At 39.6% G+C, this 59,414-nt stretch overlaps 8 protein-coding genes across 14 annotated transcripts; 2 read left to right on the forward strand and 6 right to left on the reverse strand.

The window, feature by feature from the left end:
- Positions 1-2,296: 2,296 nt before the first annotated feature.
- Positions 2,297-4,193, reverse strand: LOC135674195 (U-box domain-containing protein 4-like). The gene is made up of 2 exons (XM_065183795.1): positions 2,785-4,193; positions 2,297-2,706 (listed from the first exon to the last, which is right to left on the reverse strand). The coding sequence occupies exons 1-2, from the start codon at positions 4,039-4,041 to the stop codon at positions 2,653-2,655; spliced, it is 1,311 nt and encodes a 436-aa protein (XP_065039867.1). The 5' UTR covers positions 4,042-4,193; the 3' UTR covers positions 2,297-2,652.
- Positions 4,194-4,557: 364 nt separating this feature from the next.
- LOC135674201 (cytochrome b561 and DOMON domain-containing protein At2g04850-like) lies at positions 4,558-6,162 on the reverse strand. The gene has a single exon (XM_065183804.1). It carries the CDS (start codon positions 6,072-6,074, stop codon positions 4,866-4,868), a length of 1,209 nt encoding a protein of 402 aa, XP_065039876.1. The 5' UTR covers positions 6,075-6,162; the 3' UTR covers positions 4,558-4,865.
- Positions 6,163-7,401: 1,239 nt separating this feature from the next.
- On the reverse strand, positions 7,402-15,478 carry LOC135674206 (putative MO25-like protein At5g47540). Its single transcript, XM_065183815.1, has 11 exons — positions 15,146-15,478; positions 13,718-13,879; positions 13,425-13,543; positions 12,479-12,553; positions 10,510-10,603; positions 9,671-9,730; positions 9,402-9,470; positions 9,059-9,157; positions 8,114-8,158; positions 7,920-8,022; positions 7,402-7,655 (listed from the first exon to the last, which is right to left on the reverse strand). Exons 1-11 carry the CDS (start codon positions 15,263-15,265, stop codon positions 7,594-7,596), a joined length of 1,008 nt encoding a protein of 335 aa, XP_065039887.1. The 5' UTR covers positions 15,266-15,478; the 3' UTR covers positions 7,402-7,593.
- A 1,566-nt stretch (positions 15,479-17,044) lies between these two features.
- Positions 17,045-23,871, reverse strand: LOC135674212 (adenylosuccinate synthetase, chloroplastic-like). The gene is made up of 4 exons (XM_065183828.1): positions 23,442-23,871; positions 18,064-18,756; positions 17,670-17,981; positions 17,045-17,541 (listed from the first exon to the last, which is right to left on the reverse strand). The coding sequence occupies exons 1-4, from the start codon at positions 23,766-23,768 to the stop codon at positions 17,371-17,373; spliced, it is 1,503 nt and encodes a 500-aa protein (XP_065039900.1). The 5' UTR covers positions 23,769-23,871; the 3' UTR covers positions 17,045-17,370.
- Positions 23,872-24,567: 696 nt separating this feature from the next.
- LOC103990311 (uncharacterized) lies at positions 24,568-30,624 on the forward strand. Of its 5 annotated transcripts, none has more exons than XM_009409400.3 (11): positions 24,568-25,056; positions 25,582-25,656; positions 26,337-26,390; positions 26,623-26,701; positions 26,817-26,938; positions 27,883-27,966; positions 28,158-28,241; positions 28,384-28,535; positions 28,768-28,918; positions 29,474-29,833; positions 29,928-30,624. In XM_009409400.3, exons 1-10 carry the CDS (start codon positions 24,628-24,630, stop codon positions 29,759-29,761), a joined length of 1,518 nt encoding a protein of 505 aa, XP_009407675.2. In that variant the 5' UTR covers positions 24,568-24,627; the 3' UTR covers positions 29,762-29,833; positions 29,928-30,624. The 5 variants fall into 5 exon arrangements, with proteins under 5 accessions (XP_009407675.2, XP_018682619.2, XP_065039916.1 ...); XM_018827074.2 differs by having other exon boundaries at positions 30,359-30,624; XM_009409426.3 differs by having other exon boundaries at positions 24,784-25,056; positions 25,586-25,656.
- Positions 30,625-31,903: 1,279 nt separating this feature from the next.
- LOC103990302 (probable glucan 1,3-alpha-glucosidase) lies at positions 31,904-38,622 on the reverse strand. The gene is made up of 6 exons (XM_009409389.2): positions 36,883-38,622; positions 35,898-36,171; positions 35,684-35,819; positions 33,181-33,391; positions 32,875-33,081; positions 31,904-32,538 (listed from the first exon to the last, which is right to left on the reverse strand). Exons 1-6 carry the CDS (start codon positions 38,482-38,484, stop codon positions 32,170-32,172), a joined length of 2,799 nt encoding a protein of 932 aa, XP_009407664.2. The 5' UTR covers positions 38,485-38,622; the 3' UTR covers positions 31,904-32,169.
- A 1,641-nt stretch (positions 38,623-40,263) lies between these two features.
- Positions 40,264-54,313, forward strand: LOC103990293 (phenylalanine--tRNA ligase beta subunit, cytoplasmic). The gene is made up of 19 exons (XM_009409378.3): positions 40,264-40,465; positions 40,551-40,606; positions 40,705-40,808; positions 41,334-41,463; positions 41,613-41,728; positions 41,838-41,904; positions 42,281-42,322; positions 43,570-43,611; positions 43,822-43,898; positions 44,165-44,291; positions 44,396-44,563; positions 45,872-46,000; positions 46,127-46,237; positions 47,660-47,794; positions 49,109-49,183; positions 50,240-50,347; positions 52,065-52,151; positions 52,237-52,320; positions 53,984-54,313. The coding sequence occupies exons 1-19, from the start codon at positions 40,408-40,410 to the stop codon at positions 54,050-54,052; spliced, it is 1,785 nt and encodes a 594-aa protein (XP_009407653.2). The 5' UTR covers positions 40,264-40,407; the 3' UTR covers positions 54,053-54,313.
- A 1,293-nt stretch (positions 54,314-55,606) lies between these two features.
- Positions 55,607-59,158, reverse strand: LOC135674239 (zinc finger CCCH domain-containing protein 24-like). Of its 3 annotated transcripts, none has more exons than XM_065183904.1 (2): positions 58,590-59,158; positions 55,607-58,281 (listed from the first exon to the last, which is right to left on the reverse strand). In XM_065183904.1, exon 2 carries the CDS (start codon positions 58,256-58,258, stop codon positions 56,096-56,098), a length of 2,163 nt encoding a protein of 720 aa, XP_065039976.1. In that variant the 5' UTR covers positions 58,259-58,281; positions 58,590-59,158; the 3' UTR covers positions 55,607-56,095. The 3 variants fall into 3 exon arrangements, with proteins under 3 accessions (XP_065039976.1, XP_065039974.1, XP_065039967.1); XM_065183902.1 differs by having other exon boundaries at positions 55,607-58,330; positions 58,590-59,157; XM_065183895.1 differs by having other exon boundaries at positions 55,607-58,349; positions 58,590-59,157.
- Between the last annotated feature and the right edge of the window lie 256 nt (positions 59,159-59,414).

The raw sequence follows: 59,414 nt of genomic DNA on the forward strand, positions 1-59,414 counted from the left end.
AAGATTACTATTTGAGATGATAAGATGTTTCATACTATCGACCCATAAAAATTTGAGTCGAGATGTCATCGGTAAGATCTCTCGGATGCTCAAGTTAGAATAATAATTGATGATCAAGTATATCAAAATATAATCTACTCTCGGTGTTTTCTTTTTTTGTGGATGATTATTTCATTTCATAGTGGATTATGGTGAAGAGCCAGTCTGTTTGACAGCTATCTGCATCAGTTCATAATGGATTATGGTGAAGAGCCAGTCTGTCTTGTCTCTCTTGTTCTTTGGATGGAAAAAAGATTTTAGACTGCTCCACTACAGCTTTAGATTTGTGACTGTTCCCCCAGTGCAATGTGGAGCCAGTGGAACTATCAACTGTGGATGTTCTGTATCCATTAGGTGGAGGTAGGTGACTACTGGATAAGACCAGCACTGCTTGCATCTAATTTACATTCAGTGACTGCAATATGATGTTCTCTTCATGTAAGGAGAATCCAAGATTTTTTAAAGATGGTTCAGAACCTTCATTTGTCACACTGGAGATCTTCTCAGTTGCTGCATTTGTTGTCTCCATTCATGTCAAGATAATGCAGCTTTCTAGGGCTGGTTTAGAACCTGCAGTTGGCACACAGTAGAAGGAGAAAGAAAGTCAGACTGCAGGGAGAAGATAAGATGCAGAAAGAACTACTGATCTTGATATGGTCTGTCTTCTTCTTCACTCAATGTTCTGCAACTCACAGATGGAGAGGATAAATTTGTTCATGCATGTGGCTAGGTTGTTAGGTGGAGCTCATCAGCCACTGTGGGTATGTCTGTAACCAGTGGCTAAAACTGCTATGCCTTCAAACAAGTTGGACCTTGAGGTAGTTGGTTATATAGAGAATGTCAAGTTGATGATCCAATGCATAATGTAGCCTAAAGGAAGTGGCAGAAATGTCTGGTCCTCAAACCATCAGCCACAAAATAATGACAATACAAAGAATCTTTAGTACCAAATTGACATTTTTATCTTCACCAATGGTTGAAGCAACCCATTGCAACAGCTAATATGAATCAAACAGACAGCCTATCTGCTTTGAGCTCAGCCATGGGCTGCTACCATTTGCAACATCCATGAAAAAGGCTCTGAACATCTGAAGGCTGGGTCAGAACCTGCATGTGGTGCAGTGCAATTACATTACAACAACTCAGTTAATACACCTGTAAAAAAGTTGCAGATGCATGTATCCTGTGAAGAATGTTTTAAGTTGCCTCTCATATAAATGGATGTTAGTTCAAGGTCGATAATGAAGACTTACACTGGTCTCATTGAGAAATGAATTTGTACAGTTTGTGCAATCTCCAATATTTACAAAACAAAAGGAAATTGTAGAGAGTGTTGGACAAAGTTTGTTGTTTGTATTAGTCAAGTGTTTGGCTCTTCCTTATCCAACAAAAGAAACAAGAGGACCTTGTCTTCTACTTCATCAATGTCCTCCCAACTCCCATATGGACAGAGGACTGTGTGTGCATGTGGTTGTTTAGATGGGTTTGTCACCTAATCACTGCTGGGATGCACGAGGGGCTGGCAATGTGTGTTCAGTCATGTTGGGATGTTGAGATTGTTAGGTTTAAACTATGGACACAGTATCAAATAATGCTTGAAAATGTAGCCTAAGGGAAGAGTAAGAATGCCTACTCAAAGAACATTTAAAATCACAAAAATAGTGTGTACCTAATTAATCCATCGCAAAAGAAAATAAAAAAAAATGGAGTTGGTACTTTAATTTAGATTAAAAAGTTCAAGTTGTTAAACTGTTGATTAGAAGAAAACATGTAAACAGAATAAAGGTGATACTCCCAAAATGAACACACTTTTTTTTTGTTTAGACATCATTGTTTTATGAATTAGCATGGGTTGCTCCCATAAGATGCTTTTCTTATGCTTTGAATTTTCTCTTTTTAATAAAAAAGCATAAAAGGACAGCAACAATAATAATATCTATGTTCCTTGTTTGAGCTCTCACTCAGAGGCTAGACCATCTCATAAAACAACAAAAGGGCAATATTAATAACTCAAGTATTGCAAAGTATATTGAGAAATATGCTAACCTAAATATATTTATGGAAGGACTTGAAAAATAGAGCTTAAGCAGACATAAATGCATGTGAAGATGAAGAAGCAGAAGCCATGGAGGGAGACATATCAAGATCTGCAGCCAAATTTGCTCATCCAAACAACATGATCAATTGCAGAGTAGAAAGCATAAAATAAGATAGCTAAGAAGACATTGATTTAATGTCAACGCAACATTAGTCAAACTGAGATAAAACAAGCATCATCATTCAACAAAGTCTTACATACCCAACACACAGCAATTTTAAGCAGCAGCAGAATTTGGATGACAAACCCAAACAAAAAAACCAGAGTCTTATAACCCAAATCCTCTCCTTTCCCTTCCTCAAACCCTCACACCAAGATCAGATGACAGAGTATGGTGGCATCACCCACCACAACTCTTTACAGATCTACTGCTATTCCCTACCCAATATAATTAATCATTTCAGAACAGGTCAGTCGACAGTGATTAGTACCAAACAGCGCACACAAAACCAGCCACTTTAAGGTGACAGCGTGGCCCATTATTTACGGTTTTACCATTGTCAGCAAGCGAGAGATTACCTCGCCATGTCCTGCCGCTGCTCGCGCAAGTAGCCGAGAAGCGTCTCCGCCTGCGCAACATCACAACAGTATGTGTTACTTTGAGAGGAAGAGTCGTGGGGGAGGAGGCGGCGGCGGAAAAGGCGTACCTTGAGCTTGGCTCGGGCGGAGCCGCACTGCGAGAGGGCGACGAGCGGTGGGATGGCGCCCTCGCGGACGAGAAGGCCGCGGTTCCGGGGGCTGTCGGCGCAGAGCAGGAGCAGGGCGTGCACGGCGAACTCCCTCCCCCTCGCCGGGCCGGCCTCGATCGCCTCGACAAGTGTCGGGATGCCGCCGGCCTCCACGATCGCCTCACGGCCCTCCGGGATGGCCGCCAGGCTTCCCAGCACCACCATCGCCTTCTCGGCCGTGCCCCCGCCGGGCTCCCCCACCATGCCCACCAGCGGCACCGCAGCCCCTGCGCTCACCGCTCGCTCCTTGTTCCGCCGCGTGGAGCACAGCTTGTAGAGCGTGGTGAGAGCGTCCTTCTTGCCCCGGCTCGACCCACCCACTAGAAGCGCCACCAGCGGCGGGATCGCCCCGCAGGCCCCGATCGTTGCCCGGTTCTCCTCGATCATCGACAGGCTCAGCAGCGCACACGCCGCGTTCTGCTTCGCGGCCGCCGTCCCAGTCCGCATTGCGTAGACCAGCGGTTTGATCGCGCCTGCCGCCGCGATCCGGACCTTGTTGACCTCCTCCAGCGAGAGGTTCAGCAGCGCCGTCGCCGCGCTCTCTTGCGCCGCCGGATCCGTGCTACGCAGCAGTGGAACCAGCGCCGGGATCGCCCCCGACGCCCCTATGAGCGCCCGGAAGTCGGACCGGTGCTTCGCCAGGAGCCGGATCTTCGACGCCGCCACGCGCTTCGCCTCCGCCGACGGCGACCCCAGGCCTTCCACGCACGCGCGCACCACCGGCTCCACGCCATCCAGCGACGCGCTCTCCAAGATCTCGGACGACGAGCCGATTCCTGTTCCCCCCAGCGCCTCGATGCCATCGATCTCCGGCGACGCAGTGCTCCGCGGCGCCTCGGATCTGGGGAGGGAGGCCAACCTCTGGAGCTCGCCGGAGATGTCGGAGCCAAAGCTAGAGCAGTCCGAGAACTCCCGAGAGATCTCGAGAAGCTCCTCGGTGGAGGCGGCAGGCTCAGCGACGGAGGACCCTACCCCGACCGCGAGCTCCCGGAGCTTGAAGTCGACGACGGAGTCGGTCAGGTTCTCAGAGACGGCGGCGGAGGAGGAGGGGGCCAGGGCGGGCGGGGCACCGGTGGAGGGACGGTGGTGGAAGAGGTAGGAGCGCACCGTGCGCATGGATCGGCCATGGTGGTAGCGCGGAGCCCTCCCGCACTGGGAGTCAGCGAGCGAGACCATGGCAAAGGCACAATCTTCAGTATCTTACACCGATCAAGAGAGCGCAAAGCGGAGAGAAAGATTAGAGGGGAATGGGATGGTAACTCGAAGGCGAAGTAGAAGAAGCCATGGGAGAAAGGAGGCCGAAGGAGGTCCGCAATGGTAAGTGGGAGCGTTAAAAGGGGGAAGGTGTGGCCTCGAAAACGGTCGACGACAAGTTCGTACGAGGGCCCAATAGAAGGAAGGGCCCACCGCGCGTTAAACTTCAATACAAAAATGTTTCGTGATTTGAGTCGTATAGAGTTCTCGGCGCGGGCCCCGCACCCCCTCTCGTCGCGGTGAGGCTGGTACTTTTTCGGGGTGTGGGAGCGGGTAACTTTGACCGAGAAACAAGGTTAAGAGGTGTAGCTTTGAGTCGGTGGGACCGTCGGATCTGAATCGATCGTCGGATGTACGACGCGTGTCGGCGGCAGGAGCATTTATTCGCAATGGTTCCCCTCGCCATTGGCACCCGCAAATTACAGCTGGAAAGACGACAAGCGGTACAGATGGCACGTGCAGTCTTTTCTTAAAGACAGTTTCCACATAAAATAAACTCCGCAGGCTACTAAGTATAATAACAACGCCTAATCCGACTTAATCTATCGAGCTCGAATGTATAATTTGAACCCAAAACTATCAATTCGACTTGGTTCTCGAACTGGTTCGATCGAGTCAATTGAGTGATGGCCTGATCAACAGTTGTTGGATAGAACCAAATCTACACAACACGATCGAAATGGACCGCCGGAACAACTGAAATAAATTTGATATATATATATTGGAATCCGAATCCTAAAGCACCATCATGCCTTGCCTTTGACGACCTGATGATGGTTTTCGACGCCGCCACCGCCACCTTCCCTCGTCACCGCGGCCTTCTCCTCCTCCGCCTTCCTGCAGAACACCACCCACGAGTTCACCTCCAGCGCGACGCAGACGCCGACCAACGTCGACAGCGCCAAGCAGTAAGCCAGCTTCCAGTAGGAGCGACCGAGCCCCATCACCTCCATCCCCTGGAACACGTTCACCACCCCCAGCACCGCGCAGCCGTAGCCCACGAAGTGGTGGTACGACTTCCAGTACTTGCGGTACCTGTTCGTCGTCTTCGGCCGGAACAGCAACGCCGCCGACTGCAGCCCACCCGCCACGAACGCCGCCACCCCCAGCCCCCGGTGCAGCCCGTACTCCACGCCCGGCGACCGGCTCCCCAGGATGATCCCCATCGCGAAGCCTGCTGTTCCCAGCAGGAACCCCACGATCTGGGTCGCCGCGTGCGCGTAGAACCACGACGGCCCAAGCGACGCGCGCTGCCTAAGGTAGCGGGCCACCGCGACGCCCGCCGGGAGGAGGAACCCCCACGACGCGGCGTTCAGCGCGGCGTGGGCCGAAGGGAGCGCGTCCGGGGCCGGTGGGGTCACCTCGCTGGCGGTGGACGCAATGTCGATGGTGGCGCGGGAGGCGAGGTCAGAGGGTGCGGTGGGGTGGATCGTCGGCGAGTACCCCTGCACGTAGAGGCCGCGGTTCCACACGTGGTGGAGGCGGGTGCGGTTGGGGGAGAGCTTGAGGATGGCGAAGATCTGGACCTCGGCGCCGGCGCGGGCGGATGGGGCGCCGCGGAGGACGGCGGAGGAGGAGAGGAGGTGGAGGCCGAAGGGGCGGGACAGGAGCGGGGCGCGCTGGAGCTTGACGGAGGGGTCGAGGACGAAGGGGAGGAGGAGGAGGCCGCCAGAGGTGGGGTCGGAGAAGGCGAGGAGGGCGTGGGCGCCGGTCATGGCGGGGGAGTCGGGGTTGAGGCCCCACGCGATCCAGCCGGAGGGGGAGATGAAGGAGCCGGAGAAGGCGAGGTCGAGGGTGGCGTTGAGGGGGTGATACGTCCACGCCAAGGAGGCTCCTTGAGTGGGGAGAGTGACGCACTTGTTGTAGCTCTTGGCGAAGGTGGTGATGGTGCAGCGGGCGGTGGCGGACGTCACCCACAAGCCAAGGAGGAAGAGGAGGAGGAGAGAGGGAGACATAGTGGATAGAGAGGAGAGAGTGAGATAGAGGAGCGAGGAAAGGTTGGCGGAGTAAGATAATATGGTGGCGGTGGTGCAATGTTCGCTCATGCAAATGTGGTGCTTTAACTTTGAAGGCAAGGAAGAGAGAGGGAAATGTGGAGATGGGGGAATCAAAGTTTGGTGCGTGCAATTGATTTGGAGGTGCAAAAATGATGGGTTTGAGGATTAATGGTGGAGAGAATGATGGGTGTTTGTATGCTTGCAATTTGGACTTGGCTTTGAAGCGAAGGTGGTGGTGGTGGAGATGGGACCCCAAAAATGATCGATTAATATGGAGGACAACAACTCGCTCAATAAGGAATATTGATGGACGGACCTATTTCGTGGTCCATATGTATGTATGTTGAAAGAAGAAGAAGAGGATGGACGACGAACGACAAGCATGAGGGTGACGAGCAGTTGTCGACGACTAACGACCATGTGGTCGCGAAGCTATTATGGTGTTTTGACACATGCCCGTAATCCTTGTACGTGAGATGAAATAACAGTACTTAATATTTTCATTTTTGATTTATTTTGATTCTACTATTTAAGCAAAGTTTGAGAAAAATAATATAAATGACTAGTGTGGTTCTCTTTGAGGCATGTGAGATGCTGAAGACAGACATCATCATATGATGGGTTCTCCAAATCTGGGAGATTCAGGGAAATAGAGAACTGGAACGAAGCAGACATCATATGGTGGGTTGGAAAGCTTAATTACAATTGGAAAAGGGAAAGATCTCAAGAGATCCATACATTATTATATTAATTGTGGGCATGATGATGATCACATCCTCCTGATGTGATCTCAAAGTTTGGCTTGATTTTGTTGAACTATATATGTTTCATAATGATGACTTCATCTTGTAATGCATGCTCATGATCTTGGATGGATTTCATACTTGCTAATAACTTAATTTTCCATTGTTATTGGCTCATCATTTGCTAGTTGGTCTTTTAATTTATCATAGCTACTAATTATACAAAAATAATATCTTATGAAAATTAAAGTGATTTTAATATAATATAACTCTAATTTTCAAGTTTATGGCATGCATACAACATGTAAACTCAAAATACATGCATGCTATTTCCAAGGGGTTGAAAAAGAATACACATGTATATAACATACATAGAACAACCTCAAATGAACATATGCTTCAAGTTGGATGGGAAAGATCAATAGTTCTCTTTTTATCTATGAATTATGCTAATGAAAGCAAGTGTAGGTTTGGTAATTTTGTTGTCCAAGAATCAGTATATTTCAGAAATTGATTTCTTTTTTGCTGCACAATAACCAGCATATAGAAATTGATGTTTCTATAGGTTGTCCTTTGAGCATTTTCTTGTTGGTGGATAATTAATATGTACAACAATCTATCATACCATGAAGGCGATCATGAAAGCAATATGGTTCAAACCTGAGTTATTAACATCACAAGTAGAGTTTGAAAGATGACACAGCATGTGAAGAACCCTATCAAAAGGTACTCTCTTAGTTAAGAGCTTCTATCTCCCTGATAACTTGAGCTTTGTCTCCTTCAAATTGCTCATCTTCTGCATAAAATGATGTCCAAGAAAAATGATTCAGGAACTGTACCCCAAAAAGTTGCTCCATGTTGATGCTTAGCACACAAGAAAGTGAATAATAAATTGTCTACAAAAAAAAAAAATCTTGGAGATGACTGTCATTTGGATTAAAAGTCTTATTAAGGATAAATACAAAAAGATACAGATATACATTTATATACCATAGATGGAAACATACGTCTTGTGATGTAATCAAACCAAAAAACAGAACATGTAAAGCCTCCAGCGTACCTTTGTCCAACTTGATATCTTGGAGTAAGTGAAGAAGCTTCTTTTTGTTTGTTGTCAATATGCTTATTATCTCAGGAGGCTTATTTTGATTAGCAACAAATAACTGGAATTTGTGGAACAATAATCGAACAATTAAGAAGATCTTAGTGAAAAGCAACAGGATGCCCACAAGCAAAGGAAGAAAAAGTTTATACCTTAAATACATGGAATGCTTCTATTTGGATATTCTTACTTGATTCCTGACAAAAGGGAGAATTAAAATTAAAAATTTTCAGAAAATAAGAGCTTCTCAAACTGATCTATCTAAAAGCAAAAGATGATGTATGTAGTCATGCAGTTGCAGGTGTATGGTCCTCGGAAGTTTGGTTTACGATAGATCAAAAATAAAATTTAGGTCATGACTGAAAGTATATCCATAAAATTCAAATATGAAAATACTACTGGATGGTTCTACCAGCACAGCGACAATTTGAATAGCATATACAAAGTATTTAATTCTCCTCAAACTCAAGTAGCAAGAATAAGACGGAACAAACATCGATTACAAGTTAATCACAAGCTTCATGCATAGTATGTCTTGAGTTTTAAGATGAAAAGCAAAATGCTTCATGAATACTGTCTCTCCTAAGGTTCTCCCGCATAACATCATCTCATCTATTTCTAACTTTTAACAGGATCACGGGGATCAGAAAAAGATCAAAGTTTACATTGAAATTGAAGAGACACTAAAACCAGTTGATAAAGTTAAAGGACTACATTCTAATTCCTTAATGTGATAATGTTTAGACTTTTATTTAGCAATGATATATTTATGTTACTGGTTAGTTGGAGTTTTTTTTTTTAAATATCACTTATAGTTCTTTTCTGTTCTTAGACAATATATGAAGGGGTGAACAGCGTAGAACTTATATGACAAGTATATATCACTGTGAATAATTAACTAGTACCATTCCTAGAGTCTTAGACACTTCAAATAAATTTTTGCTTACTCTGCCTTTTTCTTCTAACCAGTAATCATATTAAGTATAAGAATTTGTAGAGAGAACATTCTCTGGTTGAGTAAACATGCTCAAAATAATATATAGAGAAATATTAGGAGTTATACCACTTTTGTTCAGAAAGAATCAAAATGGACTTACCCTGAGGAGATTCATCAGAATCATAAGATTGTCCTTTGAGCTAACATAGCGGACCATAACTGCAGAATTTGACCGATCCAGTAACATATCACCCAAAAGCTGAGGAAAGAGGACAACAGCAAGTGCTTCAAATATTAGATTGCTGAAAATGCTTCAAGCAAAACATAACTGAAACTAATCATCACGAGTTGGGGCCTTTTGCAGGCCCTCAGAACATCCAATTGAACAGCCATACAGGAACTGTAAAAATCTCTAATGAGAATAAACTAATGCCATACCAAATGTCAAAATGATCCAAAGTTTATGTTAGTCCCTAGATAGAAATGTCTGGAAAAGTACTTACCTTGACAGCTTGCCTTCTTGTAATGTAATTGGGAGATGACAGCAATCTTGAGTTAAATTCTGTGAAAAACTGGAACAACAAGAGAGTTTCAAGTAAAAATCGTCATCCAAAATAACAGAATGCCTTGCAAATGGAACCTTAAAGGCAACTTTGGTAGGATAATCTATCTTAAACAATCTCAGGATAAAATTCAGACCTAGGAACTAGTGCTTCCACGAATTATCCACCAGCAAAATGGGGAAAAACCTCCAGAACAAAATTTCACTTACCCATTCATAATTTTTAGAGAGATATTCTGCAACAGTTGATTTGTGCCTTGTCATTAGCTCCTGTATTACAAAAACATCGTTGACCAGTTTACTATAAAACAAACGACATGACAAAAATTTTCATAAAGGACAAGTTGAAGGTTATCTAACAGCTTATGAATCAAGAGACAAAATGAGACATTTTTATGGGGACATGACTAAGAAAATTGAGATAAAAAATTATTAATTGATTTCTGTAAGCAAACATGTTCTATAATTCTCTGGTCAATCCAAGTTAGTCTTAACACTTAACTACTAGTGGGATCACCAATATTTGTTTACTAGTAGAAATAAAAGCATAAAGAATACGTATAGAGTCAGAGTTGAAATGAAACATCAAAAACTTAATCTTCACTATAACAGAAGTACAAGAGACATATTTTATTAATATAAATTCACCTGCTAGTTTTATACAACTTATGTCATTATTTTATGTACTGAAATTTGTTTATTATTTTTAAACTTCAGATGGGTTGACCCAGACCCAACCTGAACCAGAGGGCTTTAGTGCATGTTTTACTAATCCAATTATTTTTTATCTGCAAGCATTCTGATCCAAAACTTATTGTACAAGAACCCATTCTGATATGTTTGCTCAAATTTGACACATACTAGTATCATGCAGAAAATGGAGGAAAAAAACTATGTTGCTCATGAGCATTTTTATAAATATAATATTAATGTTAAATGTGCCACAATCAACAAAAGTTAGCTAGGAAGTCAATCAAATGGATATCCTTGAATAGTTAACTAGCATTAAGAAACATAAAAAAATTTATAGCTTGTATAAGTAAATTGACCTTAAAAGTTGCATAAGCATCCGATGCTATGTCAAAATTCGGAAGCTGGATAAAATCAAAGAATTTCTTCATGTGATCGGACTCCAAAACATACCTGCAACAATAAAATGAGGGATGAAGAGTTTAACTTGCAAATTATTTTTTTATTGAAAAATTCAAAATTTGAAAAAGAGATTCTAAATCATGTCATAATGATCAATTAGCTCAACAAGCAGATAATCACATCTGAACTACAACAGAGAATAGCACTTCTAAATGCATTGAATGTAGTTGTAAGCCTCATAATATTAAACTTCATCCAACAATTTGAACTAACAAAAGAACTAAAAGCCAATAAATATGGTTGAAACATGATTTTTTAAAAGAAGAATTGTCAGTAAATTTGCAGAGGTGTGAGAGTGCATATGTAATAGCCATGATTTTAAAAACTTAAATGATCATGAAATAGCTCACTAAATCTAGTTCTCATAAGCAGTCCACAATCTTTTATCATTTAAAGACAATACAAATCCAAAGCAAAACTATGTTCACCTTACCTCTCGTAAACTCTCTCTCTGTTGCATTAGATAAAAATTTCACATAGTTATCAATAATTTTTTCAGATTTCTTTCAATCTAAACTTCCTAATGTACTTAATCTAGAATTAGAACTTCCCATTTAATATAAAAATTTTAGGCTTATTACTCCAAGTACTCAAAACTGAATACACAAAAATCTAAAAATCCAGTGTTGCTTAAGATTCTATCAGCCAAAACAAATATAACCTTGCTCAAAACTTGGACCAATAACAGAATAGGAGGAACAAAATTGTTTCACCGTTTGTTTGAAATTAAGAAATTTCTAACAGTGAACGGATTGTTCTTTTGGCCAGACATTGTTACATTAAATCACATATTCATTGAAACATACAATTGACTTGCACAACCAAGTATGTCTTAGAAATTTCATAATGTTACTCACTTGATGGAGATCATTCAATGAAAGTTCTGAGAATGAAGAACTAATAGCAATAGAATTCTAGTTGAATACATGACCAACCATAGGTAAGTTCAAGCCTTCACTTCAATCATTCTTGATAACATTCAAAGAAAAATAACAGTACGTTGAAAGTTCATATGGCTAGCAGTACAAATGAAACTAGGTGTCTAATACACTGGTCCAACTGATACATACCAACCAGTATTTATCAATCCGACTAAGCACAAATCACAGACCATATAGCTAGGAACCTCACAGTATACCACTTGAGTCCTGGTACCCAATTGGTCGGACAGATTGTCAAAACCTGTATTGAATTGGTATTGAAGACATAATATAATACAATCTGTGTGACTTTAAAATGACCAAATCACCTTCTAGTATCAAAAAAACTTGACACTTGGCTTCTTGCCATAACATCCTAGGTGGTGTCGGTTTGAAAAGGTCAAGGACAGAAGGCAAACAGCTAAGAGGAATCTGCTTAAGATTAAAGCTTTATTCTTAAAACTTAGTTCCACAAAACGACATGTCATCCTAGGTATGAAATGGCAAGACACACATATTCAATAACCTGAGGATAACCAGGTGGCTATTAAAGTCCTTAAATTCATTATTCGTGTTTCTTCAACATTGTAAACAAGATAAATTCAAGTCTTCAACTACAAGCACAACAAAATGGTTATAAATTAGAAAAAAAAATAATTCAAGTGACAGGAATTTGTAAATATCCAACTCAAGCAGAAGTTCCTGTGAAATGAAGGAAAACTGTCTTAAACTTTCTTAAAGTAGATTCCATTTTGTACTTAGAAATGCAACACCTATATGTATGGCTTTACACAGAGCACGACTGCTCTATCAGATAAAAAAAAACCATTGTTTGATGTGCATAAAGAGTGATACCTGCAACCATCACCTTGAGGTGCAACAATTCAAATGGAAACTTTTGCATGACAAATGAAACATAGAAGTCAAAGCATTCAGGGCATGTTACCTTGCTATACTTTGATGCCGAATGCATTCTCTGAGCATGGCTCCATAATGTAAAGCGATGTCCATGTCTTCATACCTGCATAAGTAACATGTTGATGTCTAAGATCATGAAGAAAGCCGCAGGAAGAAAACAAAGCCAAAATCCAAAGTTGCCAGAAACTACATAATACTTCATAACAATACAGAAACAAGACTGCTGAACCAAGAATAAATCTGAAGCAAATTTCTAAATTCAACTTATACTACCATAAAAAAATGATACACATTATTCTTGTTTCCTTTGTTGTCATCAAGTTATCTGCCCCATCTCTTGACTGACTTTTGCTACCAAATCATATAAATTTAGAATAAACAAATCTTACAAATTATTATCTAATTAACTTGCCAGTTCAGAATACTAGCAATAATATATGTATTGTAAATCAAGAACATAGAGTACAATTTTTTAAATTAGGACAAGATCATTATTACTTATGACCAAGTTCAGGAAAACTTTCTTTCTCTTCACACAAATTTAAATTTTCAAGTTCAAATTAGATATGTAAACATCTTCCGTTTGTTACCATTGTTCAGTCAAACATAAAACTTCATAAAAGAATTTAACTGGAATGCTTGGATTCCTTGCAAGGTTTTTATACATTGCTACCGCTTACACTGTGGCACTGAGAGAAGATAACAGGTACTGAGAAAAGATAAAGTTCATCTGCATATACCTAAATTATCAACATTTGAAATCCAGAGATTTTTCAAAGATATGGATAGGCAAACATATTAATGTATCTAATCAATAACATTATCCACAAACATAGAAACAAGAGAACTCCAACAGAAATAAAGCATAATAAAGCACATAATTGTACGAACAAAATAACAGCAAGTTCCAGTAGGTTAAGGATGTTAAATGATAGGGAAAAGCAATGTTATGTTATATATAACTTTAAATTTACCCAGAAATCAAAAGATCTAAGAGATCTTTGTTAGCTTCCAAATACTCAGATGCAATCAATCGTGAATGGACCTGTTGCCTTTGCAAATTTGCCACAACTTGAGTAGCATCTTTACGAGCCTGCAAAATCTCATCAGAAACCAGAATTCAACAGCCAAATTACAATCTTATGAGTATGTTCAAAATGTGTCATTCAACAGACATTAGAAGAAGAAAAAACGGAGAAAAGCTTAACAAGGATAACCCTGGCATCTGTGAAGATTAATCATCAAAGTCGATTTGTGACTGACATACTTCTAAATTGAACTTTGGGAGACAAATTATTAGTAGACGTAGGGTGTTCTCTCTAAAGAACTCCTGAGTTAATTGCGCACAAGCTTCGGCAATTGGCTCCGATTCGCTGTTGCCATAAAGAATAAACTTCAGCTCCCGTAAATTTTTACATAATTCTGCCATCTGCTTAAAAAGAGTTGAATATAAGATCAATAGTATATGCCTAAAGATTCAGCAAATAGTAAATGATGATAAGAGTCATTTAAGATGGACAAATACAAATTTTTAAACAAAAAAATATACAAGCATTAAAAAGATGGAACCTTATGCAGAAAAAAAAGATACATTCCTTATGAAAATGGATGTATTTCTATAGAAACTTAACTAATTGTTGTTGGTGAAACTACATTCCTAAAAATGGGATGCGAAGGTAAGTGCTCCAAGCTCCTTACTGAAAAGACATTAGAATTCTTTTTTGGTTCATTTCCTCAGTAAAGTCAAAGAGACACCTAAAGCATAAAAGACTTGCTATCTCACTATGTAACTAGGCCGAGATTCCATAAGGCAGTAAAGGTATTTCTTGGCAACCCAACAAGCGCAAGGTGCTACACTATTTTTGCTGCAAGTATTATCCAACCACTTGGTAAAGAGATCAATTATAGGAGTCCATATTTTTCATACAACTGTCGTACTGTGACATTCCAAGTTTCCTTATCATACACCAAGAGTACATCTTTCTATATTTTTAAATAAAAGGAAAGAAAAAAATATGATCATAAATTAAATAAATTTTAGTGAGAATCAATCATTCCAAACAGAAAGATGCTTCGTTTTGGTTTTGTTTGCAATCCAACTAAGCCATAGTCGCAACGCAAAGGCTGTCTGCTTGAGCACATATGTGTGGGTAGGTACGAACAGCACATACTATTCCAGCCAACGAGCCAATGCCTCCACAGGTAAAACCGTAAAATAAATTTCATGTCTATACAAAAGAGGTTTTAGTCCTCTACATCGACAATTGCAAAAAGGCATATTAGTCATATTCTGCTTCTCCATTTGGATAACAGAGATCAGATTTCTCCAGGCATTCCCTTTATACTAATAAGAAATCATCCACATAAAAAGGAAGGGAAAACAGAACGACAAGGCTCAACAACAGAAACAGTCATAAGTGTTACTTCGGCTTTCTTTCAGCACATCACACGACAAACAATTTACTTTAAATCAAATCACATTCCCCAGTGCCAAAAGTATTCTTGCATTTACCAAAGGATACTCATTTACAACTAAAAAGTCCAAGTTTATAATCACAAGTGGGCCAATGGAAGTCAAATTCCCTACAGAGAGGAAAACAAGTTTCAAACTTCATCCGAAATCCATCGAATAATCAACAAAACCAATCCGGATCCAAACCATCCAAAAAAAAGCAGAAAGGTTTCGACTCATCACCTTCTCCTGCCGCTTGGCGTCCTGGGAGTTCCAGTTGAGGTCAACGTACACGAGGAGGTCTCGCGCCTGCCGCACGACGTCGGCGGGGGTCCGCGGCTTCGACTTGAAGAGGCCCTTCATGGTTCTCGCGGGAGGCAACGGCGGCCTCCGGAGGAGGCGCGGCCACAAGATTGCGAGGCACCCCCGCTTGAGGGTGCCGCCGCAAGGGCTAGGGTTAGGGATCGTGGGGGTACGCCGGGGGATTCGGGAAGGGGGGCTTCGATCGCACGATGGTTCGGCGGGGGTTTCTCTTCGCTGGCGAACAGTACCAACGGGCAATGACGTCCATCCAAAACCGCAACAAACCCAACAAAATAAAATAACATTAATCTAAATTACACGTACGTCTGTCTTCTCGACGGTTCCTCCGAACTAATTATTATTATTATTATTATTATTATTATTATTATTATTATTATTATTATTATTATTATTATTATTATTTGATAAATAAATAAGTAAATAATAGGAAAAAAAATGAGAAATACGAAAGCGGCGGAGATTTTAAGAGGATATTTTACCACCCATGTTATTGGCAACTACATGGGCTCCACAGTGAACAGGCTCCACTGATGACGCAAGCCACCAGGGTATCGAACGATGGAGGTGCGGGAAGACTTTCCCTTGATGTCCGTTATCCACGTGACGGCGAGGAGATACGCCCGACCTATCGCACCCGCCTCATACCTCTGTTTATACTTTAAAAAAATAAAATAATTATAATTATAAAAATAAAATAATTATATTCATTTATTATAATAACATCAATCTTATTGATAAAAATCTAAAAATAATAAATAAAAAATAACCGGGGCTTGAATATCAAATCCATTTCGTCAATATAGCAGGGTAATAAGAATTAGAAACTTAGATAACTATGTTGATACGAATGATTCCAGTTTCACTCTCTAACGTAAGTTCGATGTGATTTCAAAGCATATTTCAAAGACATTTAAAGGAGTATATTGAACCAAGTCGAGATAAGTGTTTACAGATAAATGGAATACGTGATAGCAGCTCAATATTTCAACAAGTGATGATAAACGGTGACACTACTTGGGACTATAAATGACTGTTATGAATAAGAAGAATAATGATAAGAGATAAGAGTTGATGCAGAGTGACAAAAGGATTGTTCGACAATTGCGTCGACGTCAACGCAAATGTAAAACGACTCTCATCTTTCGTCATCACTCTTTTTCATTCACAACAACCATCTATGATCCTTAATGACATCATCGTCCATTATCATTAATTGAAATATTAAAAATATATTTTTGATCGTTATTTTTTTATTTTATTAATATAATCGATATTGTTAAAATAAATGAATATAGATATATCACTTTTATAATTATAAAAATTTCAATATAAATTTTTAAAATCTAAAGACTAAAATGAGAAGTCTAACTACATAAAAACAATTTATAATTAGCCTTGTTTAACATAAAATAATCTATAATTAGCCTTGAACTTAACACTAAATTTGTTATAGAAGGAGATGTGGATTTAACCATATCTCCTCCAAATTTGTGTGATTCGTGACGAAGAACTAATAACATCAAACATGAACCTAACCAAACACTAAAAAATCCTACAATAAGTGACTTGGTGAAGGAGCCAAACAATGACCAAACCATCCTGCCATGAACAACCACAATATAATGATTACAGCATGTCTTATCTGAATTTTGGCTAAATTTCATCACACAAATAACCTTAAACATGTGCTACATAAATGATTTAGCATCTAAAATGTGGATCCACCAATTTGCAAGGACAACCAGCTTTAGTGGCTGACATGCATCAGTAAGCATCTGAACAACAAAATCTAACACTTGAGAGTATACAAAGTGGAAGGAGCAGAAACTTGGTGGAAGGATTTTGGACCATCCTGCTACATTATTAGGTTCTCATCAGCATCTTATAAGATGAGATTTACAATAACTAGCATATTATACATGCCCAAATTTGTAGCAGATAGAATCACACAGACAAAATGCCCATCACACCTATTGATGGATCAAATTACCCGTTTTGTTTCAGAACTTGAATTTCAATTGATTGATATCTTCAGCATGCTCATGAAAATAACAGGTTGCTCAATGGACATCCTAAAGCATGATTTGTTGTGCTTTAGAAGCACATAAAATTGCCTCCAAAGATGAAAGTACAGAGAATGAAAATTATTTGAAAATAATGGCATCACGTCCTGGTCCGACACCAATGTAGTGAATGGGGACACCAACAAGCTCTTCTATCCTCTCAACATACCGCTGAGCAGTTTTGGGAAGGTCATTGTAGTTCCGAATGGATGAAATATCACTTTGCCACCCAGGTAACACTTCATATTCAACCTACATCACCCGATAAAAACAAGCAAGAATGGCAGTTATTGCAATGCTCAGCACCTATTTATTAAATTGAGTACGGTCGATACTTCAAAATGACCTAAATAGAAGACAAAAGTAAATTCAAAACCTGCCTGTATTTGCTCCAGAAGGCGAAGATCTGCAGGGAATGAGGAGACCTTTTCACCACCATTTTGCATATAGGAAACACCAAGCTTGATTTCTGAAAGCTCAGATAGCACATCAAGCTTGGTGAGATTAAGAGACGAAAAACCATTTAGCTGGCAGCAATACTTTAGTGCAACTATATCAAGCCAGCCACAGCGGCGAGGGCGACCAGTAGTTGTTCCGAACTCCATCCCAGTGACCCTAAGAAGGTCACCATCTTTACCTAAAATTTCAGTTGGAAAAGGACCAGAACCAACTCTGGTCGTGTAAGCTTTCACCTGCACAATCATTAAAATATGAAGGATAAAGCAGAAAAGGGAAAACCAATTGGCAAAGGTGAATATATATAATTCTACTTACAACACCAATTATGTCATCCAGGCATCTCGGAGCTATTCCAAGTCCTGTGCATATTCCACCAGCTGAGGGATTTGAGGACGTCACAAATGGGTAAGTCCCAAAATCAATATCCAACATAGTTGCTTGACCACCTTCAACTAATATTTTCTTCTTTTGCAAGATAGACTCATTCAGGACATGTACGGTATCAGCAATAAATGGTTCCAATCTCTCCGCAAATCTCTTGTACCTCTCAACTTCCTCGTTAAACATGTCAACACTGTACTTAAATCCTTCAAACCGAGAAGCAGCATCCCTCAATAAAGTATCAAGCTTCTGAGCAAAAGTATCCATATGTTTGAGGTCACAAACTCTTACTCCATTTCGGATAACCTTGCTTGAATAGCAAGGACCAATTCCTCGCTTTGTTGTTCCAATAAACGAATTAGCAAGCTCTGCTTCTCTAAGTCCATCTACAACTTGATGAAAATCAAACAACAAATGGGCACGATCTGACACCAATATTCTTCCCTTGCAAGAGATTCCATTAGATTCCAAACCATCAATTTCTTGAAATAGCCCAGGAAGATGCACTACCACCCCATTACCAATTACACATAGAGTTTCCTCATTAAGGATTCCTGAAGGAACAAGATGAAGTGCAAATTTTTTGCCCTCAGCATTGTAAATGGTATGTCCAGCATTTGCACCACCCTGATGCCAAAAACAAAAGGCCATAAGATAATTGCTGAAACAATGAGCAAGCAATTACCATTTGTTAGCTTCAAGGGTTCACTCAAATGATCATGGATAATAAAAAAACTGGATTTAAATTATCTAAAAGTTCAGAAACATGGAACACTTCAGGAGCATATGAAAAAAAAAAAGATTAGATTAAACAATTTCTGTATATTACCTAGCCAACTAGATATAATAACTTATTTTCATTTTTGGCTAATCATGATATCCAATTAACATGAAGTTGGATACATGGTCATGCCACGCTTATTAGCACATAATCTAAGCATGAAACCATAAATATGATCCCTGATTAAACTTAGAACATAACATCTTTTAACACCACACAATTAATAGAGTAAAAGGCCTTGAAAAAAAAAATCAGACTGAATCATGTATATCTAAAACCTGACAGCCAAGACATACTGGAAGTATAAAGAACAAAAGTCAGAACTAACAAGGAACAAAGGAAATTGCCAGCTTCTGTTCAGATGATGGCAAAATCGGTATAAAGTGAGAATGCCCTGAGTGATCAGTATACGACTGGCTGTTATACGACAATCAACTTAATCTGTTCTCCTTTTTTCCTGGTCATCTTTAAGTCTATTCACCTAACAGTGCTGCTCCTACAGATCTTTAGTCTATTCACCTAACAGCGCTGCTCCTAATTATCTCTGTATATCTCTCTTTATCAATCAACTATACCAATTAATTGGCCCACAAGTAGAACCCATTGCTACATGGAGTATATGACACAGTAAACCTAAAAGCAGGGACATATACAAAAAAGAAGCGAGCCTGGATGTTTACCATATTTGACTGTGCACAAAAAATAATTAAATTCTTCACTTAAGACGTATGTATCTACTACATTCTAATTATTGAGATATAGGTATATTTAGTTTCCAAGAAATTCCTTTGTATCAGGGGCATCATTGAAAATATTTTCATATGTTAATTGAATGGAGAAAACAAACTGATGTTTCCAGTACTGAGAGAGAAAGAAAGAGATACAAAACCAAGTTATATACCAGACTTTTGATGCAGAACCAGTTATACAATATCTAAATGAATTCCAGAATTAATCAACCAACTGTAATGCTAAAAATCTTTAAAGATAGACAAATGTTACACTAAATCAAATTGCATGTCATTTTCTTCAGTTCTCTTGGAAAAACAGCAAGGAAAAAACATATGACAAACAAAAGATAAGAGTACATGGATCAGTTTGAGCAGAGAGAGAAAAGATTCCTTGTGCATGTTATACATACGCACCATTCCACCACTCCATAATCCCACCGACCAATATGCACTTACTGCCCCATAATGTTAACAAATCAATGAATATCAACAATATTCCTTGATCAAGAAAAGTACTACAAGAAATAACCTAACTTCTTATCATGATGCTATTAGTTTCTATCATACCCTTATACAATGGGACATTTGCCCCCATTCGGTTCACCGGATGGAACAGCTATTCCTCACATCATCCCTCTCTTATCCTCCCCTGCACAATAAATTTACTCCTGCCCCTTGCTTTCTTCATCTTTTCTCTTTCCTTTTCCCTCCCAACTAACAGCATGTTGCAAGCAACCAGGTCAACAGTTCTTAAAAATGATTCTTTAATATTTCATAGTCTATACTTGTTAAGTTATTGATTATATTATTTCCACAGGGCCTAATTTACTGCCAGACTATAATAAAATAATTCTTTAATATCTAGCTTGTATGCTGTGCTGAAAAAGTTATCAGTCATTCTACTTCTATAGGGTCACACAATAATGAGAAAACAAATTGGGTTAGATGATTAAGCAGTGTCCAGCTGTTTTGGTTCATCTATTTGTTTCTTCCATCCTACTCTCTGCTAGTGTCAGCACCACACTTATTAGACTTATCTATTTGACATGACAAGCAGAATAGAAAAATATCCATGTGAGAACCATCTCTCTCTCTCTCTCTCTCTCTCTCTCTCTCTCTCTCTCTCCCCCTCAAACACACACACTTTCTTCATACTACTTGTTTATGTAGCTAGAAGATAGATCTCTTGATAATTAATTCAACTCCAACTAAAACCTCCAGACTGAATGATAAAGTTGATCTGGTATCTGATACAATGAAAGATGCTCTCTTACCTTTCACCCTGGATCACCTTTTAGATTCCAATATGGCTGGATGACCAGCATAATTCAGCTGGACACAGTCAACTATCTGAAAGCATGGCCAATGTCGGCTCTTGGCTGACAATGAGTTCAGCTGCCAGTGCAAGGTCAGCAAATGCTCACCAGGTCTCCCACAGTGGCTGCCTCATGTGACATGAACAGAGCACACGCCTGAATTATCTAATGTATCTTACGTCAAGAACAGGTCTGAGTAGGGCTTCTAGGTCAAACAAGCTAAGGCACTCCACCACTAGACAGAAGTATGGATTGAGTGGTAGCAGCCTCAACTAATGCTAATGCAATAGGTGCAGAATAAAAGTACCATTCAGGTCAATGACAGTTTAGCAGTATTACACTTCATGGTATTTGACTCAATTGGCATAAAACTTTCTGCGCTCTTTTTCCCTGGATATACCTCAATATACATTACCAATTCCCCACAAAACACCATCTGGCAGTACTTTATGCCATGGCATAATTATGCCAAGTGTCAGAAACACAATGGAACCTTCAAGAGGCTAGAGATCATAATGATATCCAGATCAACTGTAACTAATGTTTTCGACCAAAAGCTATTATAGACTTGACAAGTTTCATTGTTGTCTTGTAAGTGCAAAGAATCAGTGATTTAAAAAGCGCTAGGCGCCAAAAGACGCCAAGGTCCAAAAACGCCCGAGGCGCTAGGCGCTCGCCCGAGCGAAGCGAGACGTTAAAATATAAAAATATATAATATAATTAATAAATATAATTATTTAAAATTTTAAATAAAAATATAAAAATATATAATATAATTAATAATATAATTATTTAAAATTTTAAATAAAAATATATAATATAATTAATAAATATAATTATTTAAAATTTTAAATAAAAATATAAAAATATATAATATAATTAATAAATATAATCACATTAACAGTATAAGCCTGCTGACGGAGAAACGAGGAAACAACGGCGAGCGGCGACAGCGACAGCGGCAGCGGGAAAGGGAGTGGGAGTGGGAGTGGCAAGCAACGGGAGGCGCAAGCAGCGGGAGGCACTTAGGGTTAAGTAAGGGTTAGGGTTGGGTAAGGGCTATATCGGTTTAGTTGGTTCGATTGAACCAACTAATAACTGAACCAGGACCGAACCAGACCTAAAATCCTGGTTCGGTCGCCTTGGTTTACCCAGGGGATCGGGCGAGTGCCCAGGCGGCGCTTGTTTGAAGCGTGTCGCCTGGGAGATTAGCGAAGTGCTCGGGCCTCGCCTCGCCTCGCCCGAGCGCCTAGGCGAGCGCCCGAGCGCCTTTTTCAATCACTGCAAAGAATCCTCATGAGTCTGTATCAAAAATGCCTTGAGAGAGGGATACTGAAGCATTTAGGTACCCTATCACAGATTAGGACCAGGAAATAGCATTTATCAAAAGCACTATTCAAACATTCAGCTACGATAAAAAGTATGAAAATGACCAATTGTTTGAGGCATTAATATTGGTTTGAATTAAATTATGGACTACTAATGGAAGGTACAACAGAATAATCCAACTCCACAACCAATAGACCAATGACAAGCCACATATAAATAACACAGAGTGAGCAAGTCAAAGGACCTCATATTTATTTAACATTAACAAGTTAAAATTGGTGCACATGGCATGCAAAAAAAAAGCAACAACAATAAGAATTGCTAGGCATATCATGGCTGCAATCCAACATTAGAAGGATAATGAATCAAATAAACAACCTCGAATTACTAAGGATAATGGCTGCAAGTGCATAGTTTATTCATGATGATTAAAACTATCCCTTTACCATTCTCTGGTCTTCACTAATATATGTTCACCAGGTTTATACCTTTTTTTGATGGGTCTAATTATGCAAGCGGATCTGTGTCCTTTCTATCTGATTTCAGCCATCTTGTTTCTGCCGTATTAACCAACAAAACATTCATTTGATGATGAAAATACACAAAAGGAAAATGGGGATACGATGAGAGAAATATGGGAAGAAAAATGAACAGGCTTGGGAGATTACTTGGCACGAATGACTGCATGCATTAGTTAAAGAAAAACTTAGTGACGACATTTTCTTGATAGACTCTCGGTGTTAGTATGTCCAAATCAAATATTAATTTCTGCATGCCTTGTAATCAGAATGAAAAAGCCGAGTAATGATAAAACCCAACAAGACATTTGGCCTAGCCATAATATTTACACCTCAAACAGCGTAGCAATTTCTTTATCTTGCAATATGCTTGTCTTAGATTCCTGAAACTCACTTGTGATGCATTAATATTTACGCATCAGGACATCTGGAAAATATCCACGAAACTAAACACAAGCAAATCTAAGTACTATAAGACACAAGCAAAAAATAAAGTTCCAACTCTTGCAATAACAGTGCTGCACTGACAAGAACAAAAACGAAAGAAAAATAAGTAAACAATTCAAGCATTTAAGTACATAAATGGAGAAAAAAGACGATTGTTTTCTCTCTTAAAGTGAAAGAGAGCAAAAATTGCCTGACATCGAGCGACGACATCGAAGTTCTTAGCAAGAACATCGACGAGCTTCCCCTTGCCCTCGTCGCCCCACTGCGTGCCGAGCACAGAGGCGACCTGGCTCAGAGACGCGATCCTGTCGACCTGGTCCATCTCCTCCACGGCCGAGAGGGAGGCGGCCGGCGCCACGACCCTGGCGGCGGCCCTCCGGGGACACTCCAGACCACGCGAAATGCAAAACGAGGAAGCACCGAGGGGCCTCCAGGTCCGTCCGCCAACGCTGCAAGGGGGGCAGCGCCGGCCAAGGGCCGGGCTCGCGGGACCGAAGGCGACGGAAGAGATGGTCATGCGAGCTGTGGGCGGGAGATAATGGGTACAAGAACGGATGCCGCCAGGGTTGGGAAAGTTGGGCTCTCTTATCGATACTCGTAGGGCAAAGATATGGTGAAAGCGGAATGGGTTCGGCTGACAGCGAGCGGAGATCTCCGTAGTCCGGTACAAGTACGTCTGTATTCAAAATTTAGGTCTTCGTATGTCGGGAAAGAAGGCCCAATTGGGACGTCCACTAGTATTGATGGCCCAACTTAAGCCCAACAAAACATAAGGGCTATTTGGGTCCATCACATGAATTCTTCAATCAGTAACTCTATTTTTTTTACAGTTTCAATTATTTTTTTTATCAAATTATTAGTTTTAATTAACTCATTTAGTATCATAAAATATATATTTTTTTTATTTTTATTAATAATATAATATATATAGGTGTATATTTGTATATATGATAAATATTGAGGCTCTTATGCACACAATATAAAATCAGTGGTTCTAGTTTGAATCATTAAAATTTTATTATAAATAATTTAAATATAAAAATATAAATTTTATTTTTAATTTTTTTAATAAAAAATAAAATTATATTTCAGGAATCAAAATTGAATTATCCAAAGTCAATTTTTAATTCTGATTTTATTTTTTTAAATCTCCCAAAGGTAGGAATCGAAACTGAATCGTCTGAGTCAACCCGGTTCGATTTAGAACTAGTGAATCGCAATACCGGTTCGATTTCAATTTTAACCCCGGTCGGTTCAGATTCGAACCAAACAATGGTCGGGCCTGTTGCCTTTGTTCTTTCCCTATCCGTTTGCCTCTCTCTATCTCCGTTGAGCACACCTTCTTGGAGAGGACCCCGAGCGGCTTGGCGACCGCGATGCGTAGAGCAATGGCGACGCTACCTCTGCGACTCCCCTGCCTCCCGAAGCTTGTCCATCTAAGAACCCCGTTTCGCTTCCCCTTCCTCCCTCGTCCTCCTCCTCCTCAAGCCTTCTTCATATCGCCTCGGGCTTCCTCGATGTCTCTTGCTTTTTCTCCTTCCTCATCTTCCTCCACTTCTTCTTCTCTTCCGGTCCTCACGTTGCCGCCGCCGCCGCCGCCTCCTCCTTCCGGACATGCTCCGCATCTTCCTAGCGTCTCCTCCGGCGCCGTGGATCTCGAGCCGTACCTTGGATGCTCGATGCCAGGGAGGCGGCTCAGGGTCGCCGTTCTCCTCAGCGGTGGCGTCGACAGCAGCACCGCCCTCCGCCTCCTCCACGCCGCGGGGCACGACTGCACCGCTTTCTATCTCAAAATTTGGTTCCAAGTATGCTTTTTTTTGTACCCTTTAGACACTCTTCTCGAGGAACTAACTTAGGATTTTAGGTGTCTAATTACTTAAGTTTTGAATCTTGTAGTTCCTTTCTACTTTGCACTTTTCACCGTAGTTTTCTAATAGTACACACCGACGTAATCGCAAATCGAGGGCCAGCGATGATTATATTTCTCAAGCGACAAAATGTCAGTTAAATAGGTGGTCTGGCCATTAATTGCTCATCGACATTCAAAAAAGTAGTCAAATGGTTTTTGATTCTCTTGTCAAACACGGGGCCAGTCAAGTGTTTGTTATCTGATATCCAAAATGTTGCCTATGCAAGCAAGTTTTGTTCTTGTGATGGTTAAAGGCGGTCCAGTTTGGTTTTGTAATTGTAATTTGACAGTACACAATTACCAAAGTATTGTAGAAGACAAAATTTTGGCAATTAAGTTTTGCAATTATTATTTTTTATGTAATAGGCATTCTTTAGTCTAAATGAGAAACTCAATAGTGTTACTAATACTTATTTTGTAGGAAGACTTTCAAAACTTTTGGTCTGAATGCCCATGGGATGAGGATTTGAAATATGCAAGAGCTGTTTGTGATCAGGTGAGATGCATTTTGTTATGGGACTTTGTCTATCAAGATCAGCGGTTGTTGGTGTACCCCAAATTTTATGAAGCTTCAGTTTGGTATATTGATGTCGTGCCCATCAACCTGGTGTATTCTCTATATCTTGAATAGTAACAATTCAAGGCTGCCCTTTAGCAGTTCCAAACATTTTCCTTTAAAGAATGCCTATCTATAAAATATATGGATTGCTATGCTTAAGCTGCACTATTTAAATCAATTGAGTGATTTGTACTTGAACTTCCTGTCACCGAATGCTACTTATCTGTTGCTACATACATAATTAATGAATGCTAGAAACCAAATGCTACTTATTGATTGCACCTGAACTGCAACTCTAGTAAACAATCCAGGAAGGTAAGAAGATTTGGTATAGTGAATAACCTCAGTTTTCAACAATGGTGCTTTGCAACTATGATATAGCTAACTTATTGTGGTCACAATTTTAAGGACAAGTCTTGACAAAGTATCATAAAATTTGTTTATCCTTTGGTTTCTTTTCTCGATTCAAAGCAAAACTATTCCGCCTATTTGTGCCTCCTTCCTTATTTGGACATGATTCATTCACTTACTGTAATCAAGAACCATGTGATCCTAGGAGTGTATTTTGATTATTTTATAAAGGGCTTGGAATTATATGATATCTTCCTCTTATACAGGTTGATGTGCCTCTGGAAGTGGTGCATTTGTCAGATGAATATTGGAACAATGTGGTAAGATGGCCTCTCCCTGCAGCCATTAGTTAGTATCTATGCTGTTGAGAGTTCATTTTTATGACTATTTATTAAACATGCAGTCAAGGAAAATAATGTTTCAAGATAATGAATTATTTTTCTAGCGAACATTGAAGTGGTGAGGGTCCAAAAGAATATTTGTCTTGTTTATTACCTGAAGTGTGATCTTTTTCTCTATTGAAGTTTAATGTTTTTGTTGTCTTACTCTTAGGTATGTCACATTATCAGTGAGTATCGTAGTGGCCGAACCCCAAATCCTGATGTTCTTTGTAACACAAGGATTAAATTTGGTATGTTTCATTTACAACTGACAACTTATACGCTGTGGAATTTTTAGCCTCATTTACAGAAGCCCTTTTCTAACTGATTGTTTAATTGTATAAAAAAAATTGTTCTATGGTTTAGGTGTTTTTTTGGAGGACATTGCTAGTATGGAGTTTGATTATGTTGCTTCAGGACATTATGCTCATGTTGTTCACTCATCTTCAGAAGATGGACCTTCCATTTTGAAGTTGTCAAAAGATTTGGTACCATGCTCAAAATTTTTCTTTCTTCATCTGTACACTTTTGTCTTTGAACATTTGTATGACAGTATGGCTTCAGTTGATTATCATTTGATCACTGGATAAACATGTCATTGGTATACTAAGGTTATAAGCAACACTTGCTATGCTTCAATTTTTTTTGTTTTGTAACCAGCTATACCACAACCTACAAATGCAAGATTGCAGAGCATAGACACATATCCTAAAGGATATGCTGGTTAAGACTAAGAAGTGCTTCTTCTGCAACTTGAAGTGTAGAAGTCTCCACAAACATTAAATGATTGTTTGGCGCAGGACTCTTTGGTTGCAATTGAGTAATTTTAACTAGAAATTTGAGCTAGAAATCCTTTACATTTCCGTAGCCTTGGCACCTTTAAGTGTATTTTGTTGTTTAGTGGTCTTTATCATCTTAGAATTGTTAAAAGTTGTTTGATAGAAGTTCATTGCATTTTGTTTATTCACATGATTTTTATTGAGATCACATGAATAAGCAAACTATCATATCTGATGGGACTAAAAATAAGGATGTATCTATTTTAGTTTATGATGCAGATGTATCTATCAAAGCTTCAAACTGGTTGATAACTGACTTGTTTATTTGTGTGATAGTCACTAAAAGCTGATTAGGTGTTGCTCAGCTCCACCATAACTAAAACAAGGATGTTGAACATTTGAAATCCAAAAAAAAAACATAAAATTCAAAATTTTGCTAGTGCAAATGACAATATTAAACATTTGCATTATTGTCTTATTTTAATTATGTTTCACTTGTGCTATTTAAGATAAGGTTAGAAAGTATTGATCGATAGTAGTATATTTAATTTCTCCATTAAAGAATGAAAAAGTTGTGATTAGCAGCATTTAGATTCTTTTTAGTCTCTTTTTCATCCATTTGAATTAATTTGATTACGTACTTAATACTGCAGATTAAGGATCAAACGTATTTTCTCTCCCATCTTTCGCAGTCTCAGCTCAAAAGGCTTCTTTTTCCACTTGGTTGCTTGAGAAAGGTTAGATAGCTCACGTTTTCTTGAGATATGAAATAACAACATCCAACATTTTTTTTTTATGTCATTGTATAATATTTACAATTTTCCAATCTGCAATCCCTTAAATGTGTGATGCACCTTCATGGTCAGCATGAAGACTGAACTTTCCCACTTTTACTGTTTTGTAACTTGTATTCTGTTGAATTAAACAGGATGAAGTGCGTAGGATAGCTAATCTTATGGACCTTCCAAACAAAGATAGAAAGGACTCTCAAGGAATATGTTTTCTTGGAAAGGTAACAATGCCATACTTTCATATGCTGTATTAGTGATGAACTTTAGTTTATCTTGAACCGGCATTTATTGACATCATATTTCATGGATTTTTCATAAGAGAAGCTCTAGAATTTGGTGTCTGATTAACCATTTTAAATGTAGGTTAAGTTTAGTGAGTTTGTTGCAAAGCATATAGGGGAGTTGGAAGGCGTATTGCTTGAAGCTGAAACTGGAGATTATCTAGGAAATCATCATGGATTTTGGTTCTATACTGTTGGTCAGCGCCAAGGCCTGCGGCTTTCTGGAGGACCCTGGTTTGCAATTTTGCTTAACATACTTTGTTTGTTGATGACCACTGTGTCAATTTAGTCTCTGGAAAACTTCTGTTGTATGCATTGAACTTATGATAGAAATGTTTGTGGTTCCTGTCTTCCTGACCTTAAGAACTCACTATATTAGGAAATTAAACAAAACTATTTGTCATCAACAAGAATTAGTATGTTTAATTGGATAATCCAATTACCAAGATTACTTACATTGTTGCAGGTATGTTGTTGAAAAGGATGTGCGGAACAATGTTGTATTTGTATCAAGAAACTACTTTTCGTTGGATAAAAGACGGCGTACATTTCATGTTGGATCATTGAATTGGTTCAGTGGTGCACCTCCTGAAAACACTGAGCAACTACAGTGCAAGGTAAAAAAATAAAAGAAACAAACAAGAACTGGTTTCTTACACCTGCATCGTTATATTGCTAGATTTGGTTGCTTCATACATTGTATGCATGTCTTTTCTGTTTGTAGATTGTACAAGAAACTATTGTTAGATGATCAAATATGATGGGTTGCTTTGTGTTCCATAGTATATGGTATTATTTTTGTGAAGTTTTTAATATTTTATCTAGATTCTAGCATGTTAGTGTTCAGTTCCCTGGATGACATGGTATACAAATTCCATGTTGTTTGATTTGATTGGAACCTTTTCTAGGATGGTAGGGAAGAAAACCACGTGGTCTTGTTTAGAAGCATTGATAAATAAAAAATATAGTAATGCAAGTATGACACTTGTTTCCAGATATCCTTTGCTTTATAAGATAGCCTTATGCATGGTACATACATAGTCTGCTTTGGGGGGCACAAATTGACCTTTTTGCATTGAGCTGGAAATGCATTTTAGGGGAAAATTAGACAAAATAAAGAAAAAAAAAATCCAGTTTATGTATGCATATTGACCAAGAATCTTAATCATCAGGTTCGACATGGTCCTGGTTTTTATGACTGCAGCATTATGGCAGTGCCAGGGATAGATGGTGATGAAGATAATTTGGTGGTGCATCTATCTGAAGATGACCAGGGCTTGGCTGCCGGACAGTTTGCAGCTTTCTACCATGGTGATGTCTGCATAGGTTCAGGTGTTATTATGGATTCTTGGGATGAGAAGTGCTTCCCCATTTGTTCAAAGGCTTTGGAGACTGCAAGGATGGAAGATAAGTCAAAACTAGGGAAACCGGTCAGGATAATGAACCTGGATACCCGGTAGAGGTTCTACTGAGTTGATCGATGTTCTATGATCCGGAGATTGCAAGCATATTACAGAATAGCTCAGAATCAGGTATGGACTTTTGAAGCCCAATGTTTTCATGTTTCGTTTGAGCTTGCGTCATCAATACATATCATTATTTCTTAATTTCCTCATATTTCTTCAGCAAGTAGGGAGTTGTGCTCATGGAGACAAACATAGCCTCTTGTTGTAGCTGTTATATGTCATGTCAGTTGTCCACAAATCATGTGATATCGTGGACTAAATCAACCGTAGATGATGGTAGACTGGAGGCATGGGAAAGAAGAGGGTGCACATGATTTGGAAGTATCATTTCTGTCGCCGAAAAATGTCTACTAATGAGTCATGGACCATATCTTGGTTATTTATTGCCAAAACTGGTAATTGCAATTGGAAAATGTGGTATCGGTGACACCTCTTAACTGACCTTGAGAAGAAGTGCTATATGGAGACTTGCATGTTTTTTATGCAAAAGCCAGTCATGCATCCTAGAATGGCTGTTCAAATTATGTGTTGGACTCAGTTGAACATTTGATGATGCTATGTGTCAACTAAGATGGAGTCTCTCATCAACAGGAACTGATCAAGGATTGATACCAGCAAGCATCTGAAGCAGTTTGTGACCTTGTTAGAGTCTCTTCATCCAACCAGGAACAGAACCTTTGATCTTCTTTGTTCATATGTACAGTACAATATAGTGAACTCCATGCATTGTTTGTTTATTTAGGGATGACCTGACAATTAAGGCATGCCATTTCTTCTTTGCATCTGTCTGTATACTACAAAGGCCATATGCTGCCTCCTTGTGGTGTGCCACCAAAATAAGAATTTCTATTCACCAATCAGTTGCTTTTCAGGTTGAAGAACATTTTTTATTTTATTTTATTGACTCTGGTTGATGCAAAATGCAGGAGAACAAATACTGCAGCAAGGAGGACAAATTATTGGTCATGACCTGTTCTTTCTCTTCCGAGTAAGACATAAAAGCTGAGATCAAAACCATCAAATCACAAGAAGAATTCAAGTGGATTCATTGATCATTTTATTTGGGGAGGAAGATTCAAATCTTTCTCTCTTTTCTTTTTTTCTTCTTAGTGACCCAATTCCCACAAAGTCAACAAGCATAATCTTTTATTCATTAAAAGACATATGATGTATCTTCAAATAAATTTTGCATCACAGACACACAATCAAGAAGTTCCTCTAAGAAATGACAATCTTTCTTACCAACACCGCATATATTATTCCTTAAAAGACCTTAAAATTATATATATATATATATATGTAGGAACTCAGTTCTACCGAAGGCAATACGATACAAGAACGAGAATACGACGAACACCGAGCCTGAAACGTAGGTAAGCAGAGGAAGAAGACTCCGCCGCCTCCCTCAGCAGCGCCTCGAAGGCCTCCATGAACGGGCTCAGCCTCCGCAGCGAAGGCACGTACAGCGTCAGCGGCGCCGCTGAGAGCGCCACCGCCAACAGCAGCTGCAGCATCTGATGCTTCAGGTCTCCTCTGCGACAATGCCCGCGGCAGCAGCAGCACTACACTGCGAACGAGCGATGGGACTCTCTCTCTCTCTCTCTCTCTCTCTCTCTCTCTCTCTTATGCGGATCGGCGGAGAGAAGAGGAGGCAGCTTCCGGACGCCCTCAAGTTTGTTAGGTAGAGAAGAGGAGATGCTTGGGGATCAGTGGAACTCACGTAGAGAAGTATGGAGGCGTCCTCAGGTTTGGTAGGTAGGGGTTGACCGGCAGATGCCGCAGCACTGTTGAGGAAAACATGTAGCTTTAGCTATTGAATGAGGAACTGACAAGGGTTGACTTCAATGCTTGGAATTCAAGCGCAAATTGTTGCCCAGTATGAGAATGCTGTGTGTCCAATCATAACAACTTTAATTTTCTTCTTTTTTCTTTTCTTTCGCCAAGCACACTAACTAATACTGTCTATTGATAATATAATTATCAATAAGATTATTATCTGAAACCATGATCATTGACCAAATTAAAAACCTTAATTATAAGTATGATTCATCTTACCAATCCATATGCATGCAATAAATCCAACAGGAAATTTCCAGGATCACATATGCATGAATAAAGATGTGAACATAACCCTGCTTGACTTGTAACTCATACCTGAACAATACTGATATTAACTAGATCAGATAAGTCATATACTCGAGCATAAACAATGTGACTTGTATCAGAGAAGCATACAGAGAACAAAGTCAACTCTCCTGCAACTTGGTATGCATCCATGAAAATGATTTGTTGGGCCATAAAACATGCTCATAAATAATACGACCTGTGTTCTCCTCTTGAGAGCGAGGTAAATCTACTAATGTCAACTCATCATCCAGCAAAATTCACTAGCTGCAACACCATTATAATATTCTCAGAGACCAGTCGTCGGTGACGCGAACATTGGGTTTCCTGATAGTGAGTGCAACCGGCGGCGACGCCCTCCGGAGGGTGAGTGGACCTAGTTCGATGTTCGTTTCATGATTTCCTGGTTCGACCACAGCTTTTTTGGCGCCGGATGGCAGTCCGAGAAGTATGATTCTCTCCACAGTGCAATCTGTGGAAAATTTCTTGTCGCCTACGTTGGAGGGGCGAATGTCTATCGACGTTAACTTGCGATCAGTGAATATAAAACGCCGATGGATGTATGCCCCCTGCTCAAAGTCATAGCTTTTGCCATCATCGATGTAGAGCTCCCCTTCGGCAGCGAGTGAACCATTAAGGGCTATTACCTGCTCACACAAGATAGCACCATATATCACTTGCAGAAAATAGATTGAAGAGTGTACTAAGTTGATAAGATCATGATGGCAATACATGAAGCAAAATTTAAACTCAATCATTCCAACTTGAGAATGTTATATTTTCCTTTATGGCATTTACTATAGCAATAGCAAAAAACATCATAGGAACACTATAAACCTATGCAAAGGAAGCTTGTGGTTTTCAAGCCTTTAAAACCTGTGTAAACTAACCTATTCTTTCATCACAATTTGCAGCCAACCAGATAAAGGACACATAAAGGATTTGGCAGGTAAGAGAGAGCATTTCATTGGTAATAAGCATACCAGAGTGTAAGGGTCGTTCACCATCTGGGTGGAACTGCGCCTAAATCTGTCCTTTCTCGGTATAATAGTACCTGCTCTCTGGAAACTGGGTATGCTGTCCTCTGAAACAGCCAGTTTGTGGGAGACACCTCCATCAAACTTGACTCCATTTCTCAAGTTATACCATGATGCTCCAGAAGGCAAATAAACTGATGCTGACTTTTGATCCTGTCCAGCAACAAAAGAAGATCGATTCTCCTTAAAAACTAATGAAGGAACAAATAAAAGAACTTGTAGGACACATACAGAGATAAAAATCAATAGTACCTTTTCATAAATCCCATGGACTAACAAACTTGAGCCAACCAGAAAAGCTTCACCATTATCATACGTTTCTTTGTCAGAAGGAAATTCCAACCACAAAGGGCGCATAACAGGGATGCCAGTAACAGCAGCCTCTCTGAATAGTGTGTAATAGTATGGCAACAATGAGTATCGAGTGTGTATTGCCTCTCTCATCAGAGCAGTGTTGTGCTCTCTGCATTGATTAGACAGAAAATATCATGCACTTTTGTGTAAATATATTTCCATAACAAACATCAGATACTGCACAAATCTATGATACATTACAGATATGTTGCTGAGGTGTCCATTTTAGGATGCTACTAAGAAGACATGAGAAATCATTAGTAAAGAAGTTGTTCCATTTATGAGTTAATTGCCTTTAGAACTAGGAACCAAAACTATGCAAACCATGACTCCAAACTAAGGATAGGCATTATTCCAAACAAGTCTATAGAGAAAAAAAAAGGGAAATCATAACAAAAATCTTTTAACAAAAAAAATTATGCAATTGGACAGCTTCAGATATGCCACAGAAGCTGGTTACCATGATGTAGGGCATACAAAAGCCCTGAATGTAAAAAATGCTCTTTAACTGCTACTCGTTACAAGAAACAATTAGGTACTACTTAAAGATCCTTAAACCACAATCGAAACTCAAGGAGTCTCCTTGATGTCCACCGTCCAAATTTGGTATAAAATTTCCCAAGACAAATTTAGGTTAAAAAGCAGTTGCCATGTAAAGGAAAATTAGCAAAGAGGAAATTCTACCTTTTTGCTTGCAACTTAAACTCATGCAAATAAGAAGATACTCTCTAAAATTCCTCTATAATTAGGCTAGAAGAAGCAAAAAATGACAAGATTTACCACAGGGACCATGGTTTACTTCAAAGCGCTGACAGAAGTAACACAAACCCCTATCCTACATATTTCTGCAATTAGAGAATTTGTCCTATCTCATTAAATATCTGACAACCGTGTAAGCAAGAGATAGCTTCAATGCCAGGCCAAACCAGAAACAACATTCATCCATCATTCACAGAACAATACAATTTTGTGCATATTATAGTATCTAAATAGCAATGATACATAGTGCACAACTTGATTATAGAAGCCATTTGCACCACCATTTCAGGATGCAGCGATGACAAGACCACCATGGTTCACCTCAAGGTGTACCATTGTGTTATCTTCAAATATCAAGCCATGGGTTAAGCTTTATCCATTGGATACACCGGACTAATTGAAAAGTGTGGATCTATTATTAGATTCTACATAGTTCGATTTAGCTTTCAAACAACGAACTGTATATTTCTTAGAGGTTTAGAAGTATGGCACATGTAAAAGGGAAACAAAACCTTAGTCATTTGATTTTCCAGTGCTTATAACATATGTTGATCACTCAACTAGCCAACAGAAGTGAATTTTCATATAATCATCTGCATTAAGAGTTGAAAATTCATCGTTTTTGCTCTTCTTACCTGCATGTAGTGTATGCTATGTACCACACAACCAATAAAGTGATTCCAGAAGACCTATATCCCTTGTGTTCTTATTCTCTCCTTCTGCTCTCCCTGTTCTTTTTTTCTTTGTCTCCATCGCTGCTATTTGTGAAAAACATGAATACAATTTAAACCATAACCGCATCGCATTGCCCATTTAGATCCTTTTCCTCATCTCCAAATTTTTGTTCTCTCAAATGCTAACAAAGTTAATCCACTGTATATTATAACTAGGATCAACACTCCAATCTATCTGATTGATATAACAGCAGACCCAATTGACCACTTCCAAAACCATAAAGCTTCGACCTCAAAGCCCGTTTTCTAGGATCCGGTGCAGAACCTGCCATACCCGTTTTTTACACTCAGGTCCATTCCTTGAATTTTCCTTTTATACCATAATTGAAGACGTGGCTCAAACACTTCTGCTGCTTTCCTTGAAGTTTCTAAGCCACTGGATAAGAACCCATTTACCATGGTTTGAACCTGGTTCCATCATTTATCCTCAGTAGACCTAAAGATTAAATCCTGCCTAAAATGTACGTCAAGGCTAGGCTAAGCTTGTGTCATTATTTTACTAAGCATAAAAACAGCATTAAAAGCTAGGCACAAAAGAGCCTTCGATTAAGTCTACTTGAAACTAGCCAAACTGCAGCATACAGCATATTAAGACAAAGGGTTAATAATGAAGGCAAAATAACACATCACAAGAAGTGACAGTGAAAACACGATAAGCATTTGACTCATCAGCTTTATTCATGTTGGCCGAACAAGATAGTGACTCTAAATGCTGGAGCCATAAAAGGTAATGAGAATCTCCAAGTAAGTGCAACAGAAAGGAGCATGAAACCCTAGCATTTCAGTTGAACAGAATGTATAACAAAACTGGCTTAGTTATCACAAATAAATCAAGTATGATCAGCAGACAGAAATTCTGCAATTAATATAGTATCTGGGTTGTAGATGAAGACAGTAATCATGAATACCCAAATAGCCAAGGCTCTCGTCTCTTGGTGTCATGGTGAGCATGAGCTCTAAAGAATGGATAATAAGCACCAAGCTGGTACCATCGGACTAACAAGTCATTTTCTGGGTTGCCAAAAAACCCTCCAACATCAGCACCTGTGACATAAGTTTATTTTAGAGCATCCAGGTAAACATGCAATACACATCCATAACCAACTATTAAAATTTACTCACCAGAAAATGACATGCCAGCAAGACCAAGGTTTAGAATCATCGGAACCGAAACTCTGAGATGGTCCCAATCTGCAGAATTGTCTCCGGTCCAGATTGCACCATACCTTTGGCTTCCAGCAAAAATAGCTCTCGATAAAACAAACGGCCTGTCTTTTCCATTACCTCTCTTAAAGAGACCATTAGATGTAGCCATATGAAAATAGTAACCATATGCATTGTGTAATTCCCTGTGCTCTACGCCTCCCATGTGTATAGCATCCCTGGGCATGGTTACCTGAGAAAAACTGATAATTATTGCTTTTCAAGAGAGTTTAACATACTTGCAAGGAAAAAAAGAACTTTCTCTTGAAGGTAGAATTTGAACATTAGTTACTATTTAGAACTGAACAGAAAAGGTCGTTTCACAAAGATGGTTGATAAATTAATCTTTAATGTGGAACTCAAGCGGAAAGGTTATGGATATCCAGCGAAAAAAGTTCTTAGGTCTTGGAAATCTACAATAACACGAAAAGTAAACAATAACATGAGTATTTTGATGTATAGAGCTTCCAAGTAAATGCTCCTTTTTGTTAATTTACATCCTATTTAATCAATCAGCATGAAAATCAAAACTAGAGTTGAATAAAGACTATGTGGTGCATCATCTGGAAAGGTGAACGTTCCTCTTTCACTGCAATTGCAAATTGAAATTGGTCCTCCAAAGTAAAACTGTGGCTAGATATGTGAACATACAAAATTAATTACTCATGCACAAATAACAACTAAAAGCTACTGAGTTACCAGAATCATATTCTGATTTAAATGTTATAATTTCAATAATCTGTATTCTGTAATCTACGATGCTCCTAATGCATAGCCTAACCTTCCAGAAAATCTCCATAAAGCACTTTGTCAACAGCAGAAAATAGATGTAAATGTTGTATATTTTGGACAGAGTGGCTGATCCCCTTCTAATAAACGTAGAAGGGCCACAAATTGACATTACCTCAGGACCATTGAAGACCGAAGGCTCGTTCATGTCATTCCATATGTACAATGATGGTGTTGAACCTACATATTCCTTCAAAGAGAATTTCTCAGCCCACCACTCTCGTATCTCTGGATTCAACATATCAGGATAAGACGAGGACCCTGGCCAGCACCACCCATCAAAATCCTTCCCTGATGCATCTTTCACATAGTAACCCTTCTCGGTCGCTTCTTTGTGCAAGTAAAATGAATCATCCCGCTTGATATGAGGGTCAACAATCGTTACCATGTGCCTCCCCTTGGCAGCCAACTTGTTCTGCATCTCCTCTGGGTGTGGGAACAACACTCGGTCCCAAGTGAAGTATCGCTTCCCATCAGCATGGTCGATATCGAGCCACAAGACATCATAAGGTATATCATGCTCATCGAACCCAGCATCCACAGCTGCAACATCCTCCTCGTCCCTGTAATTCCACCTGCATTGGTGATATGCCACTGCAAACTCCTGCGGCATCGCCTGAGTCCCGGTGACCGAAGCGTACTGCCGCAGCACATCCTTCGGACCTGGACCGACAAAGAAGAATGCATCCACGACTCCAGCCTCGCTCATCCAAAATGTGTCGACCCTCCCTGCGTTTGGCGCGGCCGGATCATCCCATCCGGGGGCGAGAACATCAATTTGCATCTCAGCAGCGTTGAGCCAGAAGAATCCTGACGTCGAGCGGGTGCCGTGCGAGAGCATAAAGGGGATGGATCCGTAGATCCCAAAGGGGGAATCATGGAGGTACTCGAAGACATCGAGGTTGAAGAGACGGTAGGGTTCGGATTCATCGACTCCGGGACCTCTAGTCGGACGGAGGGATAGCGACGTCGAGGCATGCTCCGGGATCCCGTAAACGAAATCGGCGCCGTGAAAGGAAACGTCGAAGCTTATCGACTGAGGACCGTTAGGCCGCGAGTCGGTGTGGCTGCGAAAGTTCTCCTCCCAATTCTCGTCATCTTTCTTGGCCCTCAACTGCTCGAAATCGAACAGCCCGTGAGAGTTGAGCGAGAGGACGGGCTCGCCTCCAGATCCAGCGCGACGGACGACGATCTGGAAGGGATCGTGGCGGAGGACGCCCTCGAAGCCGTCTGCGAGGTAGAAGGAGGTGGCGGACGCGCCATCTGGGGAAAGACGAGAGAGCCAGAGCCGGCGGTCGTCGAGGTTGGGGAGGAGGACGTCGGGGAGGCGGAACCGGCGCTTTGTGGTGGGGGCGGAGGAAGGGTCCTCGTCGATCTCGAGGCGGAGGATGCCGCCGCGGTATACGGAGAGGCGGAGGAGGAGAGACCGCGAGCTGGCGTCGTCGCCGTCGGCGGCGGACGGGTCGTCGTCGGTGACCTGGCGGAGGGTGGGGGCGGGGACGAGGCGGGCGGAGACGGCGCCATCTGAGAGGGAGACGTCGGCCACGGAGAAGGAGGGGAGCGAATTGGGGGCACGGCCGCGGGCGCGCTTGCAGAAGGGGGTCTGGCGGCAGGAGCGGAACTCGTCCTTCTTCCAGGCGGAGGTCAACGAGGCCAAGAAGACTAAGAAGATAAGAAAGATTAAGGCGTCCGGAGATCGGCGATTCAATCCACCCATGGTGGACGGGCAGCGGAGGCGGATGCGGTTGCGGACGCAGAGGCGGCGACGGTGACGGTGACGACAACGGCGGCGAGACCGGAGGATTTATTCCTCTGAGAAGGGTTAGTAGTCTCGTATTGAAAAATGAGCTTCAGTGGAGATGGGAACTTGGAGAGGAACTGACCGTCCGATGTGCGTAGAAATGTTTCTGATGTGATTCTATGGGATCTACGGGTTCAAACTCTACACGTATGATTCGGGTCGGATCTCTAACCGAATCCAATGATTGCAATACCCGAACCAACCGGTCCTTTTCAATGGGCCGGATTGGGGCTTCGTGTTGCTAGAATTGAATTGAAACCAAACCCAAAGTTGATCTTGATTGAACGCAAATCTAGTCCGACCCAACCCGGCTTGATCGTTTGGTGCACATTACTTGTAATATCAAATATTGTTAGCTAGTTTAAATTTAACGAAATAAAATATAGAAATTTGAAATTTATTTTATATTCTTGTTATCATAATACTAAATATTAATCAAAAAATTAATTGTATGATCTAATAGTCGAGGTCAATGGTCAACTAACGAAGATTAATCAGAGAGAAATCTCAGAACAATCTTCGTCAGATAATATCCCCCTTTAACACTTGAAATGAATATGTACATTATAATTTTTAGAAATAAATGAAAAAATACTCATTTTGAAGGGATATAATATATATATATATATATATATATATATATATATATACAACTTCAGTTTTTATATTAACAATATTTAACTATTTATTCCCTGCTGTTATTGGAGAAGAGTAACGGGCCCCATCTGGGACCCGCGTCTGAAGGACGACTCGAACGCCCTCTTCCCCATCAATAAACGACAAAAGAAAGCTTGGTGGAGCGCACGAGACTCGTTCGTGTCCGGCTCCCTCGCCATGCGGTAGCCCACGGTGGCGTCCACCTCGCCCGCTCTCTCCACCACGTCTCATCCTCGCTTCCACACGTCTCACAACAAAAGCGCCCTCCGTCGACCTCCATCTCTCTCGACGCAGACTCTCCTCTCTCTGTCACCTCATCCTCACCCTCGCCGGTTCCGTCATCTTTCTCAGCCCCGTGCTGGTGCCCGCGGCGCTGGTGGTGGCAGACTTCATGAGGACAGGCTTCCCCGGCAGCACCGTGCTGTCGTCGCTGAGGTACACCCTGAAGCGAGCGAGAGGGTGATGCAATCCAACTAAACCATGCTGAGGATGGCGGACGCCGTCGAGAGCAGGGAGGAGACGGAGAGGACACGAGGCAGCGGTGATTAGAGTACATCTGCTGATGTTAATATAGTATCTGGTTGTACATGGTTTGTGCTGAGTAATCTATTTGAGCCAAATATTTGTTTAGATTCTTGCAATAATAATGATAAATTCGTCCAGGAGTGGGTTTTCGGATGATTGTTAACACACGTAAAAATAATAATAATAATAATATTTATGATGGAAGAGAGAGATATTTAAGTGTGATTTCTATATATCTAAACATCTATAAATATATATTAATATATATTAATGAATTTGACATATTAAATTGAATTTTCGTCAATGAATAAATATATCGAATATATGTCATAATTCGATTTACATCCGCACCAATCTGAGAGAATTCTCTCAACCGTTGGATTCTCCAGTTCTCACATCTGCATCGTCAACTTCGGATCTGGGCATCGGACTTTAGATGGAAATGATCCGATAAAAACCGGGTCCGTCAATAACTGGAGTCTGGTCACTTCAGCCTCGCATTGGCTAAAGGGCGTCGAGGTCGTTCTGGCACATGCGGCCCACGTGACATCTCCGCTTTGCGCTCTTAAGGGTTTCTTCCGCGCCTCCGCCGCCGTCCCGCACCTCATCGCAGAGCCCATTCCTTCCTCTGCCGACGCGACCGCACCTGCTCCGCCAATGCCGACGGTGAGCGTCGGAAGGGACCGCCTCTTCGCCGCCCTCGGCAAAACCTACAGTAAAATCTCCTCCTCCGTTCCGTCCTCTCTCTCTTCCCTCTTTCTTGATCTATCTCGCTTAATTCTCATATCTGGCGATCGCAGCGCAGGAGGAGTTCGAAGCCCTCTGTTTCGAGTTCGGCATCGAGCTCGACGATGTGGTGAGCGACGAGTATTGATCTTGTCTCGTATAAGTTGGTTCCTTGTGCATTTCGTATCGTTTGTTGCTATAAATGACATCCGTTCCCTTCCTGCAAAGACTACGGAGAAGGCAATAATTAGGAAGGAGAAGCATCTCGAAGATGATGATGCTGACGAAGAGGACGAGGAGGTCATATACAAAATCGAAGTCGCCGCCAATAGGTAACGTTGGACTCATTTTCTGCTGGCTCTGTGTGGTGTCTGGCTTTTGATTTTGGTATGTGGATTAATTGGTATCTGTACTTAATTTGGCTATTTTAGATGGAAAACACGAATTGTTTGGATATCCTGGTTGATAATTTAACTAGATCTTGAATTAATTGACATTCAAGGGGTGAAGATGGTATCATGTTATTGTGCTATCGAAGAACCTTTTGTTGACAATTATGGTGCATCATATGAAGTGCGTTCAAGATGTTTTTTTTGTTAATACTGTCATGCTTATAGCTCGTGCTGTATATAGTATGTAACCTTTAGCTGATAGCCTGATGCAGTGCATTCAATAAAAATGAGTTGCAAGTGAGTCCAATGTCATAGAAAGTCCTTGACTATAAATGCTTCTCTGATGGAAATAAATGTAGCTTTCTTCTGAAATTTATTTCTGATAATTGATGATTTATTTGTAATATTGAATATAATATAGTTTCCATCTTCTCTTTTTTTTCTTTTTCTTTTTGACATATGCAGATATGATTTGCTCTGTCTCGAAGGGATTGCTCGAGCTCTCAGAATTTTTATTGGAAGTGAAAAAAGTCCTCTATATACAATCTCTGATGTCCCACCTAAGTCTATGCTTAGAATGCATGTTAAACCTGAGGTAATTACTTAAGTGACTGAAGCTAGCTTCCTAGAGTATATGTGTCATGTTGTTGTACCACATAAAAATGCTTCAATGTCAATGCCTTTTCTCATTCATTTGGCCACAAGAAAAAAACAGGATATTGACATGATGCTCTGGTTTAATAGACCTCATTGATCCGACCGTTTGTCGTTTGTGCCATTCTAAGAGGAATAGCCTTTGATGAAGCCAGATACAACAGCTTCATTGATCTTCAAGATAAACTCCACCAAAATATATGTAGGTAATATCTTTGTTTCTTGCTTCGTTTTCTGTTTTTCTTGCTGTTCCTGTTGGTACATGACATCTGCGTTGGTTCTCTGGTGAAAAGTTTTTTCTTTTTCTGATACCAGGAGAAGGACCTTAGTTGCTATTGGGACTCATGATTTGGACACAATACAGGGTCCTTTTACATATGAGGTAAATGTTTATAGATATGCATATTTAATCTTTTAGTGTCTTACTAACATTTTGTGCATTGAGAATATGCCATACTGTTGATAATGAGTTTGGATGCATGTGGGGTTATCATAGAGAAAGTGGACTAGGAGCAAAACTAAGTAAAGATGTAAAAATATTAAATTTCCATTGTGGTTTGGTAGGTCTTGCTAGTAGACTCCACAAGTTATGTGCTAACTGTTGCAGGTTAATATCCTTGTGGTTTATATTAGCCGCTTTGCGATGCTAAATATCTAGTTAGAATTTTATTAGATTGCATGACATGATGGATTTAAATTTCTCTTCAGTATGGGCACTTCCATGATCTCACAATTTTCTTTCTGCTTCATCTTTTCAGGCTTTGCCACCTCAGGAGATTAATTTTGTGCCTCTAAAGCAGGTAGCATACACATTTATTTATGATCGTTGGTACTAAGAGATGGAAGTATTAGCTGTTGCTTGATTGTAGCTATTTTGGCAAGATCAATATGCAATACATTATAAGTTTTCTTAGCATGACAATTTCTCCCATTTTCTAAATTTGTCAATTATTAAAGAGCCAGTAGCCATTGTAGTTATCATTAGGTACTCTGATTTAATACAAAAAACCTTTTAATATTCATGTGCCTTGTGAATACAATGTTCTAGTGCTCAATAACCAGGTTGGCACTGGGTGCTATTGGTATTTGCTGGTGTGAATTGGCTCATTTCACTGCAGAGAACTGCTGAGTTTGCGTCAGATTCTTGACTCTCCCCAGAGTGCATCAGTATTGCCTTATATCGGTCTTGGAACTTGATATTGGCACTTACAAATGTGAAACTTCCAGACATGTTTTTTGTGTTACACTGTGTAGGCTTGGTTCGTGAGATCTCATTTCTTGCTTTTTGCATTTATGTGATTTGTTTCGTGCATATATTTTTTGTTTTTCTTGTTCCTTGAGAAGAACAACAATATTCAAGGAAGCGAGCAACAGGTCTATAAAGCAAAACACGCCCCTAAAATATAGTTACCATGCAGCTGGTTGATAAGCCATATCTTCATTGTCATCTTGTGACTAATAGCATCAAACTGTAGGACTTTGAAAGATTAAAATCTAAAGGTTTTCTACCAAGAGGATGCTTGGAGTGTTTTCGTGGACTTGGCAATATTTCTTCTCTTGGCATAAACTCTAGTTTCAATTAGTTTACTTGTCAGCATAAGAATTCCATTCCTTTATTCTTCTCTCCTCAGTAGGATTGATTTGTGTACTTAAACTATCCTCACTTCTTTTCTCCAAGTTCTTTTTGCTTCTTTGGTCCTTTAGTGTATTACAAGTATAAAGTACTTTAAATGGTCACCCTTACTAGATCAAGATTTTATCTTGTCTATATAATGACAATTGTTTCTAATGCTTGTGGATACAAGTTTTAAGTTATATTTGCGGTGTCATCTTACTGCCATACGCAATTTGTCATTTCTAATTTCGTAATCATACCTGAAGCTCTTTATGTTGTCAAATGTAATTTGTCATTTTGAATAGTGCAACAGTGCCTGTCATCTTTTTATGTAATACAAGCATTTTTTATCTGCATCCAGCAATAATTTGTTATGCAAGATTTGTGAGTTACACAGTCTTTATTTGTTTCTTTTCCCCTTGGCTATTTTAGGTGAAAAGCTTCAGGGCCGATGACCTGTTAGAATATTACAAAGTAAGTTCTGTTTATCATTGTATTCTCACTTGGTCATATGTCTCAAAGGGAACACAGATCTTCGTTTTGAAATTTTTTTCTTATTATTTTGGCATACCATGTATCAATTGGCTTCCAATTTATGATTTGTTCTCTAAATAAAAAAATTGCTACACCCTGGATGCAAATGCTTTTAGTACCAATAACTTATATCTCCAAACATCTTTGCAGTCAGATTTGAAGCTGAAGAAGTACTTGCACATAATTGAGAATTCTCCTGTGTACCCTGTGATATATGACAGTAATAGGTAAGGCAATCATTTTGCTAGGGACTATGCTTCTTTTATAGGTGAGCGGTTATAAACTTGCTCGGTTATTTTTTGTCAGGCGACCAATTCTGCTCATGGCTTTTTGTATTTTTCCTTGTTTTTCTCACACTCTTTTGATTAACTTCCTTAGTGTAGAATACTACAATGCTATCATTAGCTGGGTTACCGTAGTGATTTTGTGTTTCCGTCTTTTTTTTTTAACAAGTATTGACCTGCTTCTTACTAGTGCATTATGTTTTCTGCAGAACTGTTCTGTCATTGCCACCAATTATCAATGGTGCACATTCAGCAATCAGCCTAAAGACAAAAAATGTGTTCGTTGAATGTACAGCCACTGATTTGACAAAGGCTAAGATTGTTTTGAACACAATGGTAGGCGGTAAAAAATGATTTAAAAGCTAATGTTTGTTTGTTAATGCATTACAACTTGAAGTTGGAATGATTCTGATGATTATGGCTTTTTTGTATTTTTGTAGGTGACGATGTTTTCTGAATATTGTGAAAATAAATTTGAGATCGAACCAATTGAGGTGGTAAACTCTGATGGCAAGTCTAACATCTACCCCGATCTTTCAATTATGAAAATGGAAGTCCCTCTGTCTGACCTTGTTGATCCAATTGGTATCTCACTTGATGCTACGGAGGTATTAATATCTGCTGTTTATAGTGGTATCTACTTTACTAATGTGGTTAATGGTCTTGGTTGGATCTGATCATTTTCCAGTAGTCTTTTCTTGTACATTTTTTGTTTTAATAATTTGGTTAATATATTTCTTGTTCACTTTTCTTCAGAATGGTTAAAATGCACCTTGAAAGTATTTTTATCTTGTGTCTGACAACAAAATCATGGTATTTTGTTATGTCACCATACTATTTATGTGACACCCTCTTGAATTGTTTTTGCTATAACTTAAAAAATTAGATCAGCTGTTTGTTCAGTCTGTAAGTGCTATGTAGGTGATCCAAGGCAATTCGTTAATCTTTATCTGTTGTCAGATTTTTCTTGGCTTAATTCTTTACAGACCATGTTGGGACTTGAGTTATGGAGAATTTTTTTAACCAATTGCACAGCATAAAATCAGTTTTGTCTTTGTATAGTAGCTAGTAATTGCTCTTTTTAGCTGCCCACTATCAATTTAACAATCATTCCTATGCTCTAAGTCAGTCTTATAGCATATTGTTTATTCTTGGTCAAGAAAGAGTCTTTGTTACTGTACATTTAGATCCACTATTTCAAGAGTATGAGCTAAAGTTTCCAATTTAAATGCACAAGCATTTCTATGGTGTTTCTTTTATTTTCTCAATGTGCTTTTGCCACGAGGATGGGCATGTAAGCATCATCATGATTTTAAGTATTCTATATTCATTTTTGCCTTTCTTCTATGTTACAACATTTTTAATTTGCTTTATTTTTCTTTATGATCATAATGCTGGAACAGGAGTGTGCTAGTATGCGTATGTACTGCTGAGCTTGACAGTTGTCTTTTGTTGAAAAAAAAAAGTTGTCTTTTGGTTTGGCTACTCGTGTATGCTTAAGACTAATCAATGAACTTGAGATCCCTGAAATTTAGCTTTCCTTCATTTTAAGGTGCACTATAAACAAACCTTGTAGCTGAAATTTTGTCTGATGTCTATACAGCATTTTGTAGATTTCGATAGTAACTTATAGCTTGTCAATTGGCATGTAAGATAGGTGACACACAAGTTATCTGGCTCTTTCATTTTCTTGTGCCTTTATAACTCGACATCATTAGCCTTAACTCATCTTTGTCCCTTTATTGTTTTGTGATTAGCAAACCAGTGAAAAATCTGTTCTCCATTATGAGAATGACTCAAATAATTAGACTTAAATATGTGATAATACTCGATAATTATGTGATGTTTACTTTTGGTAACAGCATTCTCATATACAACTTTGGAGATGTACAATCCTAAACACTTAAATGTGGCAGGTTGTAACCTTATTAAATAAAATGCAATTGCAAGCGGAGAAGTCCTCATTGACTGGTGGAGAATGTAAAATTTTTGTATCTGTACCTCCCACTCGAAGTGATATTCTACATGCCCGTGATGTGATGGAGGTGGGGTTTTACCTAATCTTGTAATTATTATCAACTTGCTAATAGTATTTGATTGAAGTTTTTTCTTTTTGGTTAATTTTGCTAGTTTTTTTTTAACTTATAAATCTTTTTCTGTTGTACTTAAAGGATGTTGCTATCGCTTATGGGTACAACAACATTCCAAAATCGAAGCCTAAATGCATGACTACAGGAAGTCGGCAGCCATTGAACCGTTTTTCTGATAAAATCAGAGCTGAGGTATGCATAGAACTCATGTTGTAATCTTGTTACTACTTAAAAGTAACTAAATATGTGTTTAAGGTTTGTTTAAGACCTATATTAGCTGACTGATTATAGCTGTTATTGCTACCATTATGTGAACGAACTAGTTCTGTGCTTTAACTGCTTCTAACAATGGTCAAATATTCTGATACCACTACAGACAGCATACCTTGCAAATTGCTGATTTAGAATTGAAACAGCATATTATATGGATATATGTACATGGATTCAGTTACTGGTGTATGCCGAGCACATCAACCGATATGTACCAATCAAATCTTGTGCTGCTCTGTGATATACCAACAGTACCAGAATAATATTGATCTTTTGCACATTTTGTATCTTTTCTTCTATCATGGTTTTGTATTGTACCCATGTAGCATACTGATCCGTTAGATATTATACCAATATATGAGTCGTTAGATGATATTCAGGATCTTTGTAACAAGATCTAGAATGTTGTTCTGGTACATCCTGGCCGCTGCTACAGCACATTGATGGCACACTTCATCATTATATTACATGCATTATTGGTCATCTGACTATTTGATAAGTGGCATGTGGTATAATTAAGCACTTTGCTGCCAGTGCTGTGCCATATTGTGTACCTGCCAACATTTGTAACTTACCACATTAAAACTTGATATGTGTAATACCTGGACATTTTTAAATAGAAATTGAACAAGTATTATGTATCATTCTTGCTGTCTTTTTTAGCTAGTTGAGGCATTTGTTGCATTCATACTTCTAGGTTATGTTATCACCTCAGATACTTGTAAAGAAATTCTTTACAAGTCTAATAATGTTATTGTGTATTTTATAAACTCAGTGGAATTGGTGTTGATCTTTAGGTTTCTAGGGTTTAAAGAAATTGCTCAAGTATGTGGAACATATCCTGCAGTTGAATTTCTACCTAAAGATGAAGCTACCAACATTCCAGTCATGTACTTTTAAGTTTTAACTGTATCAAATTATCGATAACTTATTAATGAATGCAGCAGCAGGTTTTACGTCAATATGTTTTTGGGGTAGTACATCTTTCATGTAATAGAAAACATCTGCATACTGGTTGATAATTTCTGCTTTTGAGTATGGAAACAATGTGTATAATACAATGTCTTGAACTTGTAAATATCATAACCTGGGTAGTCTAGGTCCTCTAGGACAATTTGCTAAAGTTTCTAGATGGTGTTCCATACGGATTTACTTCTTTGAGTCATCCATTGATTCTTCTCATTATTATTTGTCTTAAAATAATTGTATTTTTTGGCAAATAATTTTTTATTTAAGCTTACTATTTAAATTACTGTTTCTAGTACATTTCCTGTGCTAAGCCACCCATGCAAAGTGATTTGGCTTTCATAACATTAATGTTAAACATATTTGCATCTTCTGTAGGTTGCCAGGGCAGGTTACATGGAAGTGCTAACTTGGATATTGTGCTCACATGAGGAGAATTTTGCAATGTTAAGGCGGAAGGATGATGGAGATAAAGCAGTTATCATTTCAAATCCTCGTTCAGCTGACTTTGAGGTTTAACTTATACATTAAGTAACTAATGCTTTGCTTTTAATTGCATTTATTTGTAGAATTTGTCCATAGTATGTGAACCTTATGTTCCTTAGAATCTACCGCTGTCTATCTTTTTGGACCAACCAGTCATATTTCGTAATGTGATTATTATCTACTCTTGTATGCATCTTTGAATGGACTCCTTGATACCCAATGCAGCTCACTTGAACCTTAGGGTCTCGTGGATACCTATGTGCTTTTACATCTTTATTTCCTTTTGTCTGAAGAACTCTGCTCTTACATTTATAAAATTCCAAGTTTTGCTACCACCTTTAATATCTGTTTCATCACCAGATAATTTGTCCAAGCTTGTTTTTCTTTTCATCTATAATTGTTGAAGCAATCTACCTTTTTTCTACATGAGGTCATGTTTTCTCTTATGTTGATGAAGTCTGTAAGTTAATTCTTCTCTCTTAATTGGTTATTAAAACAATGAATCGATTGTCGAAAGTCTTGGTGAATTTTGCTTTAGCCCCAGGGGCCTTTCAGGTGTATGATACCTGTAACCTGCCTATCCTGGTTCATGTGATTTGCTATTCCACAGTTGACTTTCTGAGCCTATATATCACTTTCTTATTTCTTTACTTCATGAATAAACTAAAAAGTTGCAGGTTTTTCTCCCAGGTAACAGGACCATATATCATTTTATATAGTATAAAATAATTCATTGTCATTGGCAAACTAAGACTTTCTGTCACATTCTAGCTTAAGATGTCTAATTAAATCTAGATATTAAATTTAAAGATCAACATTTTTTATTTCTTTATTTTTTTTCTTGATCTTAGGCCTTGATTTTAATGTGTACATAAGAATAAAGATGAGAATTGATGATTTCAGCGGTAGAAAAATATAGGAAAAGGTGCATGAACTTTGAGGTTTTTCTAGAAAAAAGTGGAACATCTTGGAATCACTGTGTATTATTGTCTTGTGAAATTGCAGCAGCATATAGCTACTCTGAATTTATGATAACCTGCAGACCAATGAACAGCTGTGTTATTTTGGTGTGCGCTGTGGACTTTTAACTACAGGAGCAATTGGGTTTCATATAGTTGTGAATGCTATTCATGATTGATATCTTACACAATAGTGATGCAGACAAATCACTCATTTTCTCCAATATATTGTACTATTTTCTATACTTTTTTCATCTTTTAATGCATGACCTTTGCAATGTGGTCTGAGATTACTTTATTAGCTCCTAAGTAGTTACTTTCTTTATAGTTTTGTATCATATTTTGCTTATATATCTGATTGCTAGTTTGGAATTTATTGCAGGTTGTTCGAACAAGTCTCATGTCATGCTTGCTAAAGACTTTAAAGCATAACATAGATCACCCAAGACCCATAAAGGTACATACTGAAAATTTATTAAAAATTCTGTGGCCTAATGTTTTGCTGGACCACCTTTGTCTGAGTTGAATATCCCTCCATTTCAATTATTTCTTTGTAATTTGAGCTGTTAGAATTTGTTAGGTTTTTATATTGTCAAGACACTGGATTAGTGATTATATTGGCTAATTGAATAGAGAAATTCCTTTAGATATAGCATTGTTTCTTGTCAAACTCTCAATTATGGAATTTTCATTTGGATTAAACATAACTAGCGCATGCTATGTATTTTGTAATTTGAAAGAAGTACCATGGTTCAAACATATCTGACACATGGCAGGATAGAAATTGAAGTCAATTGATTACTTCGTGTTTGTTGTATGTCCATCTATGATTACTTCGCTGGCATATTGACTATTTCTCTTAAAATACCCGTTCACTAACTTTTTGCTGATATTTATTTTCCAGTTTCATGATGAAACACCTCTCATATGACTAGAAGCAAGCTTTTCTTTTTTTGTGATATTTGGTAAATAAAGACTGCTGTATGTGTTCTATATGAATTTTTGCCAATTTGTTGCTGTTAATTGTAAAGGATGAAGGTGCCCCATAGCTATTGTAGGATTAGAATTTTATGAAAAATTCCTTTCGACATGTTGTGTTACTAGCCACGAGACTTCACAAATATTATTTAAGATTTGTGCTTGAACTCGTAACCATGGACAATTTATTAATTCTTTTTTTGTGAGTAACTAATCATGTCAAGGCTTAGAAATTTGGCCATTATCCAAGTCTTTTTTTTCTTTACAATATTAGGGGGTAAAATGCTAATTCAGATGTTTGCATCTATGATTTTATTATTCTCGCATTTTGAACAGGAAACAGTTATCCTTTGTAATTGACTGAGTATAGTCTTGGAGAACATCTGCGGATAGAATGTTATGTGTTTTTGCATGTAACTAATAACTCTGGTCTCTTTCTTGCATGAACTTGTACATCTTTTGAGTCCGTTATAATCACAAACCATATATATTTGCTGTACTCTGACTGCGAACCTAAGCTCTGGTTTTGATTTAGATCTTTGAAGTTGGTGATGTTGTTACCTTGGATGGTGAACGTGATGTTGGTGCAGCAAATAACCGTCGACTTGCAGCATTGTATTGCAACGTTTCCTCAGGCTTTGAGGTATATCTCATACAATCAAAAGCATTTCATTGTCAAACCCTTCTGTAAATGGATGAAAGTTTGTCTTGCATATTAATTAAAGTTTTTAGGTTCTTTAGATTATTTTCTTAAATGCTTTTAGTATTTAAATTAGATTTTGCCACTTAAGATGATTGCTTCTTTTGTAAATGAAAAAGGTGAAATTTTAATTTATTAAATTTATTTGGAAATATATGTTATGGCATAAATAATCTTTGATGTATGGGATAAGATGTTCTATCCTAATAGTAGTAAATCTAATATGGGCTGGTCTGATGTTTGCCCAGGTTGTAGTTGAATTTATAAGGTAATCTATTAATTTTTTCGTGACCAGTTCTTAACACGAAGCAAAGCTTGATTCATGTCCTGCACAGTATTGCTGGTGTGTTACTGATGCAAGCCTCTGTTTGCAAAATTACGGACCTTCACTTTCATGCATATGTAACCTTTTGCATACCATGTAAATACTCTTTTCTACTTCATATTTATTATGAACAAGAAACATACATGTAACCTGCTTCATTAGAATCCACCAGATTTATTGGCTGAATTAAATCAAAGTTCATCCCATCCATCAACATTTGTTTTCTTTAGTTTATAACAATTGCATCACATCTGCAGGTCTCAAATCTATTTATGATTGCGAATAGAAGCCTAAGGTCTGATTTCTGATATCTGCATAACAACATTCTCTTTTGATGTGAATGTCCCTTAAAGTTTTAGCTTTTGTCAGCTACACAATATTTTTTTCTTTTTCTGTTCTCTATGGCATGACCTCCTAAGCACTTTTCGGAACCCATGGTCACAAAATCCCTATTTCTTCATCGCTTGTTTTTCCTTCTTTCATTTTAATGGTAATTAACCAACATATTCTATCCAATATAAGTAGAGTGTATGAATGTTTTCTGAAAAAATGTTGGCAGCGTTATCTCATATTGGAATATTTTTAGTATTTGTTGATAAACTATATAACAAACTTGTAAGCAAAGCCAAAAAACCTGACCCTGATGGGATAACTGACTTGTAACTTGACACATTAACTTTGTAGCACGTGAACCATTGACTCAGAATACTTAAACCCAAACTATTGGTAGTAGACCCATCTAGCCCTTATAAATCCATTCAGATCATTTCCTACCTGCAACGTGCACTAAACCGGTGTTATATGTGTTGTTTCCATTCAAGATCTATTGGCTTATCTGAATATCAACCTACTGTAGGCTGAACTCCAGTTTTGGGTTTTGATGGAAGACCAGTGATGTCAGTGTGGACCAAGATAAGCTATTGCCAATTTTAATACACGTGTGCTACATATATTCTTTTGATAGGCCAAATTAAAATATTGCTGTATCGATGTTGCTAACCTTCTCTGGATGGCATATCGAAACCTGGTAATATTCATATAAAAGATCACAAGTAAGAATTATACAGGCAGTTAATTACAGGACCAAATTGTATGAAGCTAGAAGGTTGTATTATAATGTAAAGATATAGTTGGCCTCTCATTATTGAAGTACCTCTGATGAAATTGCATGTTAGCTGTATTGCATATAATATAGTAACAGATTTTGTTAATTTTAATGATTTATTTACTTTTCATATTATGAGCTCTCTGTTTGTTTGAGTGACTATATCTTTATCAAGCATGATTTGGTAAGGAATTATAATGCACACTAACGATGTTAAATTCATTATGCAGGAAATTTTGGGATTGGTGGAAAGAATCATGAAAGTTGTAAGAGCACCTCATCTGCAAATTTCTGAAAATTATATTATTCCTTCAGATGTAAGGATGTGCTTTATGCCCTATCATTCTCATTTTTTTCCATCACTGTGAGATTCCTAATTATATGATTACCTGCTCACTGAAGGAACCGGAATATTTTCCAAATAGACAATGCAGCATCATATTGAATGGAAAACAAGTAGGCAATTTTGGGATTGTTCATCCTGAGGTACTTTGCAGAATTCCTACATAGAAAACTGATATCTGCAGTGCGCTATATTCTTTTTACAATTTTCCGTTGTGTTATTTATCTTTTTCTTTGTGTGTGGGTTGTGTATATATATTTATGCATACAAAATAGTTTATAGATAATCAGGAAATCATTATTTGTTTACTTCTGCATCTGGCCTTTACATAGATATGAAATTGTTATTAGGATCATCTTAAGCTCTCATTTCTTGCCTTCTAGTTTATGAAAACTCAAATAGTGATGTTATTCTTGTTAACTTTCCCTTGGATAACATAATATGTCAAAATTTTAGGTTCTCTTCTGGCACCAGCTTATGGTGCTTTATTTTTATAAGCAGGACATGCTTTTTAAGTTTAATATTATTGCCATGTGTTTTTTGTTGATGAACCCAATCTAAGCACCATTTAGTGGCTAAGGTCCATGTCTTACTCTAACTGTTCATTTGAGCAGATTGCAGGACTAATCCTCTAGATAAAGAGGCAAAGTGAGTTAAAAGTCATTTTGAGTAAGCTGTACTAAGATCAAAATTATTAAGCACTAAGTAGTAGAGAACACATCATGGACGTAAACAGAGAAGATTTTTAATTAGTGAATGGCAGTTGTGTTGCCTCATTATGTAAATGGCATTACAATGTTCCCATTGTGCATAATGTTCTGATCATGAAACATCACTTTCTCCAAGCCCAGTAAATGGGGAGGGTGCTCTAGGTAGCTGGGGGAGTATTCTTGTGTCAGTGAAATGAATATTAAGCTTTACCATGTTTGGTGGTGTCGTCTCCTAATAGTAAACCACTACCTCTGGTTGATGTGAATATAACGGATTGTCAGTGTCCACTAGGATGTTCTAAACAAGATGTACCCTGTAAAAACTCTTGTAGCAACATTTCAGTGATTAAGAGGCTATATTTTGTAGATGCATGTTCTGAAGCTAAAAGAATATTTGAATATGAAATACAAGACTGTTACATCTGATATATGATCGGGAGAATTAACATACTTGTCTGTTGGTAATAGAGGGACAATTTTAAATTCTTCCAAGTAATTTCATTTCTTTACTGGATGGAGCAGATTCTTGCAGCAGAATTAAAAATGGTGGTTTATTATGTAACTATGAGCTTCTTAGTGGTCAAGATATTTCAGGATGGATGACTCACTGTATTTGATGTGTATTATGTATTGACACTCCTAATATACTTCTTGTGTGTGTAATGTGTCCACATATTTTCTTCAGTTCACTTAAAAGATATTTCAGATGAATATTGACTACTAATATGAGAAGATGGTTTGTCGACCTGAAACATTTTATTTTGTTCTAATTTTTCATAGATGTTGGACTGACAGTCATTAGATTCAAGTGGACTCTCCATGGTTTTTGTATCCATCTCTCCATTGGCTTGTCAACTTCTGTAGTAGTTGATCTTATTTATAATACTGAAATTACTGACAATACCGGCCCTCGATGCATCGATAGTGCTACACTACATTTATCGTACATTATGCTCCAGCAATCACTACTACGTGTGCATTGGCAAATAGCAGGCATACAAAGCATGTGACTATATTCTGTTTGATATTCCTTTCCTGAAGTTACTACAGAGTATGTATGCTTAACATTGATGTATGTGGGTATAATATTTTGCAGGTTTTGAAGAAATTTGGTATTCCAGACCCTTGCTCTTTCTTGGAGATTGACATCCAAGCTTTGTTGTAGGGTAAAGTATTTAAGGTACAAAATGACATGATCCGCTCATTCTTTTTACGATGAGTTATCTCAGTTAATGAATTTGGAGAATGCTAGCAAGAGTCAATACTATTACTTGTGACAAACTCCAGGCTTATTACAGTCGAATGCATGTAATTTGTGTTTAATAGTACTTTCCATGCCAATCTGACTGCTAGCAATTGGTAATTTTTGGATTGCTTTATTGCAGTGTACTTTCAAGTTTTATTGATATTGTCTACGTTACAAACATTTCGTGTTGCTCTTTTCCACTTATGCATGCCTGCTATGTGGTTTTAGAACTCATGTAGAACGTGTAATGTATATGCTGGTAGATTCGGTTTAATTCTTCTACCAAGGTTTTAAGATACCAGTCTTCATTCAGTTGCTGTAATCTATTAGATTGGTACGGTACCATCTAATATCATTGAATGAAATAATATAAATAAATAAATAAATCATATCATGTATCAATATTGGTCTGTACACTTGGTACTTGATTGGGCCGATAAAACTAATAACTACATAGTAGTAGTGCCATTGGTGTTTAAAACTCTCTACATTTCAGATGAACAATTGTCTCAGTATGTGTTGGGAGTATGCTAAAACCTTGGCACTTTTTTATGGAACATTTTATTTCTCCATGGCACTTTTTATCAGCACAGAATCCAATCTGTTACTTATAGATTCCATCATCTTTATGGGAGTGGGAATATTGGAATAGCAAAGATTCACATAGCACAGGAACACAAGGTCATGGAACAAAGTCAGATTCCAGGTGGAAGTAACTCCAAATTCATGCATAGGAGAACTAGTAAATCTTGGGATGCCATCCTGAGTACATGAGTTGTCTCATTCCCTACAGTCTCAATCCAGGTACTTTATTCTACCATTAGCACCCAAACCGTCAACCATTGGTAGAATCATTCCTTGGCAACTTAGTCTGGTTTTATGTCCACATCCCCTTTAAGAGGGGATGGGGATGATGAATCTTCCCGCAAAAAGAAGCTTTCAATTCGGAACTCAGCTGAACCCGTCCGTCGGTGCCATGATTCACAGGGAAACTTTGTCGATGCAAAGCTTTCAATCTCGACTATGGCAATAAAGTTGTGACAAGGAAACCTAATGTGGAATTATGACTATAATTACGACTTTGACACTAGGACATATGTGACATTCAACCATTATAAGTAATGTTTAAGAACTTTCAGAACTCAAAGGGATCATACCGCAGCTTTGAATAAAATAATGCTCATAATCCTATCCCAGAAGCTTCCCAAGGTCAACTAAGACAACAACAACAACAAGCACAATACTTGATGCAGTTTAAACTGTCAACAATTAAGTAATCTCCTCCAAGGCCTTGCAGGAAATGAAGGTACACCACTAAGGTTTTCAATATTTGATTAAGACTTTGCATGCATTTTTCTAAGATGATAGAAAGATAAGGAATCCCAATTATAGAGACAAGCCAGCAGAGCATGATATAAATGCACAAAGGACAGCCTTTCAGACAGTGCATAAGAAAGCACGAAAGCAGAAACATACAAAAGAATAATGGATTTGATAATGACAGCAACAAAGGTTCAACCAAATGTTACATCAGATGGAGAAAATAAATATGCACCAGTGGTTTGATCACCAAGCATCTTTTCTATTAGTCAAATCCCCAACAGACTCAACCCCACTTCTGACCCCCAATACAGTAGATAATACCATGACAAACATTCAACACAAGTTAGATGAGTTTCATTGCAAATAAACATATGAACTTTGTTTTTAGATAATAATACTAGTCAAAGGTGGGAAGTAGAGATGAGCTTTCTTTGATGTTTTGGACCTTTTAGAACTGCTATTGAAGTAATAACAAATCCACTTCTAAAAACCAAATGAATCTCTGATGATTAACCCTTCAACTTCTTTCCTCTGGTTCACCTTCCCAAATAACCAAAAAAATGTTATTTACTTTGGTCGTTAACTACTGCTGCTACTACTACTACTACTAGCAGTTCAGTGAATATCCAACTCTTGTTGTTAGATTACCATTTGATCGAGCTGCAACTGATCGAGCCAGGATCCAAGGAGCGCAGCTTGATCAAGGTCATCAGATTGACCATCTCGATTCAAACCTTCAATTCCATTAGCATGCGGCGAGCTGGAAAGCCCAGCGGGAGCTCCTGAAGCAGCGACCACGTTCTCGGTTGGGGAGTCTCTCACCAAATAATGGACCCAAGAGAGATCGGGCTCCTCACCAGTAGCTTGCAGCTCAAACGACGATGGTTGCCTGAGACAGCCAAGCTCTTCGCCGTTCACTTCCCAGTCGAGCGACGAGGTAGGTGATGCCCACTTTAACCACGAATGGTTAACAGGAGAACCAACAACCGGGGACGTTCCGGAACCGGCATCACGAGAGCTCAGGCTTCGCAGCATCAGCTTCTGCTTCTCTCTCTGAGCAAGCAAAGATAGATGAGAGCTCACTGGAGAGATGGACTCCATGTTTCTTGGAGACATCCTGACAGGTGAAGAAGCACTGAGGGAAGCCTGCAGCAACACAGAGTGTCCTGGCACCTGCTGGCCATCCATGGATTTGGGTGAGAAAACTGTGTTTATTGGTGACAGCAGGCTCTGCTGTTGCCGTTGAAATTGATTGAGAGCAGCAGTCATGTGAGATGGCGAGAAGATAGCCCCCTGATCCGAGTTATACTTTGGAGATGAGGTTGGCTCAGCTGAGAAAAAGTCATCGAGAGTGAATGCCTTTGCTCGAGCCATTGGACTTCCCAGAGATGAGCTCAGGCGAGAGTGGCACATTTCGTTCAGCAGCTGGTGACCATCGCATTCAGGTATCGCAGAGAACTCATCCACGGGCATGTCCCGTGCACTGAGAGACGCACGCAGCCTGCTTGACTGGAGATTGCTCCCGGGAAGATGCACCGCAGGCATGTTGGAATGTGCCCATGAGAACGAAGAATGACCGATTCCATTGGCGGACGGGGACATGGGTGGCGTAAAAGGAGACATCACAGAAGAGACCGAAGACGGGGACCCAGGCATGAGGCTCAGCGCTGCAGCCATCTCCATCGCAGCAGAGGCCGATGACAGTGGCGACGGTAGGGCAGAATCGGTGGCCGTGTGAAGCGGCCGGAGCTCTTCGTTGGTGTGGGCGAAGAAGCACACACGGCGAGAGCAGCTAGTCCCGTCCTTGCATGGCCTCGTGCGGTACTGCGCCGGGTGAAGCCAACACTCGAACACCCCGTGCGCATATTCGCACATGTCGCCCCTCCTGCACGCGCCCTTCCGGTAATCGGGGCATGGAACACAGCTGTAGTGGTACTTCCTCGGATCACGACGCCGGGCATTCTCGCCGGGGTGGACGAACGGGCACTCGGTCCAGTCATGGGAGTACGCCCGCGAGCATGGCCGGACTTTGAACGAGTACATTCTGAACTCATCGGTGGCGTAGATGCTATTCTTGATGTCGGGAAGCGATGGGTCAACGGGATACTCTTTCTTCTCCGGCACTGCAGGCGGCTGAAGCTCCGAGGCTTTTGTGGTTATCGACGGCGATCCATCCGAATCGAGGGAGGAAGATAACGGCTGTGAATCCGAGTTCGATGGCCCCGTAATCACGTGAAGGGCAGCACGACTGTGATCTCCACCCGAACCATCACACCTCTTCCCGAGAAGTTCTTCCAGAGCAATCCTCACGTCAGGCAGCTTCGGAGGCACGATGACCACATCAGCGGGCCGGCGGCCGTTGGCATCCACCAAGTCGGGATCGGCACCAGCGGAAAGCAGCAACCTCACGGCATCAGCAGCGTCGGGAGACCCACCCGAGGCGGCGCAATGCAAAGCCGTGGCTCTGTCACGGCCGGAAGCGCGGTTGACCAAAACGGAGGGCCAGGAGAGGAGGAGACCGAGGACGTCCAGACTTCCATAGGTGGCGGCGACCATCAGCGGGGTGTGGCGCTCCAGGACCATCCTATTGGAGCCCTTCTCGCGGCCATACCAGAGGCAGACCTTGTCGACCGCGGAAGGGTCGCGGTCGAGCGATCGCCTGAACCCACCAGCGTCGTTGTTCGCCGCGAGCTCGAGGAGGCTGGAGAACGAGTCGTCGGTGATGTAGTCCATCACTCCGTTGTCTTCTCGTGAGGCTGGAGACGGCGACGAAGGCCCAACCCGCTCCGGGCCACCGCACATGCTTCAGCCGGACGGGGACCGCCCTGTGACGGGATTATAAGCAGACCGACCACAACCTTACCGTATAGAAAACTGGAATCGAAGAGATAATCTGAATAGCAGAGTTGGAAAGATTAAGATCAGAATGGAAACAGCGAATTCTTGGATCAGAAGAATACTAATTTCCGATTAGAAAATAGCAGCCAAAACTAGCAAGTTCTCGAAAGCCTTCCAAACCAAGTCCAGATTTGTGGTCACACAAACGCTACTATATGCACCGAAGCCGACGCCATTGACTATAAAGATCACAAGAATAAGCCTCAAAAAGCAGAGAGATTCGTTGAGCTCTCACCGGTCGCTTTGGTGGATGAAGAGCGATCGACTCAGACTCGATCAAGATCAGCCTCAAACAACGGCGGCGGGCCTCCACACCACCGCCAAACCTCCATCGCAACGAGTCAGTTGCGATTCGTCGACGAAGAAGGAGACGGAGGAGGAGAGAGCAGGCTGGTAATTGGAACGAAATGAAACGCTCGTGGGAAGGATGAAATGAGAGCGCTTAAATTTGGGGAGGAGGCATTCACCCCGCCATCTTCTCCTTTCGGTTCCCTTATCTGCTACCGCAGTCGTAACGGACCGCACTCGCCCGGAGATCACCGGATCCGCGTATCTCGTCCCAGGCACCAAAACAAAAAACGCCTCTTCTTATTGGTGAGACATAACGGGCCCCGCCGGAAAGATCAATGAAAACCCTGGTTTTGGCGGATGGTGACTTCCTTGACTCAGGAATTTGCGGTTCCGGACGCGACACAGCGGTCAAATCGGGCTCATAGCGGCTCAATTCCGGCGGAAGTATGTAGACCGGGAATCGTGACAATGCTGATATTTTCACGTCGGATGCAGTATCCTCCATGTACGGGCTCCCCCACCCCGGCGTGACGCGTTGTAGCCGGTACCAGTGTAAGAGGGAGTGAAAATATCAGTCCAGCATGGGGGTTTTATGGCAACTTAAATAAGCGCGTGTCCTTTTTGCTATTCTCGAAATTTCCAACGGGTAGACATTTCGGGGATATGTTTACATTTCTCTAACCCCAAACTTGAAATTACATACGAGTCCTCCAAACGAGCTCTCTAGGAGAGCGTAGTAAATGAGTTAAAGTGGAAGGGCTAGCGTGTA

Source organism: Musa acuminata, chromosome BXJ1-1 (genome assembly GCF_036884655.1).
Source record: "Musa acuminata AAA Group cultivar baxijiao chromosome BXJ1-1, Cavendish_Baxijiao_AAA, whole genome shotgun sequence".
Taxonomy (NCBI): Eukaryota; Viridiplantae; Streptophyta; class Magnoliopsida; order Zingiberales; family Musaceae; genus Musa; species Musa acuminata.

Coding starts and splice junctions, on each gene's coding strand:
- LOC135674195 (XM_065183795.1), bottom strand. CDS start 4,041: ATGGTCTCGCTCGCTGACTCCCAGTGCGGGAGGGCTCCGCGCTACCAC. Junction 2,707..2,784: donor CCGCCCGAGCCAAGCTCAAG/GTACGCCTTTTC, acceptor GATGTTGCGCAG/GCGGAGACGCTTCTCGGCTA.
- LOC135674212 (XM_065183828.1), bottom strand. CDS start 23,768: ATGACCATCTCTTCCGTCGCCTTCGGTCCCGCGAGCCCGGCCCTTGGC. Junction 18,757..23,441: donor ATGTCGTCGCTCGATGTCAG/GCAATTTTTGCT, acceptor TTTTGGCATCAG/GGTGGTGCAAATGCTGGACA. Junction 17,982..18,063: donor TGGATGACATAATTGGTGTT/GTAAGTAGAATT, acceptor ATGATTGTGCAG/GTGAAAGCTTACACGACCAG.
- LOC103990311 (XM_009409400.3), top strand. CDS start 24,628: ATGCGTAGAGCAATGGCGACGCTACCTCTGCGACTCCCCTGCCTCCCG. Junction 26,939..27,882: donor TGAAGTTGTCAAAAGATTTG/GTACCATGCTCA, acceptor TTAATACTGCAG/ATTAAGGATCAAACGTATTT. Junction 28,919..29,473: donor CTGAGCAACTACAGTGCAAG/GTAAAAAAATAA, acceptor CTTAATCATCAG/GTTCGACATGGTCCTGGTTT.
- LOC135674206 (XM_065183815.1), bottom strand. CDS start 15,265: ATGAAGGGCCTCTTCAAGTCGAAGCCGCGGACCCCCGCCGACGTCGTG. Junction 9,158..9,401: donor CAAGAAGGCAAGCTGTCAAG/GTAAGTACTTTT, acceptor CTCTTTCCTCAG/CTTTTGGGTGATATGTTACT. Junction 8,159..9,058: donor TTCTGATGAATCTCCTCAGG/GTAAGTCCATTT, acceptor CCCTTTTGTCAG/GAATCAAGTAAGAATATCCA.
- LOC135674201 (XM_065183804.1), bottom strand. CDS start 6,074: ATGTCTCCCTCTCTCCTCCTCCTCTTCCTCCTTGGCTTGTGGGTGACG.
- LOC103990293 (XM_009409378.3), top strand. CDS start 40,408: ATGCCGACGGTGAGCGTCGGAAGGGACCGCCTCTTCGCCGCCCTCGGC. Junction 44,564..45,871: donor TCTCACTTGATGCTACGGAG/GTATTAATATCT, acceptor TAAATGTGGCAG/GTTGTAACCTTATTAAATAA. Junction 49,184..50,239: donor ATCACCCAAGACCCATAAAG/GTACATACTGAA, acceptor GTTTTGATTTAG/ATCTTTGAAGTTGGTGATGT.
- LOC135674239 (XM_065183904.1), bottom strand. CDS start 58,258: ATGTGCGGTGGCCCGGAGCGGGTTGGGCCTTCGTCGCCGTCTCCAGCC.
- LOC103990302 (XM_009409389.2), bottom strand. CDS start 38,484: ATGGGTGGATTGAATCGCCGATCTCCGGACGCCTTAATCTTTCTTATC. Junction 36,172..36,882: donor CGGTCTTCAATGGTCCTGAG/GTAATGTCAATT, acceptor AGTTTTTCTCAG/GTAACCATGCCCAGGGATGC. Junction 33,392..35,683: donor CGAGAGCCTTGGCTATTTGG/GTATTCATGATT, acceptor TAATCAATGCAG/AGAGCACAACACTGCTCTGA.